This window comes from Xenopus tropicalis, chromosome 10 (assembly GCF_000004195.4).
Source record: "Xenopus tropicalis strain Nigerian chromosome 10, UCB_Xtro_10.0, whole genome shotgun sequence".
Lineage (NCBI taxonomy): Eukaryota > Metazoa > Chordata > Amphibia > Anura > Pipidae > Xenopus > Xenopus tropicalis.
This window is the reverse complement of record NC_030686.2, coordinates 35,077,070-35,149,158: the sequence shown is the minus strand read 5'-3', so window position 1 is coordinate 35,149,158 and position 72,089 is coordinate 35,077,070.

Sequence of the window (72,089 nt, the reverse complement as noted above, 5' to 3'; positions counted from 1 at the left end):
GGGCACGTCCTGCAAATACAAGCATGAATGTGCAGGCTGTGGGGGGACACACCCCTACAACAAATGCTTCAAGAAAGGAAAAGGGGGCACAAAAGGCACTGACACTGGGAAAGGGGAAGACTCCAGTGAGCTTAGGCGCGATGCTGCCTTGGCTAAAACAGTACGGTAGGCGGGGGGATGCGGAGTTCCTAAGAAACGGCTTCCAATTTGGCTTCAGAATACCCTTTAGGCCCCGGGAGGGGGGAGGCACACATGGGAACTTAAAATCATTAGGGCGGAACCCAGGCATTGCGCGGGAAAAAATAACCAAGGAGGTGGCATTGGGGAGGATGGCGGGGCCATTCAAGGACCCGCCATGGGACAACTTGAGGATCTCCCCCTTGGGGGTGGTCCCCAAGAAAGAACCGGGCAAGTTCCGGTTGATACACCACTTGTCATTCCCGAAAGGCGAGTCGGTGAATGACGACATCGACCCGGAGCTATGCTCTGTATCATATACATCATTCGATAGGGCATTGACGGTGGTTCAGGAAGCAGGGCAGGGGGCCCTAATGGCTAAGGCAGACATAGAGTCGGCTTTTCGCCTGTTGCCCATACATCCAGAGTGTCACCACCTGCTGGGTTGTGAGTTGGATGGCGAAATCTACGTCGATCTATGTCTGCCTATGGGCTGTTCAATTTCTTGCTCCTACTTCGAGAAGTTTAGCACCTTCTTGGAGTGGGTGGTAAAAAAGCGAACAGGGTCCAGGAACCTAGTACACTACTTAGACGACTTCTTGTGCGTGGGGCAGGCTTCTACGGAATGGTGCGCATTCTTGCTGGAAGTCCTAAAGGAAGTGACAAGCGAGTTTGGGGTACCATTGGCACCTGACAAGACAGTAGGGCCGGTCACCTGTTTGAGCTTTCTGGGGATAGAGATCGACACAGAGGCGGGCATGACAAGATTACCTGAGGACAAACTAAAAGACCTGGGCACTGGGGTAAGCGAGATGGTGGGCAGAAAGAAGGCAACAGTAAAAATGGTGCAGTCGTTGCTCGGCAAGCTCAATTTTGCATGCCGGGTGATCCCGATGGGAAGGGTGTTTTGTAGGCGTTTGAGTGCATTATTAAGAGGGAGTAAGGAAGGGCACCACCACGTGCGCTTGACAACAGAAGTCAGGGGAGACTTGAAGATATGGGCCCAATTCTTGGAGCAGTTTAACGGCAAGATAATTTTCCAGGGCAAAGAGGTTTTCAACGAGGAAATTCAATTGTTCACGGATGCCTCCGGCAGTGTAGGTTTTGGGGCCTACCTGGGTGGTAGCTGGTGCGCTGCACCCTGGCCGAAGGGATGGGCCGAGGGTGGCTTGTTAAAAAATTTGTGTTTTTTGGAGCTTTTCCCAATCGTGGTGGCAGTTTTCCTATGGGGGACACAACTTGCCAACAGACGGGTGGTATTTAGATGCGACAACCTGGGGGCAGTACAGGCCCTCAATAAGCAGTCGGCCACTTCTCTGGAAGTGGTGCGGTTACTGAGAGCCCTAGTACTGCAGTGTCTTCAGATTAATTTGTGTTTCAGAGCAGTACATGTGCCAGGTGTCGCAAACGTGGTGGCTGATGCTTTGTCCCGCGCTCAGTGGGAGCGTTTCCGACAGGTAGCACCAGAGGCGGATTTGTGGGGAGCCCCCATGCTGGCTGGTCTGTGGCAGCTCGGGACCGGAGACTTGAAGGGATGGTGAGGACATCAATAGCAGACGCTACCTGGTCAGCATACGGTAAGGTCTGGAAGGACTGGGAACAACTGATGGCTTGGTCGGGGGGTACGTTTGAACCAGAAGAAAGGATGGAAGCATTACTTTGGTGGGTTTATTGGAAAGTAGAGGAGGGAAAAGGGGCAGCAACCATAGAGAAAGGAATGGCGGCGTTAGCCTTCCTCTTTAAACTCAGGGGATGGGAGGATATAACAAAAAGGTTCGAGGTGAGGCAAGCGGTGTTGGGTCTAAAAAAGGAAAGGGCAAAGGAAGATAGCAGGAGGCCCGTGTCAGTGGAATTACTACAAGGGTTGCAAGGGATACTAGTCGAGATCTGCAGGTCTAACTACGAGGTGAGACTATTCCAGGCGGCCTTCACACTGGCATTTTTTGGGGCCTTTAGAGTGGGTGAATTAGTGAGCCAAAGCAAAAGGAGGCCAGGGGGGCTTGATATCAAGGAAGTGACCGTGACGGACATGAACATCTGGGTATGGCTGAGAAGGTCTAAGACGGATAAGTGGGGCAAAGGCCGCCAAATAGAATTGGCAATGCTAGATGGGGGCGAGATTTGCCCGTGGGGATGCTTAAGAAGGTTTTTGGAAATACGACCTAGGTCCACGGGCCCCCTGCTAGTCCATGAAGATGGACAGCCATTGACGCGATACCAGTTTACCGCAATACTTAGATCAGGCCTAGAAAGGCTAGGCAAACCCCCCAAGGAATATGGCACGCACTCATTCCGAATAGGGGCAGCCACGGAGGCAGCTAGGGCGGGCCTGCCGGAGGAGTTAATACGCAAGATAGGGAGATGGGAGTCGCGTCGGTTCCGCAGCTACATCCGACCGGCGCTCTTATAGAAGCGGGAAGAAAGGGGGGAGCAGTAAGTTCGCAATGTTATACATGTTGGTTCTAGTTTATTATCTTTTAAGGTCCTGAAAAAGTGGTGTGGCTGATTGGACACTCCTACATCCATTGGGCAGGCCAAAGAGCAGCGGCCAGGCATGCCGGGAAGCAGCTGGGAGTTCCGGAAGGCCGAGCGAAGGTGAAATGGTTTGGGTTTAGGGGCTTACGATGGCCAGATCTGATGGCCAGGGTGATGGAGATAGTGGCAACGGAGGCATTGCCTGTGGCGATGGTGATCCACGCAGGAGGCAACGACATGGGCCTCGTGGCACAAAAACAGTTGGTGAGAATGATGAAACGTGACGTAGACATACTGCGCTCACGTTTGGCGGGGGTAAAGATAGTATGGTCAGAGATCGTGGGGAGATTGCAGTGGAGAGGGGCCAGAAACCAGGTAGCGATGGAACGGAGTAGAGTGAAGGTGAATAAACTGATGAGTGCGTACATTAGGCGCCTTGAGGGAACCGTGGTCAGGCACAAGGAGTTGGAGGGTAGATTACCGGGATTTTATCGCAGGGATGGAGTGCACTTGTCACCCGTCGGCCTGGACATGTTCAACCTGGGTCTGGCTGATGGGATAGAAAAGGCCTTGCAGCTGGTGGTTGGGCGGGCGCGTCCGGCGTAAGGGGTTACCCCGGAACGCTAGTGGCGGAAGGTTAGGCCTGAGGATAGGGATTACAGCCATAGCTCGGAGGAAAATGGGGGCTGTGGTGGAGAGAGAAAGGGGTTTCTATCCTCAGGGAACTGTTTACGGTGGGGGGCAGATACAGCTGCCACAAAGCAGCCTTCAGCGGCTTAATGTTATTATTGTTATTATTGTTATTATGACTAAGTTATATTGTTTAATGTTATGAGTGTTATTGTTAAACAAATGTGATACTGTTGCAATAAATGGGCTGCGGCCATTTTCTACCCAAGAGATTGTTGTGTGAGTGCCTTGGTGGGGAGCAAAGTAGGTAGAGAAGGTAAGGGGGTTGGTAGAGAGGGCCACAGAATTGACGCTGCCATTATCAAGGGGCCCCGTAATAAAGGAGGCACGAGTGAGGGCACGGGGCCATGATAAGGTGAGGAAAGGGCCCGGGGGGGAGTGTTAGTGAGAGGCATTATGGGGGATGTAGTCCAGAAGGAAGAAGGAAGGAAGAAGACAAACCGGGAGGAGCGCGGAGGTGAGCAGCCATTTTGTTTGCAGCAGCTCCCACCCTCCCTCCCTTAGTTGGGGGAACAAGAAAAGAGGGTCATAGGGTACAGGGATCAAGAGTGACATAGTCGCAGCCGGTTGGTGGCAGGAACCAAGAGGAGAGGGCGGAAGGTTAGGCCTGAGGATAGGGATTACAGCCATAGCTCGGAGGAAAATGGGGGCTGTGGTGGAGAGAGAAAGGGGTTTCTATCCTCAGGGAACTGTTTACGGTGGGGGGCAGATACAGCTGCCACAAAGCAGCCTTCAGCGGCTTAATGTTATTATTGTTATTATTGTTATTATGACTAAGTTATATTGTTTAATGTTATGAGTGTTATTGTTAAACAAATGTGATACTGTTGCAATAAATGGGCTGCGGCCATTTTCTACCCAAGAGATTGTTGTGTGAGTGCCTTGGTGGGGAGCAAAGTAGGTAGAGAAGGTAAGGGGGTTGGTAGAGAGGGCCACAGAATTGACGCTGCCATTATCATGGTCCCTTAGACCGATTTGGCAGCTAATCGGCCTGTGTATGGGCACTACCGACGGGTCTGCCCGATCAATATCTGGCCTGAAATCGGGCAGATCTCAATCGGGCAGGTTAGAAAATCTATTCGGATCGGGGACCGCAACGGCATGTTGATGCGGTCCCCGGACCAACTTTTCCTATGCCCGCCGTTATAATTCGATCGTTTGGCCTCAGGGCCAAATAATCGAATTATCTTGGATTCTCCCGATATCGACCACCCGTAGGTGGGGATATCGGGAGAAGATCCGCTGTCTTGGCGATATCGCTTTAGTCTATAGGTCAGTCCCAAAAAAATGGGCGCCCATACTTTTCATGTTGGGTCACAGTGCACCTCCTGAACACAATGAAACATCTTTATACAATACAAAATAGTAGTTAGAATGAGGTGTATAACTTGTTTTCCATTAATATTTGGTCCAAAGGTGTTTATTTGGGTTCCTTGAGAAAAAGGTTAAGAAAACACCCGACTACACCTTGCATGTTCCTATTTGACCACCTACACTTCTGATCTCTTGGTCTTCTTCTGTTTTCTGAAAGCGAGTTGAAGCACTGTGTCGTCCAAGACAACTAAAAAGGACAATATTGAACCCTGTCTTTAACTTTGGCATCCATTAGAGCAGAGGTAGCTTCTACCCTGGATCCAACCATTCCAGTGTTTTACATTAACACACATTCTTGTATGCATGCTTTATTGATGGTCTGCCTTCTGAACCATGGGCATGTAGTCATGATTGGTTGGCTGAAATGTAAAAATGATGTGGCTGTCCAATGCCACCCCATCCTGATACTGAAGGTAGATAGGGAAACGGGGGGGGGGGGGGGGGGCATTGGCTGATACCCAGGAGGCTGCTGTATGGAAGAAATTGCTAATCACCTTGGCAGTAGGACTTCAAAAAGGACAAGAACACTTTAAAAACCTTGATACTTTATGACAAAAGAAGTTGTATGAAGATCTGTGAAACCCTGGCTAAATTTTCGCATTGATTTTTAAGAGGGGCGCTAATTTTTTTCTGCTAGTATCGAACAATAGTGCCGTAATAAATGCAGTCTTTTTGATTGCAAAATAATTGACTGTTTTCTTTGGGTTTGGATAATATTTTCAGAGGGGTTGCCTTGTAATTGGAACAGCAAGCAAAATCAATTTGTAAGAAGGAAAATAAACAGACACAAGATAACCTGCAAGCGGTGGCCGAAAACACCCAGCTGATATTTTTGTTTGTATTTCTCAATGTCATGTTATGGGAATGGGAGGTGTAAAAGGTTTCTGTACCTAAAGTGATAATGATTCTCTAGTAGCCTCTTGTAGGACCACACATATAACTAATGTTTTTACATGTACACATGACACGTGACCAGAAGACTCTATGTTATGAAGAGGACTTTGGGTGTACCCTCCTCACCTTGCAGAATTGGTTTAGTCCCCTCACTTTGGTCATGATACATACATTATAGTCATAACAGCCATTGTGTTATTTATCTAGAACAGCAAATAGCTCTAAAGATAAATATTAGATTGGTAAGTATAGGTTGTGTGTGCTGGGTTTACTTGGATGGGTTGAACTTGATGGACTCTGGTTTTTTTTCAACCCTATGTAACTATGTGACTTCTGGCCCCAACGTGCAATTCCACAGATTTGTTTGCATGCTATAATGAGTTGGATATAACTCAGTCTTTGAACATTATGCCTCCTGGACTGATATCACAGCCAATGAGTCTCAGATTTCAGATAGGCAGGAGGTGGGCTAACATATGATGCAGACTCTGATCATCTATTGGCTTCTGGGTAAAATAAATAGTCAAATCTGTCACTGCATGATCTGCACAGGTATGGGATCCATAATCCATAAACCCATTATCCAGAAATTTCTGAATTATGGAAAGGTAATTTCTTAAAGACTCCATTTCAGTCAAATAATTCAAAACTTCTAAAGCATGTTTTCTTTTCTCTGTAATAATAAAACAGTATTACTGGGGGCAGAACAGCCCTATTGGGTTTATTTAATGGTTAAATGATTCCCTTTTCTCTGTAATAATAAAACAGTACCTGTACTTGATCCCAACTAAGATATAATTACCCCTTATTGGGGGCAGAACAGCCCTATTGGGTTTATTTAATGGTTAAATGATTCCCTTTTCTCTGTAATAATAAAACAGTACCTGTACTTGATCCCAACTAAGATATAATTACCCCTTATTGGGGCAGAACAGCCCTATTGGGTTTATTTAATGGTTAAATGATTCCCTTTTCTCTGTAATAATAAAACAGTACCTGTACTTGATCCCAACTAAGATATAATTACCCTTTATTGGGGCAGAACAGCCCTATTGGGTTTATTTAATGGTTAAATGATTCCCTTTTCTCTTTAATAATAAAACAGTACCTGTACTTGATCCCAACTAAGATATAATTACCCCTTATTGGGGGCAGAACAGCCCTATTGGGTTTATTTAATGGTTAAATGATTCCCTTTTCTCTGTAATAATAAAACAGTACCTGTACTTGATCCCAACTAAGATATAATTACCCCTTATTGGGGGCAGAACAGCCCTATTGGGTTTATTTAATGGTTAAATGATTCCCTTTTCTCTGTAATAATAAAACAGTACCTCGTACCTGATCCCAAATAAGATATAATTAATCCTTGTTGGAGGAAAAATAATCCTATTGGGTCTATTTAATGTTTAAGTGATTTTTTAGTAGACAAAGTATTTAGATCCAAATTATGAAAAGACTTCTTATACAGAAAACCCAGGTCCTCAGCATTCTAGATCAGTGCTGTCCAACTTCTACGGTGCCGAGGGCCAGAATTTCTCTAGCATACATGGTGGAGGGCCGCTAATGGAAGCCAGTTTTGACCACTCCCCTTTTTGAAACCACACCCACTTCAAACCACACCTATTTTATCACAATGGTGGTAGCACAGCAAAATCCCAAATGCTTGGTCCTTACAGTGGGGATATCAACCATCATTCATATGTGAAAGAATTATGTCATATTAAGATATACCCTTAAATGCCATATGCTTCCTCCTCCCCTGTGGATAGTAGAGCAACCCCCAGTACATAATTACACTCCTTTGGGACCATTTAATGGCTATTTCCAACTGCTAACAAACTCCCACAACAAACCCCTGCCAGGTTCACCTCCCACAAGCAGCATAGGGCTGCCATACTCTGCCTGTCCTACCCTGCCTGTGTGTGCCATACTCTGCCTGTCCTACCCTGCCTGTGTGTGCCATACTCTGCCTTCCCTATGCTGCCTCTGTGTGCCATACTCTGCCTTCCCTATGCTGCCTCTGTGCCATACTCTGCCTGCCCTACCCTGCCTGTGTGTGCCATACTCTGCCTGCCCTACCCTGCCTGTGTGTGCCATACTCTGCCTGCCCTACCCTGCCTGTGTGTGCCATACTCTGCCTGCCCTACCCTGCCTGTGTGTGCCATACTCTGCCTGCCCTACCCTGACTGTGTGTGCCATACTCTGCCTGCCCTACCCTGACTGTGTGTGCCATACTCTGCCTGCACTACCCTTCCTGTGTGTGCCATACTCTGCCTGCCCTACCCTGACTGTGTGTGCCATACTCTGCCTGCACTACCCTTCCTGTGTGTGCCATACCCTCCCTGACCTATGCTGCCTGTGTGTGCCATACTCTACCTGCCCTATGCTGGCTGTATGTGCCATACTCTGCCTACAGTACCAGTCTGAGGTGTGAAGAAGTGAACAATGGGGGTGATTACAGTCTGAGCCTGAGGTGTGAACACTGCAGGGGGTGAACAATGCAGAGATTAAAAGGTGTGAAAAACACAGGGGATTACATATTTAAACAATACAGAGGGATTACAGCCTGAATCTGAGGTGAGAACCATGCAGGGGGGGCAGTTAATCTCAGTACTGATACCATTTAATGCTTACTCAAAGGTAAGCCATCAAAGCAGCCAGACAGGTGGGGGGCCACACAGAGGGGGCCCGCGGGCCGCCAGTTGGACAGCACTGTTCTAGATAATAGGTCCAATATCTGTATAATGAATTTGAGGTCAAGTATGGAGAAGCTGCCTATATGATAGATCAGCAAAGTAACCAAATGGAGGTTCAGCTTTACACGTTACATTCTGTACCACATGGCCAAACATACTAGGGTGAGTTTTATCTGGAACTCAATAACCTGCCGGTAGGTTTTTATGCTCTTAGACTCTAAGAGGAACCAGAGCACCTAAAGGATTCCCCAGTCGTGTGTACAGGAGTGGCCCAGCTTGGTCTCCCTATATCTTAAGATATCATATCGCTCCACCCATAGGTGGGCATATTGGGAGAACATCTGCTCAATTGGTGACCTCGCCAAACAGACGGATCTTACAGTGTATGGCCACCTTAACCTCCTCCTTTGATCTCCAGCAAATGGACAAATACAGCTACTGATAAGGATGGTCATTTCCTAGATCTGATCCTTTCCAAAAATCTAGATCTCTCTGCATTTACAGTGAGCCTTTTCCTCTTTCAGATCATCATCTTATCTCTTTTTCTCTCTTGCACACTTCTCCTTCAACTAACACTCAGCCTAAAACCCTGATTTGCAACACTTGAATGGTTGATATAACAGCTCTCTCTAACGCTCTCAGTTCTAACCTCTCCTCCTTCTGTGCTTCCTCTGATCCTTAGTTACTGGTAAATACCTACAACTCATTTTTATCATCCTCAATAAACCCCATGCCCCTCTGCAGCCGTGACGCAGTCGTTCCCACAATCCCTGTTCTTGACTTTACTCTCAGACCTGATTTCTGTGCATGATCTGCTGAGCGCATGTAGCAAATCCTGTGCAAAAGGAGACTTCCTCCAATATAGATTTAGTATGTCCTATCCCAGGCCAAGCTAGCATACTACCATACACTTGTAAATAATAGAGATGTAGCGAACTGTTCGCCGGTGAACTAATTCGCGCGAACATCGGGTGTTCGCAAGTCCGCAAATTCGCGGACTTTTGCCGATGTTCGCCATTTTGGGTTCGCCGCGTTTTTATTTGTGCTGCGTTTTTTCGCCTCGGTTTTTTCCGCCGCGTTTTTTGCTTCGTTTTTCCGCCTTTGCGTATACAAAGTATTTTTCAGAGAAATTTTTGCCCTTGATCCCCCTCCTGCATGTCACTGTCCAGGTCGTGGCACCCTTTAAACAACTTTAAAATCAGTTTTCAATTAGGTTTTAAAGTTCGCCTTCCCATTGAAGTCTATGGGGTTCGCAAAGTTCGCGAATATTCGCGAGTTTTGGCGAAAGTCCGCGAACGGGTTCGCGAACATTTTTGGCGATGTTCGCTACATCCCTAGTAAATAATAATAAATCCAACCCCCAACTCTCATTTTCCATATTCAAAGTCACTTCTTCATCCTTCACCTAATGAATCCCTTGCATCTCAACATACCCCCCAGGACTATGCTGACTTTTTTAAAAGCAAAGTTGATTCTATCCGCAAACAATCTCAACCTTCCTAAATATCCTCTTTCCTTATTCAGCTCCTTTGATCTTGTAAAAGAGTCTGAAGTTTCTGAGCTTCTCCGTTTCTCTTTGCCTACTACCTTCTCACTGGATCCTTTGCCCTCATCATTATTACAACAGTGTGCCCCTGCCCTAACTCCAACTCTTACTCACATATTTAAATCCTCTCTGGTTTATGGTACTTTTCCCTCTCTATTCAAACAAGGCTGTGCCAAGCCCATTTGTAAAAAGGCAACAATGCACCCATCTTGCTTATCTAACTACCGTCCGGTCTCTCTCCTGCCCCTAGCCTATAAACTCCTGGAATGTCTTATCTTTTCTCGTGTCACTAACTTTCTCTGCACCCATAATCTGCTGGACCCTATGCAGTCTGGTTTCCGGCCTGTGCCCCCACTGAGACGGCCTTATGTAGAGTTGCAAATGATCACCAGACTGCCAAGGCCAAAGGACACTACTCTGTTCTCATTTTCCTGGACTCATCCAAAAATCTGTGCAACGGGTTATAAACAAGCAAATCTCTGTCCTTCACTCTTTTTGCCATTTTTAATCTTTTTTTTTTAATTGCAGCTGGAGCCAATTAAAAATCAAAATGCAATTAAAGGAAAATTAAGAAGACACAAAGGCTTGCACTTTGCCTTCTCATCATATTTAAAAGCCTAAAATCAATTTTATTGGCTCTGCTTGTAGATGGTGTGTGGTGTGTGTCAGGGGGACCCTAACAGCTTTGGAAATTCTCTTACACCCGTCTCTCTCTTTTGAAGCCTGTGGAGTATAAGTACATGAGAAGCGACTGTTAATAAGAAGTTCCTCTCTCCTTTGAAATGGACATCTGGATGGGTTGTGTTATCTAAAACTTGCTAATGCTGCTTCCTGAAGCTATTGATAAGGGAGCAGCAAGAAAGCAATCCATCATTTCCACTATAAAAACCATTACAGGGTTTGGAGTGAAACATGGAAAGGAGGCATTTATATGATTCTGACCTTTGCAGAAATTAGCTGAATCCTACCCAGAGGAAAAAAAACTCCCCTTGGAGGACATCTTCTGTAATAGAGCTAAGCCTCTGCATTATCTCCAGAGAAATAGGAACACGGGAAGTACAGAGGGTGTCAAACAAATGGTAGAAAGTAGGATCTAATTGGTGATATAGAATATAATGTGAATAATACTAGTCACTGAGGGGTTCTGTGCCCATATAAAGGCACAAGGCTGCAGGCTGAGTTATACAGGGAACTCTGAGTATCACTCATGTATTATAAGGGATAATGTACCCCCTACTGTAAATGATAAGGATATTAGAAGTCACTGAGGGGTTCTGTGACCATATAAATACACAAGGCTGCAGGCTGAGTTATACAGGGAACTCTGAGTATCACTCATGTATTATAAGGGATAATGTACCCCCTACTGTAAATGATAAGGATATTAGCAGTCACTGAGGGGTTCTGTGACCATATAAAGGCACAAGGCTGCAGGCTGAGTTATACAGGGAACTCTGAGTATCACTCATGTATTATAAGGGATAATGTACCCCCTACTGTAAATGATAAGGATATTAGAAGTCACTGAGGGGTTCTGTGACCATATAAAGGCACAAGGCTGCAGGCTGAGTTATACAGGGAACTCTGAGTATCACTCATGTATTATAAGGGATAATGTACCCCCTACTGTAAATGATAAGGATATTAGCAGTCACTGAGGGGTTCTGTGGCCATATAAAGGCACAAGGCTGTAGGCTGAGTTATACAGGGAACTCTGAGTATCACTCATGTATTATAAGGGATAATGTACCCCCTACTGTAAATGATAAGGATATTAGCAGTCACTGAGGGGTTCTGTACCCATATAAAGACACAAGGCTGTAGGCTGAGTTATACAGGGAACTCTGAGTATCACTCATGTATTATAAGGGATAATGTACCCCCTACTGTAAATTATGAGGATTTTGCAACCATCAAGCAAAAGTTCTAGGAACTGTCTGTGAGTAAAAGGAGAAAAAAATCTATGCCCCCTGCTGAAGTGAAATTAGGAGTTTCTACTCATTATTAATGGTTTTGAGGCAGACAAAAGAAAACCAGGTCATAAGCATCTGAAGAGATTGCAGCAGATAGGGGGAAATGAGCTCACCAATGCTGCTTATTAATGTGGAAACAGTAGCATTGTAACAAGTGTTGTTTCAATAGCTGAGATCAGATCTTAACTGTCACATGTGTGGGTTTCCATTGCTTCTGCAGAGAAAGAGAGACAGATAGAAATCGGGCACACCTGTGCTAGGTGCCATATGGCAGCAATGCTATTGTAGCAGTTAAAACACTTGAAAAATACAGATAAAAATAAATCTGTTCAAATTAATGGAACATTATCAGCAACCAATTCATTTTATTTCTAAGATAGATAACAAAAGAAGATTGAGTTGCAGTTTATTCAACCGTATAAGTGCTGTATAGGGGGGCCCCAACGTTTTTTTACCCATGGGCGACATGGGTAAGCATGCAAGCATGAAAAAGGTTCCTAGGGGGTGACTTATACAGGTTGTGATTGGCTATTTGGTAGCACACAGTGTACTGACAGACTACAGGAGGTTCTGGTTAGCAATACACAGGGGTGTATTTATATTATTGCACCCAAGGGGTGGCCCTCGAGCGCCTATATTTTCTTTTTTAAAAAAAAAAAGGATTTATACATATAGGTGCGAGGTGCCATATTGTTTCCCTTAGACAGTACAGTATGAGGGTATAGCTTATTGTGTGCCCAGAACATTCCTTCTCTGTATATTTGTTTTTATACATATGGGAGGGAGGTGCCATAGTGTTTCCCTTAGACAGTACAGTATGAGGGTATAGCTTATTGTGTGCCCAGAACATTCCTTCTCTGTATATTTGTTTTTATACATATGGGAGGGAGGTGCCATAGTGTTTCCCTTAGACAGTACAGTATGAGGGTACAGCTTATTGTGTGCCCAGAACATGCCTTCTCTGTATATTTGTATTTATACATATGGGAGGGAGGTGCCATAGTGTTTCCCTTAGACAGTACAGTATGAGGGTACAGCTTATTGTGTGCCCAGAACCTTCCTTTTCTGTATATTTGTATTTATACATATGGGAGGGAGGTGCCATATTGTTTCCCTTAGACAGTACAGTATGAGGGTAGAGCTTATTGTGTGCCCAGAACATTCCTTCTCTGTATATTTGTTTTTATACATAGGGGAGGGAGGTGCCATATTTTTTCCCTTAGACAGTACAGCATGAGGGTATAGCTTATTGTGTGCCCAGAACATTCCTTCTCTGTATATTTGTATTTATACATATGGGAGGGAGGTGCCATAGTGTTTCCCTTAGACAGTACAGTATGGGGGTACAGCTTATTGTGTGCCCAGAACATTCCTTCTCTGTATATTTGTATTTATACATATGGGAGGGAGGTGCCATATTGATTCCCTTAGACAGTACAGTATGAGGGTACAGCTTATTGTGCGCTCTAATGGAATACAACACTGTTTTAATCCCTGATACACTGAAGAAGAGAGAGAAGGCCTGCAGGCCTAAATATCAGATCAGAATGAAAAGAACATACTTTTAAACAAACAGGCTGGGGATATTTTTCTGCAGTTGCTTTCAAGGTCTCTATATCACATTCTATATTATTTTATTCCCTCTGTACCCAATGAACCCCCTTGCCCAGTTGCAGCTATAATTATATCTGCTTTGAATTCATAATTTCTCTTGTATTAAACTGGAAATGGGAATAAGCCCGACAAGCAAACAGACAATGCCGTATATTTCAGCGCGTGTATTTATTTCTGCACTTTTGCTCCATGTTTCCCTGTAATCATGAGCAGAATAAACAGGATCTTAAGGGCCCATTATATAAAAGAAACGCCGACGTGCCTGGTGAGGGTGAATATCTGAAGTGCCTTTCTTCTTCCCTGCACCTGCATGTACTAATTGCCCACAACAAAGCTCCTTATAAATACACCATGCGAGAGAGAGCGAGAGAGAGCGAGAGGGGACGGAGACAGAGACCCATTCATGTTATCCCATTTATACGCTCCCTCCATGGCAACATATCATTTGTCAAGAGGAAACATCATTTTTTACCCTTTTCAGATATTCTCCAGCAACGTGCGTCGCTTTTATGGAATAACCGCATTATGCGCTCTCTGTATCATCCAATCATATTCATATTTATTCCCTTTGTTTCTGCTGCATGCAGCCCTTGATTTAATCAGCTTTTTGTTGCTGTTCTGGGTCCCCAATGAATTACGCACGGCCCTGTTCTGAACGTAGTCTCGTGTGTACAATGTAGAACATTCTTACAATAATGTTTTTAATGTATCCGACGTGGCCTTTTAATATGTAAGCACTGGCTTTATGTCTATGGGAATAAGAAGGAATCTATTTGTTTTCCATTTAAATTGATATAACTTCTGTAATGTCATACAAGCCTGGGCTGGGATTCAAAACAAGCCTTGGTAGTACAAGTGCACAGAGGCCCAAACAGCCCAATAAATAGTCACTGTCTATGGCATCTTACAGCAGCCCCTCTGGCATTTGCCCGAACCCCCAGATTGTCAGTCCAGGCCTGAATCTATAGTTCCCTTATACAAATCCAGCAAAAGGAGTATCTTTGCACTTAAACATGCATTAGAGGTGTGCCCAGCCAATATTATTTGCCACTGTACCATAGCATTACTATTTGAATTGTGCTTAGTACAGGGGAATCCCTATGCTGTCATAGTTTTATGGTATCTCTCTGTACAGGCTATGAGCAATCTTAGGGGGCTGTTCCTGCTGAATTGTGCTTAGTACAGGGGAATCCCTATGCTGCCATAGGATTATGGTATCTCTCTGTACAGGCTATGAGCAAACTTAGGGGGCTGCTCCTGCTGAATTGTGCTTAGTACAGGGGAATCCCTATGCTGCCATAGTTTTATGGTATCTCTCTGTACAGGCTATGAGCAAACTTAGGGGGCTGTTCCTGCTGAATTGTGCTTAGTACAGGGGAATCCCTATGCTGCCATAGTTTTATGGTATCTCTCTGTACAGGCTATGAGCAAACTTAGGGGGCTGTTCCTGCTGAATTGTGCTTAGTACAGGGGAATCCCTATGCTGCCATAGTTTTATGCTATCTTTCTGTACAGGCTATGAATATATATATATATATATATATATATATATATATATATAGTATAAAAGTCCACACGACAGCACCACACTCCGAAAGTTGCTGCAATGTAGCTGCCCCTGTGCACGGAATACCAAATAGATACCAAATCAAACACAACCAGCACCAAGGGTCTTGTGGTTCAAACAAATATTAGTGTATTATAATTGCATGTACAACCGACGTTTCGGTCCCTTTTGGGACCTTTTTCAAAAGGGACCGAAACGTCGGTTGTACATGCAATTATAATACACTAATATTTGTTTGAACCACAAGACCCTTGGTGCTGGTTGTGTTTGATTTGGTATATATATATATATATATATATATATATATATATATATATATATATATATATATATACATATATACTATAGCAAAAAAGGGAAAGTTGTGCTTAACTACTACATTTTAAACTATTAGGCAGGGTTGCAATGAGGTTGTTACCACAAAATTCATCAGACAACAACAAGAGATCCTCTGCACTCACCCATTATCAATATATATAGGACATTAAGGCATTCTGTGAATTAAGGTACCAAGTGATGCCCTCCCCTTTAAGCAAACCAGGGATTGTGTGCCCATATATTCCCAGCTACAGTCAGGTGATCCCAGTGGAGCCAATAAAGGGCAACCATATGGGAGTTTTAAACTTGAAAGCAAGTAAGTTGCAGATGAAAATCAGTCCCTTTGTAAAATGTATATTAAAGCAGTAGAATTCTTAATGAATCAGATAAAAGTGAGTGTAGGACTGGCCAGACCAGGGATGACTTAGACGCAGTTGTTGGATTTGGGGGATTTCTTGTCTTCATTCCATAGCAAGTTTATTGATGGCATAGGGCTAAACATAATCAATAAGCATATTTATCTATAATGTTATGTGTAAACAGGAGAAATGACTGGAGTAGCAGGATATTTAGTGTAATCGTTATGCCAATAAAATCAATGCAAATGAATAAACCGAAATGTTTATTTATTTTTTATTTATTGTCCCCAAATATCTTGTGGAACCCCTCATTTAAAATGCATTATTTCTGACACCCCTCATTATATTGACCCATTATACATATATATATATATTTTTTTTTTAAATGATGGAATTGTGTCCATTTGTTCAAGGCTCTGTGTAAGGAAGGGGGAATGAGGTATAGGAAAGGAGCGTGGCTAAGAGATATATCATTATTCCCCATATTAAACCCACTGTTATGGAATATAATTTGATTTAGTTATTTGGCTCCAGTCATAAAATGCCTGTCTTCCAACTGTAGATTCAATTACATGTGTGGAATCCAATCAAGGACTCCATATACTAACAGATAATGAGACTCAGTTCACAAAAGCTTGTCTCTATTATAAAAATATAAAGAGGCTTGAAATATATGAGACCTGAAGGAAAATAGCACTGTATATATATATATATAAACACACACACAAAAAAATACACATACATTACAAAGAACTAAATAGCATGTCTGCAGTTGCTAAAATGTTGTCATCATCTCTTTTTTTCCGGGCAGAGTCCATCTATGGTTCCTTATTGTCTATGTGCCCCTCACCTTCCCCTCTGTCTGGGCAGGTCCCTCTGTGATTCCTCAGTCTGTATGTGCCCCTCACCTTCCCCTCTGTCTGGGCAGGGTCCCTCTGTGATTCCTCAGTCTGTATGTGCCCCTCACCTTCCCCTCTGTCTGGGCAGGGTCCCTCTGTGGTTCCTCAGTCTGTATGTGCCCCTCACCTTCCCCTCTGTCTGGGCAGGGTCCCTCTGTGGTTCCTCAGTCTGTATGTGCCCCTCACCTTCCCCTCTGTCTGGGCAGGGTCCCTCTGTGGCTCCTCAGTCTGTATGTGCCCCTCACCTTCCCCTCTGTCTGGGCAGGTCCATCTGTGGTTCCTCAGTCTGTATGTGCCCCTCACCTTCCCCTCTGTCTGGGCAGGGTCCCTCTGTGGTTCCTCAGTCTGTATGTGCCCCTCACCTTCCCCTCTGTCTGGGCAGGGTCCCTCTGTGGTTCCTCAGTCTGTATGTGCCCCTCACCTTCCCGTCTGTCTGGGCAGGGTCCCTCTGTGGTTCCTCAGTCTGTATGTGCCCCTCACCTTCCCCTCTGTCTGGGCAGGTCCCTCTGTGGTTCCTCAGTCTGTATGTGCCCCTCACCTTCCCCTCTGTCTGGGCAGGGTCCCTCTGTGGTTCCTCAGTCTGTATGTACCCCTCACCTTCCCCTCTGTCTGGGCAGGTCCCTCTGTGGTTCCTCAGTCTGTATGTGCCCCTCACCTTCCCCTCTGTCTGGGCAGGGTCCCTCTGTGGTTCCTCAGTCTGTATGTACCCCTCACCTTCCCCTCTGTCTGGGCAGGGTCCCTGTGTGGTTCCTCAGTCTGTATGTGCCCCTCACCTTCCCCTCTGTCTGGGCAGGTCCATCTGTGGTTCCTCAGTCTGTATGTGCCCCTCACCTTCCCCTCTGTCTGGGCAGGGTCCCTCTGTGGTTCCTCAGTCTGTATGTGCCCCTCACCTTCCCCTCTGTCTGGGCAGGGTCCCTCTGTGGTTCCTCAGTCTGTATGTGCCCCTCACCTTCCCCTCTGTCTGGGCAGGGTCCCTCTGTGGTTCCTCAGTCTGTATGTACCCCTCACCTTCCCCTCTGTCTGGGCAGGGTCCATCTGTGGTTCCTCAGTCTGTATGTGCCCCTCACCTTCCCCTCTGTCTGGGTAGGGTCCCTCTGTGGTTCCTCAGTCTGTATGTGCCCCTCACCTCCCCCTCTGTCTGGGCAGGGTCCCTCTGTGGTTCCTCAGTCTGTATGTACCCCTCACCTCCCCCTCTGTCTTGGCAGGGTCCCTCTGTGGTTCCTCAGTCTGTATGTGCCCCTCACCTTCCCCTCTGTCTGGGCAGGGTCCCTCTGTGGTTCCTCAGTCTGTATGTGCCCCTCACCTTCCCCTCTGTCTGGGCAGGGTCCATCTGTGGTTCCTCAGTCTGTATGTGCCCCTCACCTTCCCCTCTGTCTGGGCAGGGTCCCTCTGTGGTTCCTCAGTCTGTATGTGCCCCTCACCTTCCCCTCTGTCTGGGCAGGGTCCCTCTGTGGCTCCTCATTCTTTGTAAAGGAAAAGATAAGGAGGGATGAAGCCAGTAAAGGTCCCCATACACGTGCCGACTACAGCTGCCGATATGGGTCCCTTGGACCGATTCGGCAGCTAATCGGCCCGTGTATGGGCAGAACAGAGCGGCCTGGCCGACCGATATCTGGCCTGAAATCGGATTATTTTTTTTAAAGTTACTTTCTACCCGATATCGCCCACCCGTAGGTGGGGATATCGGGTGAAGATCCGCTCACTTGACGACATCACCAAGCGAGCGGATCTTATAGTGTATGGGGACCTTAAGTCATAAACAATGGACAATAAGCATTCCTTAATAGGAACTTTGTTCTTTAATATTTCCATTAAAGAACAAAGCTTTAAAATAATAGTAATAATAATAATAATACTTGGAATTTCTGAGCAGAATCAGGTAACTTTGTGGGAGGAAGATCCATTCAGTATTGAGCAATGGCCAAGGGAGAGCTGGGAGCTGAGGAAGATGCTATGTTTAGAAACAGGGTCATTTTTATTCCCAATCTCCGTGGGCAGTGTCAAAGGTGCTGCTAGCCCCTCCCTCCCTGGCAGTTAGAATCTCCCCCAATGACTTGTTTATATAATCAGCCGAACATTAGTGCAAGTCAGATGTTTATTGTTCCAACTTAAAGGGGAAATTATCGTTACAAAAATTGATTATTTACATGAATGTGTGCAGTTTATTTGAAATGTCTGTCCCTTTATGACAAACGTCTAGTTTATAATTTAGAAGAAATGATAAAGGGCCACAAAACCTTCTTCTCTTATTTCTGTGTCCGATACAAATATGAAATGTGGATGTATTGTGTTTTTTCTTTTTACCCTCTTGCTTTATTTTACCCCAAGCTTGGAAAAATAAGTGTTACTGATTCAACCGTCAGTTTCAGCCTTTCTTAAATCTTCATTGTTCACTAACTCTATAAATGCATTTTTGTATATTACCTTGATTGGCTTCTTCCTTATTACTTTTCCTTACAGGGGATTAGAAATAGACTTATCAGATCAAGGGGTGGCATATTATGTCATTGGGGGGATTGCCTGTCAAACATTTGTGATAATAGAATGCTCTAGGCACAGCAGCAACAAACCTCATTCTCTTATAGCCTGTATAGAGAGATACCATAAAACTATGTCAGCATAGGGATTCCCCTGTACTAAGCACAATTCAGCAGGAACAGCCCCCTAAGTTTGCTCATAGCCTGTATAGAGAGATACCATAAAACTATGTCAGCATATGGATTCCCCTGTACTAAGCACAATTCAGCAGGAACAGCCCCCTAAGTTTGCTCATAGCCTGTATAGAGAGATACCATAAAACTATGGCAGCATAGGGATTCCCCTGTACTAAGCACAATTCAGCAGGAACAGCCCCCTAAGTTTGCTCATAGCCTGTACAGAGAGATACCATTATAACTATGGCAGCATAGGGATTCCCCTGTACTAAGCACAATTCAGCAGGAACAGCCCCCTAAGTTTGCTCATAACCTGTACAGAGAGATACCATAAAACTATGGCACATAGGGATTCCCCTGTACTAAGCACAATTCAGCAGGAACAGCCCCCTAAGTTTGCTCATAACCTGTACAGAGAGATACCATAAAACTATGGCAGCATAGGGATTCCCCTGTACTAAGCACAATTCAGCAGGAACAGCCCCCTAAGTTTGCTCATAGCCTGTACAGAGAGATACCATAAAACTATGGCACATAGGGATTCCCCTGTACTAAGCACAATTCAGCAGGAACAGCCCCCTAAGTTTGCTCATAGCCTGTACAGAGAGATACCATTATAACTATGGCAGCATAGGGATTCCCCTGTACTAAGCACAATTCAGCAGGAACAGCCCCCTAAGTTTGCTCATAACCTGTACAGAGAGATACCATAAAACTATGGCACATAGGGATTCCCCTGTACTAAGCACAATTCAGCAGGAACAGCCCCCTAAGTTTGCTCATAACCTGTACAGAGAGATACCATAAAACTATGGCAGCATAGGGATTCCCCTGTACTAAGCACAATTCAGCAGGAACAGCCCCCTAAGTTTGCTCATAGCCTGTACAGAGAGATACCATAAAACTATGGCACATAGGGATTCCCCTGTACTAAGCACAATTCAGCAGGAACAGCCCCCTAAGTTTGCTCATAACCTGTACAGAGAGATACCATAAAACTATGGCAGCATAGGGATTCCCCTGTACTAAGCACAATTCAGCAGGAACAGCCCCCTAAGTTTGCTCATAGCCTGTACAGAGAGATACCATAAAACTATGGCAGCATAGGGATTCCCCTGTACTAAGCACAATTCAGCAGGAACAGCCCCCTAAGTTTGCTCATAGCCTGTACAGAGAGATACCATAAAACTATGGCAGCATAGGGATTCCCCTGTACTAAGCACAATTCAGCAGGAACAGCCCCCTAAGTTTGCTCATAACCTGTACAGAGAGATACCATAAAACTATGGCACATAGGGATTCCCCTGTACTGTCAGCAGGCCATTGGAGAGTACAGATGAAAATCAAAGGAACATGTGTTAAATCCTATGCAATCATCTTGGTTTAAAAATAAGGTGATTAAAGAAACAGTACCAAAATATCTCAGATTCTCAGACACAGGATGAATTAACAGCACAAACAAAAGAATTCTATATTGCTCATGCAAAACAGTTTACGTCCCCGGCATGGCTAACTCATACCAGATGATGTTGTAAATAAAGTTCCTGTCACATAGAAATGTGCAGCGGGGCCTTTATCAGCATGACTGCATATTAACAAAATGTTAACAGGCTTTTGTGTTTGGGAGGAAGGTACATACCTCTTGGAGCCAGCAATATTATACGTCTGCCCCAATTTGTTTTTTCTTTTTCTTTCACTCCTCTGAGGTGCATATTTGAGGTTGGATTAACAACAGTGTATATATATATAATGCACTAACTTAGAGAAATATATTAAGTTCATCATGGGGGAATCATGGGATACTCAGAGGTAACATTTCATGAACATATAGAAGGTGTATGTTGAAAAGTAAATATATATATATATATCAATGCTTATTGCATTGCATTGTATCACTTGGTAGAGTTGCCATATTGTTTCCCTTAGACAGTACAAAGAATATAGCTTATTGTGTGCCCAGAACATTCCTTCTCTGTATATTTGTATTTATACATATGGGAGGGAGGTGCCATATTGTTTCCCTTAGACAGTACAGTATGAGGGTACAGCTTATTGTGTGCCCAGAACATTCCTTCTCTGTATATTTGTATTTATACATATGGGAGGGAGGTGCCATATTGTTTCCCTTAGACAGTACAGTATGAGGGTACAGCTTATTGTGTGCCCAGAACATTCCTTCTCTGTATATTTGTATTTATACATATGGAGGGAGGTGCCATATTGTTTCCCTTAGACAGTACAGTATGAGGGTACAACTTATTGTGTGCCCAGAACATTCCTTCTCTGTATATTTGTATTTATACATATGGGAGGGAGGAGCCATATTGTTTCCCTTAGACAGTACAGTATGAGGGTACAGCTTATTGTGTGCCCAGAACATTCCTTCTCTGTATATTTGTATTTATACATATGGGAGGGAGGTGCCATATTGTTTCCCTTAGACAGTACAGTATGAGGGTACAGCTTATTGTGTGCCCAGAACATTCCTTCTCTGTATATTTGTATTTATACATACGGGAGGGAGGTGCCATATTGTTTCCCTTAGACAGTACAGTATGAGGGTACAGCTTATTGTGTGCCCAGAACATTCCTTCTCTGTATATTTGTATTTATACATACGGGAGGGAGGTGCCATATTGTTTCCCTTAGACAGTACAGTATGAGGGTACAGCTTATTGTGTGCCCAGAACATTCCTTCTCTGTATATTTGTATTTATACATACGGGAGGGAGGTGCCATATTGTTTCCCTTAGACAGTACAGTATGAGGGTACAACTTATTGTGTGCCCAGAACATTCCTTCTCTGTATATTTGTATTTATACATATGGGAGGGAGGTGCCATATTGTTTCCCTTAGACAGTACAGTATGAGGGTACAACTTATTGTGTGCCCAGAACATTCCTTCTCTGTATATTTGTATTTATACATATGGGAGGGAGGTGCCATATTGTTTCCCTTAGACAGTACAGTATGAGGGTACAACTTATTGTGTGCCCAGAACATTCCTTCTCTGTATATTTGTATTTATACATATGGGAGGGAGGAGCCATATTGTTTCCCTTAGACAGTACAGTATGAGGGTACAGCTTATTGTGTGCCCAGAACATTCCTTCTCTGTATATTTGTATTTATACATATGGGAGGGAGGTGCCATATTGTTTCCCTTAGACAGTACAGTATGAGGGTACAGCTTATTGTGTGCCCAGAACATTCCTTCTCTGTATATTTGTATTTATACATACGGGAGGGAGGTGCCATATTGTTTCCCTTAGACAGTACAGTATGAGGGTACAGCTTATTGTGTGCCCAGAACATTCCTTCTCTGTATATTTGTATTTATACATACGGGAGGGAGGTGCCATATTGTTTCCCTTAGACAGTACAGTATGAGGGTACAGCTTATTGTGTGCCCAGAACATTCCTTCTCTGTATATTTGTATTTATACATACGGGAGGGAGGTGCCATATTGTTTCCCTTAGACAGTACAGTATGAGGGTACAACTTATTGTGTGCCCAGAACATTCCTTCTCTGTATATTTGTATTTATACATATGGGAGGGAGGTGCCATATTGTTTCCCTTAGACAGTACAGTATGAGGGTACAACTTATTGTGTGCCCAGAACATTCCTTCTCTGTATATTTGTATTTATACATATGGGAGGGAGGAGCCATATTGTTTCCCTTAGACAGTACAGTATGAGGGTACAGCTTATTGTGTGCCCAGAACATTCCTTCTCTGTATATTTGTATTTATACATATGGGAGGGAGGTGCCATATTGTTTCCCTTAGACAGTACAGTATGAGGGTACAACTTATTGTGTGCCCAGAACATTCCTTCTCTGTATATTTGTATTTATACATATGGGAGGGAGGAGCCATATTGTTTCCCTTAGACAGTACAGTATGAGGGTACAGCTTATTGTGTGCCCAGAACATTCCTTCTCTGTATATTAGTATTTAGTGGGGGAGCTGCCATATTTCCCCACAGACACATGCAAGGTTATGTATAGAGAGCTGTGTGTATAGCTGGAAGCCATCACTACAATACAATATAATTAGCAGCCCTTTTTGAAGATATGGATAACAGAGTATATATAGCTCTTTGCAGTATTTTAGGGACAGAGTCCGTATAAGGAAACAAAGTGCTTTATTATTTCCGCACATTTCGTGTGTAGCGGTTACATGGGCCAGAGCTCGCTTCAGATGCAGCACATCCATCTCAATTACAAATATGGCATAACCTTTCACCCTGGAGTCCGTCACCAAATAGGTCCCTCATTTTAGCACGCTGTTGACAGAACAGCATTAATCCAGTCACATAGGGGGAGTTCACGCAATGTGCACCCTGAGCCGTGACACCTGAGTGACTTTATCGCGGGGTCCCAATCTACGCGGTGTCCTTTAGCGGCAGGAAACTCTGATCACTCACTTTATCCATTGATAATGGAGGGAGATAAGCCGCTATTGTTTCCTGCAGGATCCCACGGCCAAGCAAAACATCAGCTCCCTCTAGCAGGAGGTTCTACATCAGTACTTACATAATGTTCTCTTTGCTCAGCTACTTTGTAGCCTGCCCTGGTTTATTTGAGTTGGTTAATGATTGATGGGGACAATCCATTCAGACTAAATTTAGGCACTGGTTCTCCTTTTACATCATTTATCCTGGTATTTAGAGTGCTACGTTACATATGTTTGGAATCTGCCAAAATCCATCCCTTTCCTTCAGCTGTAACAGCCAGGCTGCTCATGCATGCTCTCATCCTATCCCCACTAGACTACTGGAACCTGCTACTAACCGGCCCCCCTAACTCCCATCTATCCCCCCTACTGACTGTCCTAATTACCAGAATTCTCCTCCTCCCATCCAGGAGAGTTCAGGCCCTTCCTTATCATGGCTTCCCATAAAAACAAGAATATCTTACAAACTCCTTCTCACAACTTTCAAAGTCCTCTGTTCCTCACCTCCCTGTATCTCTTCTCTTGTGTCTCCATATGTTCCTGGCCGACTCCTCTGCTCCTCTCAGAGCAATTGCTTGGTTGCCCCCCCCCCAAATTAGTGCTGTTTAACCCTTTCCGCCTTGCTGCCCCTCACATTAGAATGCCCTCCCTGAATTCCTCCAGAGAGAATCCCCCCTCAGTCTTTTCAGAGCTAAACTCAAACACTCCCTCCTGGAGCACCTGATCTGGTAAGTGGCACTTATATTGCAGTGTCACCCACTGTCACCTGCAGCACTAATATCCTCCTATTTGTGTCTGTAAGTTTGTAAGTTACCCTCCCATTTAGATTGTAAGCTCTATGGGGCAGGGACCTCTATCCTCTTGCCCCTTTGACTCTTAATTTATTGCTACTGTACCTTGTATTTATTTTTATTTATCATACTTTGTATTTACCTATTATTGTAATAACCCCATTTGTTGTATTAATTTATGGTTCTATTGTACAGCGCTACATACATACGTAGCACTATATAAATAAAGATATGCATACACACAGACATTATTATTAACATTAACATTACATCCAACCTTGTTTTTATTATAGTTTTTTTTTATATAGCAGCTTCATATTGGAAATTATACATAATTCCGAACAGTCTTTGCCCCAAGGATGTTAGAATCTAAGGTCCCTATCACATTCCCATCAGTCCCTGCCCCAGTGGAGCTTACAATCTAAGGTCCCTATCCCATTCCCATCAGTCCCTGTCCCAGTGGAGCTTACAATCTAAGGTCCCTATCACATTCCCATCAGTCCCTGCCCCAGTGGAAGTTACAATCTAAGGTCCCTATCACATTCCCATCAGTCCCTGCCCCAGTGGAGCTTACAATCTAAGGTCCCTATCACATTCCCATCAGTCCCTGCCCCAGTGGAGCTTACAATCTAAGGTCCCTATCACATTCCCATTAGTCCCTGTCCCAGTGGAACTTACAATCTAAGGTCCCTATCACATTCCCATTAGTCCCTGCCCAGTGGAACTTACAATCTAAGGTCCTTATCACATTCCCATCAGTCGCTGCCCCAGTGGAGCTTACAATCTAAGGTCCCTATCACATTCCCATCAGTCCCTGCCCCAGTGGAGCTTACAATCTAAGGTCCCTATCACATTCCCATCAGTCCCTGCCCCAGTGGAGCTTACAATCTAAGGTCCCTATCACATTCCCATCAGTCCCTGCCCCAGTGGAGCTTACAATCTAAGGTCCCTATCACATTCCCATCAGTCCCTCCCCCAGTGAGCTTACAATCTAAGGTCCCTATCACATTCCCATCAGTCCCTGCCCCAGTGGAGCTTACAATCTAAGGTCCCTATCACATTCCCATCAGGCCCTGCCCCAGTGGAGCTTACAATCTAAGGTCCCTATCACATTCCCATCAGTCCCTGCCCCAGTGGAGCTTACTATCTAAGGTCCCTATCACATTCCCATCAGTCCCTGCCCCAGTGGAGCTTACAATCTAAGGTCCCTATCACATTCCCATCAGTCCCTGCCCCAGTGAGCTTACAATCTATGGTCCCTATCACATTCCCATCAGTCCCTGCCCCAGTAAGCTTACAATCTAAGGTCTCTATCACATTCCCATCAGCCCCTTTCCTCAATAAATGGGGTATATTTATATATATAACTAGTCTTGACTACACATAATTGATAGAGAAAAAGGGACATCATTAATGATTTCCTATATTTTGTCTGTGGTTTTGGACATATTTATGAAACAAGGTTTATCACAATCACATAAAGTTGTGGGAAATGCATTTTCAAACTGACTGAAAAATTGCAGCTGGTGCAAAACTGTAAAACTGCAGCAAAAAAACTTTAGCCACCTAAAACCAGATAAGATTTGAAGCCAATGCAGTCAAGTGAGCCAAAAATCATATATATATATATATATATACAGTATTTTTTTTTTTTTTAAATCCCACAAAATAGTGGATCTTAAATTTTCTAAATTTTGGACGGAATTATAGCAAAGTAATTGACTGACAATAACAAATGTTAGAATTAGCAATGAGCAAATCTGTCCCGTTTCGCTTTGCCAAAAAATGTGCACATCTTGCAAACGTGCTGCAATTTTTTTTAACTCACAACAAATTTTTTGATGGAATTTTTTGTTCCATGCCAAATTTTTGACGAAATGCCAATGCCAATGCCGAAATGCAGAAATTCGCCATGAATCCATGCCTGTCTAATTATTTTGCCCATCACTATTAGGGGCACATTTACAAAAACACGAACGCTCGAGCGTTCATGGGAATGCTCCGAGTGTATTTTCGCCGATTTGTTCCGGCGTCCAAACGACTTTTTCGTACAGCGCACGACTTTTTCGTACACCGCACCACTTTTTCGGACGTTTGCACGAAAAAATTGGAAAGGTTTTACCGCTGTTTACAATTGTTCGGTACGAAAATTTCGTGACTTTCGGATCGCCAATACGATATTATCGTGACTAATACGATTTTTTCGTAAGCATTTTCGTGATATTTGCGATCTTCTGAAATTTTCGTTTCCCATACGATTTTTTCCCATTCGTGATTCGGATTCGTGGATTAGTAAATGTGCCCCTTAGTGTTGACCGAATCTGTCCCGTTTCACTTTGCCTAAAAATGTGCCCATCTTGCAAAAAATTTGCGAAATGGCGAAAATGTTGAGCGAAACAGCGAAAATGTTGAGCGTTATAAAAAATTTGTCACACGTGCAACAATTTTTTTATTGAACACCGAATTTTCCAGGGGCCAATTATGTTGTCCTTGTTTTACTAAACAATCTGCCAATGGCGAAGCGCGGAAATTCGGTGCAAATCCATGCCTGCCAAATTATTTCGCCCATCAGTATTAGTGAGGAACGAATCTGTCCCGTTTTGCTTCGGCAAAAAATAAGTGAATCTTTTAAAAGATTTGTGAAATGTCACGTGACAAAAACAAAATAGTTGCGCACGTCAAAAAAATAAAAAATTACGTGCACGACAATTCTTTTTGTGCATAACATTTCTTTACGCGCACAACAATTTTGTTTTGATGACAAATATTTGTCACGTGGCAAAATTTCCTGTGCCGAATTTTGTTGCCCGTTTGGCGGAAATTCTCCCTGAATCCATGCCTGGCGAATTATTTCGCCCATCACTTGTTAGAATGCCTATTTACGTTTATGAAGCCCCAGGTTTTGAACCAACCAACGGAAATACCGTATATTCTGGCGTATAAGACGACTTTTTAACCCCGAAAAATCTGTGCCAAAGTCGGGGGTCATCTTATACACCGGGTACTCTTGCTTCATATGTCCGGCGCATATGGTGGGGGGTGCCAAGCGAGCACTTACCAAGCCTGTGGGCTTCAACTTCCGCGTTGGAGTTTATCCAATAGGAAGGCGGTGGGGCGTGGCATGGAGCGGCAATAGCTCAGCGCTGGATGCCAGAGGCGTGGGGCTGAGTTTTGTAGTGGTACCTGGATCGCAGGAGCCCGGGAGGGGGGTCGTCTTATACGCCCGGTCGTCTTATACGCCGGAAAATACGGTAGTCGCCTCCCATCATTGTTTGTTTCATAACTTTTGGCTCTCAAAGATCAAGGGCATTATTAAGATTTCTATTATTTTGCAACGTTTTTATGCGCAACTGTCAGTTTTGGGGAACTTAAAAACCTTGTACAAGTTTCATTTCATTCATTTCTGCTGCCCAAGGCGCGGAGAGAGATAAAGGGACAATCTGAAGGTCACAGGAAACTGCAACTCAAGCTTCCGTAGGTCAGAGTCCAGAGTCACAGTCCACTAGGCTTCGTCTAATTCTGATCTCTGCTTTAGAAATAATTGATTTCAAATGCTTTCATGAGTTCCTGTACGACTATGAAGCCAGTACTGGAAAAAAAAAAAAAGTTCATTTATTTACTTAAGAAAACTCTGATTTTTTTTCTTTGATCCCTAAATTGTTTATGAGTGGGTTAAGACTGAAAAATATATATATATCTGATAGGGCAAGTAGACAGCTCTTAATGAGTTCCCTAGGATGTGGTGTGTGCATAGCACATAATTGCTAGCAGGCTGTAAAACATTTGAGGATGGCATAAATGTTCAAATCTGACCCCTGAGGGTCAAAGTAAAACTAAATATTTTTGTCACAGTTCCCTCCAACATGAAAACCGAAGCCTCAAATTAACCCCCAACGTGCCCAAGGAACAGAACGACAGATTGTCCCAGAGATTAACTGTCAACTTCTTTAATGAATCATTTTGTGCTTAGATTAATTTAAAAAAAAAAAAAATATATAAAGAAATATTCATTGTAATCAGGAAAAAAATTGCAGCATTTGTAACATTAACCCCTTCTTAGTTTTGTTTTCAATGCATATTTCATGGAATATAGGTATCAGACCCCTTATCCGGAAACCCATTATCCAGAAAATTCTGAATTACGGAAAGCCCGTCTCCCATAGACTCCATTTTAATCAAATAATTCATATTTTTAAACATGGTTTCTTTTTTCTTTGTAATAAAACAGTACCTTGTAATTGATCCCAACTAAGATATAATTACCCCTTGTTGGTGGCAGAACAGCCCTATTGGGTTTATTTAATGGTTAAATGATTCCCTTTTCTCTGTAATAATAAAACAGTACCTGTACTTGATCCCAACTAAGATATAATTACCCCTTATTGGGGCAGAACAGCCCTATTGGGTTTATTTACTGGTTAAATGATTCCCTTTTCTCTGTAATAATAAAACAGTACCTGTACTTGATCCCAACTAAGATATAATTACCCCTTATTGGGGGCAGAACAGCCCTATTGGGTTTATTTAATGGTTAAATGATTCCCTTTTCTCTGTAATAATAAAACAGTACCTGTACTTGATCCCAACTAAGATATAATTACCCCTTATTGGGGGCAGAACAGCCCTATTGGGTTTATTTAATGGTTAAATGATTCCCTTTTCTCTGGAATAATAAAACAGTACCTTGTACTTGATCCCAACTAAGATATAATTACCCCTTATTGGGGGCAGAACAGCCCTATTGGGTTTATTTCATGGTTAAATGATTCCCTTTTCTCTGTAATAATAAAACAGTACCTGTACTTGATCCCAACTAAGATATAATTACCCCTTATTGGGGGCAGAACAGCCCTAGAAGAATCATTTCAACGCAAAAACCACAAAAAAAACCCATTTTACCAATAATAAAAAATAAAAACTAACTTCATAAATAAAATGCATTCAAAAATAATAATAATATAATATTAGAAAAATAATTTAGACACAAAAATCACAGAACAATTAAAAATAAATGAAAACGAAAAGTAAATTCAGCTTTTTTTATTTTTTTTTTTCATTTGAAAATGAAATATCGCGAAACGAGTTAAAATCAAGAAAACTAAAACGAACCCCAAATGTTCTGTATTTTTTATTTCTTCAATATTCAGTATCAATTACATTTTTAATTAAATATATTTAAATTAAAAAAAAACATTTAATCCTATGACAAATGATGAGGTTTTTATTTGCCATATTTTTTTTAAAAAAAACATTTTGAAATATTCACTTCCAAAGTTGGCGGGCAGGATTTCGCTTTGACATTTTATTTTCTTTTAAATGAGTTTCTTTAGGTGCAAATAAAACCACTTAAACGCACAGGGGGAAATGTGCCTCAGTGACAAAACAAATTTGCCACAAATCATTTTACAAAAGAACAGCAGGACTCAGCAGAGAGCAGAGGAACTGTTTCCATTCATTATCCATTTGTTTGGAATTCTCCACCCTTCTCCTGCCATGTTTAATATCCAGTTGGCATTCTGACACTTTAGAATAGTCCACATCTGCTGCGGGGCTGGATGTTGGGGGCCTTTTCAATGCTTCAGTCAAACTCGACGACGTCTATTAGAGTTGAAATGCAGCGAGGACAACAGGCCGCCACAGTTTACCTATTTCGACAGCTGGTTTGCAGTTAAAAAAAAAAACAAAAAACCCCCCCAGAAAAGGCGCAGTGACACGGATGAACGAGATTATTAACGAAGGCTGTGTGTGATGTAAGAAGTAAACATTTATAACTATAACAGAAATAAAACCAAATTCAATTATTTCGGATTATTTCCCCCGGCGCAGCCTCTTTGATTTCTCATTTTATACCAAGAAGAAAGAATTATTGTCAAAATTAAAAGAAAGAAATTTAAAAAATCAGTACAAATGGAAAGAAAGGGTAAGCTCATGGGGTACAAATGATAACACTATCAGGACTAGGGGGCGACAACAGTGCCCTCGCTGGCCAGGTCCCCCCCTGAGCTTGCGTAAGTGTAACGCGCCAGGGGAGGGACAACGCGCCATAGGAGCACCGTCAGGGGTTGGATTTGGGCCAAAAAGCACGAATATTCGCAAACTTTGCGAACCCCATAGACTTCAATGGGAAGGCGAACTTTAAAACCTAGAAAAGCCATTTCTGGCCAGAAAACTGATTTTAAAGTTGTTTAAAGGGTGCCACGACCTGGACAGTGACATGCAGGAGGGGGATCAAGGGCAAAAACTTCTCTGAAAAATACTTTGTTGACACAGCGTTGCGTAAAACCGCAAAGGCAGCTGGCAGACCTAGCGGAAATACGCGGCGTTTTTTGCTATTTCGCACTATTAGTACCATGGAAACGGGATTTGCTTACACCAGTACTAGGCTGAAAAATGCCATGTGTGGCTTGTGCGGCGTTTTTAGGCCGAGAAAAAACGCAGCGGAAAAAAAAACGCGCGAACCCAAATTGCGAACATACATGAAAAGTTTGCGAACTTCCAAACTTGCGAACACCCGATGTTCGCGCGAATTAGTGCTCCGGCGAACAGTTCGCTACATCTCTACTGGGCATATATTACTTTAATCAGTTTTGGGTTTGGCCAAATACCGTATCTACTGCAAAAAAACTCACCCAATCAAATCTGCAAATATTAATGCAATTGCACTCAAGCTTCACTGTAAATCAGTTGTTTTAAAAGTTTTCCATGTCCGGCTGACATCCAGAGGCCAGTGGTGGTACATTTTGGGAGGCGGACCTTTTTTTTAATCTGTCAATAACCTAGCTGGGGGATCACACTGCACTTGTGCAGTTCCATTGAGGACCAAGTGGGCTCCTTGCTCCCCAAATATGGATCTTGACTTTAGATTTTATACCAGAATGTTCTGGTTTTGGTTCATAATAAAAACATTGCATTCTGGTTGCAAATTTGTTTACGGAACCTGAATAAAATTGTATATAATCATAGTATTTGCAGACACCTGTTCCCCTGTAATGGTTTGTGCCATTATTTAAATCTGCTAAAAGAAAGCATTTAAACATCAAAGAAACCCAAAAGGATTGTTTGGCCATCAACGTTGGGTCAACCCTCGAGGACAGTGCACCCCAAAAGACTTGGAGAGCAACACAAGCACCATAAAAGTTCATGGAGGAGCCAAATAAGGGCTAAGATTGGCTATTAGGGGCCTCTATGCACCCTATCAGCTTACAGGGGCTTTATTTGGTAGGAAATCTTGTTTTTATTCAACCAAAACTTGCCCCCAAGTCAGAAATTCAAAAATAACTCCCTGGTTTGGGGGCACTGAGAGCAACATCCAAGGGGTTGGTGAGCAACATGTTGCCCCCGAGCCACTGGTTGGGGATCACTGTTCAAGGACAAGGTATAGGTATGGGATCCCTTATCCGGAAACCCATTATCCAGAAAGCTCTGAATTACGGAAAGCTTGTCTCCCATAGACTTCATTTTGATTAAATAATTCAGAATTTTAAAACTGTACTTGATCCCAACTAAGATATAATTACCCCTTATTGGGGTAGAACAGCCCTATTGGGTTTATTTAATGGTTAAATGATTCCCTTTTCTCTGTAATAATAAAACAGTACCTGTACTTGATCCCAACTAAGATATAATTACCCCTTATTGGGGCAGAACAGCCCTATTGGGTTTATTTAATGGTTAAATGATTCCCTTTTCTCTGTAATAATAAAACAGTACCTGTACTTGATCCCAACTAAGATATAATTACCCCTTATTGGGGCAGAACAGCCCTATTGGGTTTATTTAATGGTTAAATGATTCCCTTTTCTCTGTAATAATAAAACAGTACCTGTACTTGATCCCAACTAAGGTATAATTAATCCTTATTGGGGCAGAACAGCCCTATTGGGTTTATTTAATGGTTAAATGATTCCCTTTTCTCTGTAATAATAAAACAGTACCTGTACTTGATCCCAACTAAGATATAATTAATCCTTATTGGATGCAAAACAATCCTATTGGGTTTAATTAATGTTTTATTGATTTTTTAGTAGACTTAAGGTATTTACAGAAAGACCCCTTATCCGGAATACCCTTGTCCCCGATCATTATGGATAACGGATCCTATACCTGTACAAATTTAATATTACTGATAAAGAATAAATCCCTTTAGGATAGGACCCTATGGGAAATAGCCCTTTGGGCTTTCTGGATAACAAGCTTCCAAATAATTGGTCCCGTGACTGTCCATGTATTTCTAAAAATCATGAATCCTAAAATTAGGTGAATAGTGTCGTTTACATGATATATATATATATATATATGTATTGTATCCATGTTTAATGAAGATCCATTATTAAGTGGCTTTTATTAAAGGTTCTTTTTTTGTCAAAACAAGACAAAAGATTTACCATATGGCCCCTGAGTTTGTTCCAGTGGAAATTCAATATTTATAAAGAAAATGAATGAAGTATTATTTGGGAATGTCACTGAGGGTTTTGTGGCTGGGGTGGGGGGGAGGCTGCAAATCTAAAATCCTTTTGAAAATGATTGTAATGGTGCTCTGATTTCATTAGGTTCAAAATCCCCCAGTTTGTAGTGTTTAGCGAAGCGGATAAAAACTATACAGGATATCAACCCCCCCCCCCCCCCCAGAGAACATCCTCCCCCTGCCACCTCTGAACTGGAAACTTTATGCAGACAGCTGCGAGGTACAGGACAGAAAACTCTATTGTATTTATGAAGTTGGGCAGCTCGGCTCTATAGAGTTGTGTTATCCCGTCCCCGGCCAGTAATACCGGGAAGAATGACTAAAAACAACAAAACAAGAAACAATTGTTACCATGGAGCTGGAATCTTCTGCATAGTCTTATCCCTCCCTGTGCCTTTAGACTGTAAGCTCTTGCAACTAATGATGCATGCATTAATATTAACAACATAACTTCATGTGCTCAGCGAATGAGGTAGAAAAACACACTTTAGGCACTATAGTTAGTGATGGGCAAAATAATTCGGCAGCCATGGATTCGTAGCAAATCTCCGTGTTTCGCCATTGGCGGATTTCTTCACAAAATGGGCGACCAAATTCAGTGTGTAAAAATTCACCGGACAACAAAAAAAAAATTGTCATCCGCGCTAAATAAAAATTGCCCCGTGCGTAAAAAAAATTACATGCAACGTAAAAAAACGACAATTTTTTTTTGACACGCAACATTTTTCACTGTTTCACAAATTGTTTGCCGTTTTGCGGATTTTTGGAAAGATTTGCACATTTTTCGCCGAAGCAAAACGGTACAGATTCACTCATCACAACTTTTTAGACAATAAATAATACAAAAATGACAGTCACGAAACGGGCGACAAAATTCACTTTTTTTGACAAATCTTTTAGATGAGCGAAACGCAACAGATTCACTCATCTCTAACTATAGTAGAATCCTGTTCCGGGTTGGATACCTAACAGTACCCACAGGTGACTGCACAGGTGCTCCATGGGAAGTTGGACAGGATGTGTGCTGTTTAGTGTTGCCATGATTTTTTTAATGTGATGTCACTTCCAATTTTGTGATGTCATTATTGGAATCACCTGACTCTTGATTGGGGGGTATGTGAAAATGTAGCCTATGTTTTCAGTCCGATAACTAGGTCCAGGTTGGAGCTTTGTAGTTCTGGGTAAGTGCGGCTCTGCTGAACTAGGACACTATACTCAGGGCCCTACACTGCAGCACTGACTCAATAAAAAAACCTGCAACTGAAAGTTTTCTTAAAGGAACAGTAACACCAACAAATGAAAATGTATCAAAGTAATTAAAATATAATGTACTGTTGCCCTGCACTGGGAACACATAGTTTATATTAAATACCCTGCTGTGTAGCCAAGGGGGCAGCAATTCAAGCTGGAAAAAAGAGAAAAGGCACAGGTTACATAGCAGATAACAGCAGTGGCGTAGCAAGGGGGGTGCCGAGGGGGCCATGGCCCCGGGCTGCGCATCAGAAGGGGCGGCGGCGGCTCCTTCTCTCTTACAGGCAACAGGCGCTTTTATAAGGTTGCGCCCGTGCGTATGACGTCACACGTCAGCGACGAGGTGCAACCTTATAGAAGCGCCTGTTGCCTGTAAGAGAGAAGGAGCCGCCGCCGATGGTCTGTTGGGGGTATGTACTATGGGGGAAATTGGGGGCACTGTGTGGGGGCTACTGTCTATGGGGAAATTGGGGCACTTTCCATGGGGGGGGCCAGGTCTTTGTGGGGTATTGTGTATGGGGGCACTGTGTATGGGGCAATTGGGGCTCTGTGTATGAGGGCACTTTCTATTGGGGGGCAAGGTCTTTGGGGGGTATTGTCTATGGGGACACTGTGTATGGGGCAATTGGGGCACTTCCTATTGGGGGCACTTCCTATTGGGGGCACTTTGTATGGGGCAATTGGGGGCACTGTTTATGGGGGCACTGTGTATGGGGGAACTTTCTATTGGGGGAACTGTGAATGGGGCAATTGGGGCACTGTGTATGGGGGCACTTCCTATTGGGGGCACTGTCTAAGGGCAATTGGGGGCACTGTGTGGAGGGGGCTGTCTATGGGGACACTGTGTATGGGGCAATTGGAGGCACTGTCTATGGGGAAATTGGGGCACTTTCTATGGGCAATTGGAGGCAATGTGTGTGGGGGGCACTGTGTATGGGGCAATTGGGGGCACTGTTTATGGGGGTACTGTCTATGGGGCAGTTGTATGGGGGGACCGTGGCCAGAATAGCGTTAGGGGGGCCTGGCCAGCATAGTGTTAGGGGGCACTGTGGTAGGGTGACCCTAATACTTTTTATGTCTGTGTGTCCTGTACTGATGGGAGGGGCCCCGTGATTTCTGATGGCAAGCCATGGACGCACAGCTGAATCCACTTTTGACAATTATGACATGCGCACCGCATTTCAAATTCAATCAAAAAAAAAAAAATTTTATGCTGCTTTTTTTATTTTGTCTATTTTTTTTAAGAATAACTAAATAGAGGGGCGGCAAATTTCCGGTCGGCCCCAGGCGACGAAAGCCCACGCTACGCCACTGGATAACAGATAAGTCCTGTAGAATAAAATGTTGTTTTATCCACTATCTACTATTACTGATGTGGGAATCTGTCCTGTTTCGCCGGAAAATTTGCAAATCTTTCAAAAGATTCACGAAACGGCTGAAAATTTGCGCAACTGCAATTTTTTTTTGACGTGCGTCATTTTTTTATGCATGCGATCATTTATTAGACGCAAGCAACAATTTTTGATGCGGGAGACAAAAATCCGCCACTGACGAAATGCATAAATTAACCGCGAATCCATGCCCGCCAAATTATTTCGGCCATCACTATCTGCTGTGTAACCTGTGCCTTTTCTTCCTTTTTCTATCTTGGATGGCTGCCCCCATGGCTACACAGCAGCTTATTGATTTTTTATTGAATTTTTTTCGCATTTCGCCATTAGCGTATTGTTTTGCGAAACTTGCGCAGAAAAATTAGTTGAGTCATCAAAGAATGTCGCAGTCATGTCAGACAAAGTCGCAGTTGCGTCGAATTGGGTGTGGTCATGTCAAATTGGGCACGGCCGTGGTAAAAAAGAAATGCGTGGCAAAAAAGTTGCGCGAAACGCGTTTCGCTGATTTTTAGCCATTTTGCTAATTTCCCTGTCCTTATGTACATTTTTCAGTGAACCAAAACAGGACAGGCATGGATTCACAGCGAATTTCCACATTTCGCCATTGGCGAATTGTTCCGCGAAACATACGGAAAAATTAGCTGCGGAAAAATTCATCTCACGTCAAATTGGGCGCGGTTGCAAAAAAGCACGGGCGACAAAAAAAATAGTGCGACATGCGTTTCGCAAATTTTTTGGCGTTTCGCAAATTTTCTTACTGTTTCGTGAATTTGATGGCGAAGCAAAACGGGACAGATTCATTCATCACTAATCCCTACAGCTAATTTATATAAACTATAGTAAACTTTCTAAAGCAAATAGACCAGTGTTAAGCTGGCCATACACGCACCGATACTATCGTACAAAACCTTGTTTCGTACGATATTCGGTGCGTGTATGGCATGTCGGCGAGTCAACCGATATCACAGGAAGCTGCTGATATCGGACGACTCGCCGATCGGGTGGGTTAGAAAATTTTGATCGGGCGCCATAGAAGGCGTCTGAGCAAAATCTGCCGTCAGGGCTGAATCGGCAGAAGGAGGTAGAAATCCTATTGTTTCTACCTCCTTATCTGCTGTTTCAGCCCTGACTGTTAGGGATGTAGCGAACCTAAAAAAAAAAGTTTGCGAACATGTTCGCGAACTTACGCCAAAACCCGCGAATATTCGCGAACTTTGCGAACCCCATTGACTTCAATGAGAAGGCGAACTTTAAAACCTAGAAAAGCCATTTCTGGGCAGAAAACTGATTTTAAAGTTGTTTAAAGGGTGCCACGACCTGGACAGTGGCATGCAGGAGGGAGATCAAGGGCAAAAACTTCTATTAAAAATACTTTGTTGGCACAGCGTTGCGCAAAAAACGCAAGCTATTCTAGCGAAAATACGCAGCTTTTTTGCTATGTCGCGCTAAACACCATGAAAACGGGTTTTGCGGAAAAACGCCATGTGTGACTTGTGCAGTGTATTGTACAATACTTTTGCAACGATAAAAAACGCGGCGGAAAACGCGGCGCGAACCCAAACTGCGAACATACGCTGAAAGTTCGTGAACATACGCGTTCGCGAACACCAGATGTTCGCACGAATTTGTTCGCTGCTACATCTCTACTGACTGTGTGTGGCAGATCTGACGATGTTTCGTTCGACCGATGGTCGCACGAAACATCATTAGATCGCCACGTGTATGGCCAGCTTTACCAGTACATTGTACATTAATTACTTTAAAAGACTTTTATATTTTGGTGTTACTGTTCCTTTAACGTTACAATTTGTTTCTTTTTCGCTATATCGCCAGCATTTACAAAAAAAAAATACATTACATTTATTACAATAGGAAAACAACAGATTACAATAAGAATTACACAGTTCCAGCTGTACTTCTAGCTACTGCTGATTTATATGGAAGATGGTTTCGGTTTGGAAATTTTGTCATTTGAATCTTCGAGATTTTTTTTTTTCTCTTGTTAAATTCCAATAACGGGTAACAATTGGAGATGGCAGACGATTCCGGTGGTATCCCAACTATAGTTAATGAGGTTGAATAAAAGCATGAAATTTGTTTCTTTGGGGCCAGTATTAAAATGAAGTAAAAAAAAAAAAAAAAACCCCATAAAAATGTCAGAATGCCTAAAAATGCAATTATATCTTGATTAGTATCTCATTAACTTCTCCTGCATATTAGAGCGCTGCTGTTAAGCTTTCCGGCTAGCGTATAATGAGTTTCCTGTTGAAAACATGAAGGCATAAAATACATTTCTAAAGTTTAGGCTCACTTTAAGCAGAATACACTTCATATGGTATTATTTCCAATCCGGCGGTATTATGTTGCTTAGCGACTCATTTACTTCCACCACTGCCTTACTGATCTAGTTTTATCCCCCAGAAAAAAATTATAAATGGAGAAAAACACCTTGAAAATCACAGGCAAAAAGGAAGCGTGAAGTTAAATCCTAAAATGAACTAGATGAATAAATATCTTGAGAGCTCAATGTAGGGGGAATATAGGGGGAGTACCTGTGCCGCCCCTAGAGAGACCGGCACCTGTGCCGCCCCTAGAGAGACCGGCACCTGTGCCGCCCCTAGAGAGACCGGCACCTGTGCCGCCCCTAGAGAGACCGGCACCTGTGCCTCCCCTAGAGAGACCGGCACCTATGCCGCCCCTAGAGAGACCGGTACCTGTGCCGCCCCTAGAGAGACCGGTACCTGTGCCTCCCCTAGAGAGACTGGCACCTGTGCCACCCCTAGAGAGACTGGTACCTATGCCACCCCTAGAGAGACTGGTACCTGTGCCTCCCCTAGAGAGACTGGCACCTATGCCGCCCCTAGAGAGACCGGTACCTGTGCCCACCCTAGAGAGACCGGTACCTGTGCCACCCCTAGAGAGACCGTTACCTGTGCCTCCCCTAGAGAGACCGGTACCTGTGCCTCCCCTAGAGAGACCGGTACCTGTGCCTCCCCTAGAGAGACCGGTACCTGTGCCGCCCCTAGAGAGACCGGTACCTGTGCCGCCCCTAGAGAGACCGGTACCTGTGCCTCCCCTAGAAAGACTGGTACCTGTGCCGCCCCTAGAGAGACCAGTACCTGTGCCGCCCCTAGAGAGACTTTCTTACACTTTGTACCCTGCCCTAAATGACCCACAGGATCTGGTGGTTGGGAATACTGACCCCCATTAATCAAAAAACATATTGACCATACGGGTCCAATTTGACTTTTATTCTTACAAGAATTGTATTTCGCTGCATTTGAGTTGTTTTTTCATGTCTTTAGCATCTGAGTTTTAGAGTTTGCAATTTTCTTCTCAATAAATAAGAGCACATTTATTTCGCCTCCTCCTGTAACATTAATAATTGTCAAATGTAAAGTTTTGTAGATTATTAACTGGTACAATCTGATTTCCTTCCCTGACAGACAAAATTGATGCCTAATTTGTCTCTTATTTTTCCAGTTGCCAGACATTGACGAATGGCTCCATTTTATGTTTCCAATATATATATTTTTTTAACTTGACAGCAATAGGGAGGGCTAAGAAAAGAACCTTATTTGCCAAAGATCCCTCTAGCTTCCCAGACAAAAGTCTTGAGTTCCATTCATTATTGTGTAAGTGACCTAACAAAAGCAAGAATTTATTGTATTGGTCAGTGGAATTTCAAAGCTCTTCAAAGTGATGTAGGTTCCCATCTTCCATTTTTGTCTCCATTGTTTTCTTTTCTTTAGATAATCTTCCTCTGATGGATACAGGTGGCTTCAGGCAACATACAAACTATTTATTTAATTTTGACAATAGATATTAAAAATAGTTTGTAGATATCAATAGATATTAAAAATGCCTGTATGTGTTTGGCGTGTGGGGCAAAAACCAAAGAACCTGTAGGAACTAACATTGACTCCGAACAGAATATACCAATTCCTTAGAAGTAGTGTTCAGGTCAGAAAGCAACTCCAACTATACATATGCAGCAGCACTCAACAAGACTAGTTGCTTTAGGACAGGGGTCCCCAACCTTCCTTACCCGAGCCACAGTCAAATGTAAAAAGACTTGGAGAGCAACACAAGCACCATAAAAGTTCATGGAGGAGCCAAATAAGGGCTGTGATTGGCTATTAGGGGCCTCTATGCACACTATCAGCTTACAGGGGCTTTATTTGGTAGGAAATCTTGTTTTTATTCAACCAAAACTTGCCCCCAAGTCAGGAATTCAAAAATAACTCCCTGGTTTGGGGGCACTGAGAGCAACATCCAAGGGGTTGGGGAGCAACATGTTGCCCCTGAGCCACAGGTTGGGGATCACTGGTTTAGGGTAATGTCCCATGGAGAGATTAGTCGCCCGCAACAGATCTACTGCTACCACGGGTGACTAATCCACCAGGAACAAAGGTAATTGCCAGTGGAAAGGCATACTCATTGCTTCGGTTTTGCAAAGTCGTGCAAAGTTGCCGGCAGGTGAAAACGTTGCACTTCAGAAAACCGAAGCGATGAGTACGCATTTCGACTGGCGATTCCCTATACTGCCAGTGGAAAGGCCCGAGGAGATTAGTCGTCCGTGGTAGCAGAGATTTATCGCAGGCAACTTATCTCCCTGTGAGACAATAGCCTTAGGGCTGTGGCAGACGGGGAGACCAGTCACCCGCGACAAATCTCCCTTGTCCCTGGCAACTAGTCTCCCCGAAATACCATCCCACCGGTGAGTATGTATGCCATCCCACCGGCGAGTATGTATGCCATCCCACCGGTGAGTATGTATGCCATCCCACCGGTGAGTATGTATGCCATCCCACCGGTGAGTATGTATGCCATCCCACTGGCGATTTACATACTCGTCGGTGGGATGGTATTTCGGGGAGACTAGTTGCCTGCGACAAGGGAGATTTGTCGCAAGCGTCTTAATTTAATGTTTGTTTCATCTGAGAGGGTCCTTGGAGATCTTCATAGAGATAACAAGCTCTATGGTTCATTTCATGGGTGTGTTTTTTATCACAGTAAACCAGTTGGGTATGCACGTTAAGATCCTATTGTTTGGAGAAGTTGCCAATTGTTTTCCGCTTAGCCATCCTTTGGATAATAATGGGGCCTAGAAGGCCATCAATGTGCTTGCTCAATATAACTTCTAAACACTTTATTTTGACAGATATTGGTTGAAGAGGTGCTCCCGAGGACCCCATTCACAGGCCAATGCTGCTGACTCACTCTGGAGGGGCGGAGTCTTTTAATGGTCTGTGTATGGTCATTTAAACATAATGATCACAATGGTCTTTTCCAGCAGAAGCCAAAAGATGCTTTGCTCTATGGATGGATCTATTCACTAGTGGATTAATTCATGCATCAGTACAGGTGCTCTTGACCCAAATAAGGGGTTTACCCAACTTGAATTAAATATGATATTGGCATTCTTAAGAAATTATTAATGCTAATAAATGGAATGGGCCTCACTAATCTTGTGCCTAGCTGTGGGATAACAAGGGGGAGTTCAGCCACTAGGCTAAATGATGGGGAAACTGAACAAATGTAACTTTTCATTTTTAAAGTTATCCCTGGCTCTTTGAGGAACAGAAAACCCAACAAACCAGCCTCCCCCTCGCCAGTTACTGTAACAATCCTGGATAATAGCCCCCTGGGTGTGTCAGGTTGCTAATAATAATAACCCCCTTGCGGCAAGGTTAACTGCAAACTGTTTTATGTATAAATAAGGGAAAGGGGAATAATGGGAGAAATGGCCTCTGCTTATAAATAAGGAAAACACAATTGGGCAGAATTCAGGAATTAATCAGGATGCTACAGTGATATTATTTCTGACAAGGTGCTGAAAGGGGTGAATATAACCATGTGTGTAAGGAAGGCTTTCCACTACCAACTGAGTCTAATAAAGAAGCAGATCTTCCAGTATTCTATTTTGGAACCTAATGATGAACAAGGAGACAGGCTGGAGACATTACAGAACATCAAGCTTATCTGCTTATCTGGGTCACACTGCTTTTAGCTCCGGGACAACGTGGCTACTGGCACATTAATCAATACAGCACCTCGGTTCTTTTAAGGGTAAATTGGTCTTAGAAACCAGTAGAGAGTGATACAGAAAGAACATAGATAGACTACAAATTAAGTTTGCATAGTACATTGAGAATAAGGGGGCACAGACAGCAGTGTAGCCATAGACCAGGAGTCCCCAACCTTTCTTACTCGTGAGCCACAGTCAAAAGTAAAAAGACTTGGAGAGCAACACAAGCATCATAAAAGTTCATGGAGGTGCCAAATAAGGGCTGTGATTGGCTATTAGGGGCCTCTATGCACACTATCAGCTTACAGGGGCTTTATTTGGTAGTAAATCTTGTTCAACCAAAACTTGCCCCCAAGTCAGGAATTCAAAAATAACTCCCTGGTTTGGGGGCACTGAGAGCCAAACCAGGGAGTTGGTGAGCAACATGTTGCCCCTGAGCTACTGGTTGGGGATCACTGCCATAGAGAAAACAGACTGTGGGGCAGACTGTGGGGTCTGTTCCTTTTTAGAAATCCTTATTCCCAGCCGTTGTTCTATCTGAGAACTAGTGGGCAGCAGGGGCCACAAGCAGTCAGCCAGTGGCACGCAGGCAGGTGGGGTCGGGCAGGGGTGGATATGGGTGCCAGGCTGAGCACAGATCTCCAGAAGGGGTTTGAGTAGATTAGTGGAAATTGGGGGGGGGGGGTGGAGTCTCAACATTTACAACATTCAATTTTAAAATTGGAACAGGGTCAGCACTAGGGGAAGGTGGCTGTCTAGGATGTTACTTGAGGGAGGCACAATTCAGGAGGGAAGTGGCGTAGAGCACTGAGCATGGGTGGGGGGGACTGGTACAAGCGGCAGCTGTGGGCAGTGGCCTTGGGCCCCTGTATCTCTTGGCCCGACTGATTGCCAAGGATGGCACCCCTTGCCTAGCCTATAATGCAGTGAGAAAGTACCCAGCTATTATTGCCCCTCCTTCACTGGATTTATATTATTTCATTATTATGGAACCTCTTGTGTACAACTTTCAAACATCAGGAAAGGGTTGGAGATACACAGCCACTTGTTGTTTGCATTGTGCCCTCTTTATATTTTCCATCACTTTCTGCAGAACAATCCACCGTCGGCTTATACATATAATTTGAAAAAAAAAAAAGTAAAAGGGCTAATTGGACATATAAATGTGAAATAGTTTTGGACTGGAGTTTATCTCAATGACTCTGCTAACTTACCATGTTAAAAATGCTGGAACCTATATCTTCTATAAGCAGCAGTCCTGCCCTGCTTTATGGCTGAGATTCTAGCTACCATTATATCATATATATACTGTATATACAGGTATACTACTCATCTTTTATACTTATTAAATTATCTGTTTTAAGTGTTTCCTTCAGTGTGCAGGGACCGATATGGGCTTTAATGTTGCTCGCTCCTTTGCCAATCTTTTCATGAAAGATTTTGAAAAATGTTATTTAATACCGACCGGAGGGACCAACATTAGTTTCTACAAACGCTACATAGATGATCTTTTGCTGTTGTGGGTTGGCAGTGTGGAAGACTTACAGGTTTTTGGTCAGGCCCTTAATGACTTGGATTACCTGGTTAAGCTCTCTATGACAAATGACTTGACTAAGGTGGACTTTTTGGATGTAATTTATAAGGATATAAGCCTTTGCTCTATTTTATATAAGTAATCCATAGATTGTAATAGCTTAGTACAGCCACATTCCACCCACCCTACACATATGTTTGGGGGATTCCTCTGTTCCCAGTTCCTGAGAGTAATCACAAACATTACAGATATGGAGGAAGCTGAACTACAGCTCTCCCCCCTCGTGGAACAGTTTGCATCTAGGGGCTATACAAAGGAACAGATGGAGGAACAGCTGGCTAGGGCAAAGATACATTTGCAACAGGATTTGTTGCAAAAGAAGGTACAGCATAGTGTTCCAAAACCAGAGTCGACTAAAGAGAAGACTAAATCTGAACGTGTATGGCCACCTTAAGGGCAAAACTTGGCTTGATAGGCCCTTGAAAAATGGCTGTTACAAATATACTGGATGCCAAACTTGTGGGGGGGCATTTTCTGGCAAGAGGTTACTCTGAGTCTTACCAAATTGGAAGTGTAAACTGAATAGTGTCCCCAACAAACACAGTCATCATTAAATAGGACCAAAACCCAGAGAATTAAAAAGTTCCACTTTCTGGTTGGTACTTGAAAGACATCATTAATGATCTGATAACAGATGAATGGCTGGGATCCAGTTACACTTGGGGGGATCCCAGGGGGCAGAGACCCATTAGGATCTGCCTTTCTGTAGTGGGAAGTGGCTACATCACAATTGTTGGCATTTACTTGGCCAGACTTCAAACAATTCATTTTTCTATCCTGTTATGTTCTGTCTTTTATTTGCCACTCATTTAATCACCACTTTAATTACAATCTTATTAGCCAGGTTACGGCATTTGACATATGTAGTCATTTCTCTTTCTTTAGCTGAATACATTGGCCCCTTGTATAAGATTGGCTTGTGCATGGGCGCATAATGCCACACAGGGCGGATAGACTTTGGATAGCTAGACTGCGGATAGACTTTGGATTGACTTTGGATACACTGCAGATAGACTACGGATAGACTTTGGATAGACTGCGGATAGACTATGGATTGACCTTGGATACACTGTGGATAGACTGCGGATAGACTTTGGATTGACTTTGGATACACTGCGGATAGACTGCAGATAGACTTTGGATAGATTTTGGATAGATTTTGGATAGCTAGACTGTGGATAGACTGCAGATAGACTTTGGATAGATTTTGGATAGCTAGACTGTGGATAGACTGTGGATAGACTTTGGATTGACTTTGGATGCACTGCAGATAGACTACGGACAGACTTTGGATAGACTTTGGATAGACTTTGGACAGACTGTGGATAGACTGCGGATAGACTTTGGATAGACTGTGGATAGACTGCGAATAGACTTTGGATAGACTGCGGATAGCCTGCGGATAGACTTTGGATAGACTGCGGATAGACTGTGGATAGACTTTGGATAGACTTTGGACAGACTGTGGATAGACTGCGGATAGACTTTGGATAGACTGTGGATAGACTGCGAATAGACTTTGGATAGACTGCGGATAGCCTGCGGATAGACTTTGGATAGACTTTGGATAGACTGCGGATAGACTTTGGATAGACTGCGGATAGACTGTGGATAGACTTTGGATAGACTTTGGACAGACTGTGGATAGACTGCGGATAGACTTTGGATAGACTGTGGATAGACTGCGAATAGACTTTGGATAGACTGCGGATAGCCTACGGATAGACTTTGGATAGACTGCGAATAGACTTTGGATAGACTGCGGATAGACTTTGGATAGACTGCGGATAGACTGTGGATAGACTTTGGATAGACTGCGAATAGACTTTGGATAGACTGCGGATAGCCTACGGATAGACTTTGGATAGACTGCGAATAGACTTTGGATAGACTGCGGATAGACTTTGGACAGACTGTGGATAGACTGCGGATAGACTTTGGATAGACTGTGGATAGACTGCGAATAGACTTTGGATAGACTGCGGATAGCCTACGGATAGACTTTGGATAGACTGCGAATAGACTTTGGATAGACTGCGGATAGACTTTGGATACACTGTGGATAGACTGTGGATAGACTTTGGATTGACTTTGGATACACTGCGGATAGACAGCAGATAGACTTTGGATAGATTTTGGATAGATTTTGGATAGCTAGACTGTGGATAGACTGTGGATAGACTTTGGATTGACTTTGGATGCACTGCAGATAGACTACGGACAGACTTTGGATAGACTTTGGATAGACTTTGGATAGACTTTGGACAGACTGTGGATAGACTGCGAATAGACTTTGGATAGACTGCGGATAGCCTGCGGATAGACTTTGGATAGACTTTGGATAGACTGCGGATAGACTTTGGATAGACTGCGGATAGCCTACGGATAGACTTTGGATAGACTTTGGATAGACTTTGGATAGACTGCGAATAGACTTTGGATAGACTGCGGATAGACTGCGGATAGACTTTGGATAGACTGCGGATAGCCTACGGATAGACTTTGGATAGACTGCGGATAGCCTGCGAATAGACTTTGGATAGACTTTGGATAGACTTTGGACAGACTGTGGATAGCCTGCGAATAGACTTTGGATAGACTGTGGATAGACTTTGGATAGACTGTGGATGATAGCCTGCGGATAGACTTTGGATAGACTGCGGATAGACTTTGGATAGACTGTGGATGATAGCCTGCAGATAGACTTTGGATAGACTGCGGATAGACTTTGGATAGACTGTGGATGATAGCCTGCGGATAGACTTTGGATAGACTGTGGATGATAGCCTGCGGATAGACTTTGGATAGACTGTGGATAGACTTTGGATAGACGCAGGCCAAGAATCTGCCCCTTCACTTCAAAAATCTGATAGTTGTGCCTGTACCCAGAGCCATTGCGTCAGCCCGGGTGCGGTTACACTGAGTGAGATTTGAAGTGAAATTTCATACTTGAGTAGTTTTGCGCTGAATTCCAACTTGTGTGCCCCAACCTGGGCCAAAGCAATGACTCCGGGTACAGGCACAACAATCAGGTTTTTTATCTTTAGCCTGTGTTGGCCTGGGCAGCTGATTGGAGGAATCTCTGGATCCATGCATGACCTACTGCTAGAGTATAATAAATAGAATTCAGACTTTTAGCAGGTTGGCTTATGGCCATTCCCCACCCCCCAGTACCCTCCTTATTGTAGTGTAACACCCACCCCTGCTTCTGAATCTTCCTTAAAATGTTTATTTTTCCCAAAATGTTTATTTTTCCCAGTGTCTCAGATGATCCAACTGTTGATTTTTTGTCCTGCGGTCAAAAGTTTCCTGTCTAATTTCAGCGGCTGGAATGAACTGGAAGAGCCAGTATCCAGAACAAAGGGAAAGGCAAACCAAATAATGTGTCCCATAATGAATGTGTTTCTGTTTTGTTGGGGACGAGGCCTCGGTTTGCAATGACGACACGGTGATACTTGCGCCTAATTACCTGCCCCTGACTCATCCCTGAGCAGCTGTTAGAGCGCCGGGTCGGGGGGGCTGCATTCCTCAATATCTCTTTGTTGTGCTCACAGGGTGTGGCCAGGGGCAGATGTTAACAAATAATAAGTGACTGCGTATTGCCCCCCCGCCCCGCTCTCCTGCTGTCTTATTGACAGACTGCCTGGAATATTTAATGACATTTTTCAGCTGGGATTTCAGACTATAAAGATGCGCAGGCAGAGACAGGCAGGCATTACGCCATGTTTAACTGTGGCCTGTGTTTCTGGCTTAGTTTAAGGGCAATGGCAGACTAATCGTCCAAAAATGACATTTCCATAGCATTACAATTGCCGCAAGTAGAACTTAGCACTGATCTGGCTTAATCATGGGAAAATGGGAAGGGAGGGATATTTACTGGCAACTATTGTAATGTTATTCAATGGAAAGTTATATTCGGGAGCTCTGTTGTGCACTAACTGCATAGATAGTTAGATTAATACATACATTAATACATAGATTAATAGATAATACATAGATAGATAGATAGATAGATAGATAGATAGATAGACAGATAGATAGATGATAGATAGATAGGTAGATGATAGATAGATTAATAGATTGATTTATAGATGATTGATAGATAGATTAATAGATTAGTAGATGATGGATAGATAGATAGATTAATAGATGATGGATATATAGATAGATAGATAGATAGATAGATTAATAGATCGATAGATGATGGATAGATAGATGGATAGACAGATTAATAGATTAATAAATGATGGCTAGATAGATTAATAGATTAATAGATGATGGATAGATAGATAGATAAATAGATAATTGATGATGATAGATGATAGATAGATAGATAGATGATAGATAGATAGATGATAGATAGATAGATTAATAGATGATAGATAGATAGATAGATAGATAGATAGATAGATAGATAACTAGATAATTGATGATGATAGATGATAGATAGATAGATGATAGATAGATAGATTAATAGATGATAGATAGATAGATAGATAAATGAAGATTGATAGATAGATAGATAGATAGATAGATAGATAGATAGATCGTTAGATAAATAGATGATAGATAGATAGTTAGATAAATAGATGATAGATAGATAGATAGATAAATAGATGATAGATAGATAGATGTCATTCTACACCTCAGCTAATTGCAGAGGGATTATAACACAATAGTAGGGTTATGGTGGAGATAAGGATGGTTGTGTACAGACAGCTTAAGACAATGGCGTTTTAGGAAGGGATTTAAGAGTGAGCTACACGATACAGTAACTGTACATAATTACATAGTAGTGGAGGTTGAAAGAAGACATATGTCTATGAATATTACATTCAAGCAAATCCAATTTCCAGAGGAAAAAAGAATAAAATGGAATTGTGCCAGACATTTACAGGACTCCTGCAATGGTGCGATGGTTATGGAGAGCGTTAGGGAAACATATGAACAGGTGTAGCCTCCCTATGGGGAATGCAGTGTAAATCCTGGCTTCCCTTCCCTCCTTAGCAGCTCGGCTTCAGCTTCAATTTTATTCCTGAAGGAGACAGATATTTAACGCAACCTCGTTGTTACATTTAAGTCCTTGGTAATTAATGTCTAGTTGATGTGGAATGGCAGGAATTTGTCTGAGCAGTGACTTTGCGCAAAGGGGCAAATCCTACCGGCGGGCTAATTATGCCACTATCTGTGTGGCCGCTCACGTAGGCTGCCTGCGCACTCATAATCCATTGATAAAATGCGCCCGGCGCCTCGGGAAGGCATGCAGCGGCATTAATGCGCCGGCTCCATCCTTCTATGGCATTGAGTTATGAGATGCCAGGATTTGCCCGCTAACGGCTCAGTAATCATTTTATATTATTGAGATGACTTCATTTAAAGTGCCACTGGGGCTCATTCACAAACTGGACACAGCAGCCTGACATTGGTGCAATTGGGTGCAAGATGCATGGTGTGCAGCGCAGTTTAAAGCTAATGACCCCCTCATACCTGACTTCATATTGTGAGCCGCTAAACTGAAACCTGGGATTGGATTTAATTGTCACCCCCCCCCCCATTATTGCTCTTTAACAATGGAAGTAACCTATTCCAGGGCACAGGGATTTGGCCTGACCCCTGAGGGTTGTAATACAATCGGGAGCACTATAGGCAGAGCAGCAGCCTTCAGAACAGAAATCAAAGGGCAAGCAAAGAGCCAGATAAATTACAACTGTTATAAAGAAATCACCTTTTCACCTTGGCTCTTCTGTTCCTTTCAGTTTACAGTCATAATTCAACGTGGGCCCAGCAACATTTGTCATTAATAAACTCACTTGCATAAACATGGCCGAAGGATTAGCAAGTCACATGGGCAGAAATGTCAACCCCCCCCCCCCACCCGTGTGTTTAACCATTCACTGCCTGCCCGGGGAGGGGGGTAGTTAAATTCCTAATTTTTAAAACCAACTGGTTTATATGATCTTTCATCTTCAGCATTTTCCATTGGTCTTCATTGTTTATCTGATGTAGTCAATAGAGTCATTGGGTGAATATATAACGGAATAGACAGGCAGGGCTTCATGGAAAGTGGGCAGCGTTTTAGTCAGATCATGGGTGTATTTGGGCGTAACTGGGAAGGGTCCAGGGTGCAACCCGTGTATCCTTTATCCTGCCTTTCCCTTACGCAGTGCTCCTTTTCTCCTCCCCATAAAGTTAGTCCCAGTAGACATTTCCTTAAAAAATTTAACAGCCTGCAGACCTCTATGGCTTCTGAACCCCCAGTAGTAAATCTGTTCATGCCCATTACTCCCTGACTCCCCTATAGCTGTTTGTGGCACATTAACTTTCTTAAACCCCTGAAATGAGAGCAGAGCAGGCAGTAACCCTTCCAACACTTTCCCCTGTCTCTGCCCCTATATATTAGGTACCTATCTAGTGCTACCAACCCCTATTTCTGTAGGGAAATGAGAGCAGAGCAGGCAGTAACCCTTCCAACACTTTCCCCTGTCTCTGCCCCTATATATTAGGTACCTATCTAATGCTACCAACCCCTATTTCTGTAGGGAAATGAGAGCAGAGCAGGCAGTAACCCTTCCAACACTTTCCCCTGTCTCTGCCCCTATATATTAGGTACCTATCTAATGCTACCAACCCCTATTTCTGTAGGGAAATGAGAGCAGAGCAGGCAGTAACCCTTCCAACACTTTCCCCTGTCTCTGCCCCTATATATTAGGTACCTATCTAGTGCTACCAACCCCTATTTCTGTAGGGAAATGAGAGCAGAGCAGGCAGTAACCCTTCCAACACTTTCCCCTGTCTCTGCCCCTATATATTAGGTACCTATCTAGTGCTACCAACCCCTATTTCTGTAGGGAAATGAGAGCAGAGCAGGCAGTGACCCTTCCATTCCCCTACATTCCACCATTCCCCTGCGTTGCCTTCCCACTATCTTCCACTGTTCCAACTAATAATGAATTTGTACTACAACTACATTTAATTAGATATAAGCAATAATTATTTACACACAGTTAACACCCAGCTAATTGCTGGTTTCCACTTTTCTCCCTATCGGCTGATGATACAGAGAGAGACATTTCTATGTATTTTCATTATTCCTAATAATAAGTTAGTTAAACAGAGAGATGCTGAGATAGCAGATGCTGATTTGTGTTTATAGTAGAACTATACTGAGCACAGACCCTTCAAGGGGGTCATAAAGGGCGGAATCCCGGTTGCAGATAAACAGCAGTTTTGCAACGACTTCTGCATAGTGTGACTGCACCGGGGCTGACGCAGGCACAACAATCAGAATTTTGGAAGTGTAGGGACCAGGATGGAAGGTTCTACATTCACAGACAATTTATGTTCTAGAGTTTTCAGTCCCCTTGGCTCATAAACCATTTTATAGAATGCGGAAATAAGGTGATAGTCCAAAGAAAGGTTGCCATCTGGCTGGTAAAAATTTTGCTTGATGCCAATATAGGGGGATAAACAAAGTGCAGTTTTTCCCAGAAAAAGTGACAGCCCTAGTCCCAGGTTGTCCTACGTCATCTTCAAGCAAAGCTAATTTATTGCAGGACACTTTGCCTTTTGCCAAACCAGCCGTCCTCCAGCATTCCTAAACCTTGTGATCTAATTCTTAGCACATCATAAAATGTATTCACCTTTGGTTTTAACTAGAGGAGAATGGTTTAACCCCTCACTCCATGGGCTTTCAAGGGACACCCAACCCAAACATTCCTTTCTGAATTGTGCTTAGTACAGGGGAATACCTATGCTGCCATAGTTTTATGGTATCTCTCTGTACAGGCTATGGGCAAACTTAGGGGGCTGTTCCTGCTGAATTGTGCTTAGTACAGGGGAATACCTATGCTGCCATAGTTTTATGGTATCTCTCTGTACAGGCTATGGGCAAACTTAGGGGGCTGTTCCTGCTGAATTGTGCTTAGTACAGGGGAATACCTATGCTGCCATAGTTTTATGGTATCTATCTGTACAGGCTATGAGCAAACTTAGGGGGCTGTTCCTGCTGAATTGTGCTTAGTACAGGGGAATACCTATGCTGCCATAGTTTTATGGTATCTCTCTGTACAGGCTATGGGCAAACTTAGGGGGCTGTTCCTGCTGAATTGTGCTTAGTACAGGGGAATCCCTATGCTGCCATAGTTTTATGGTATCTATCTGTACAGGCTATGAGCAAACTTAGGGGGCTGTTCCTGCTGAATTGTGCTTAGTACAGGGGAATCCCTATGCTGCCATAGTTTTATGGTATCTATCTGTACAGGCTATGAGCAAACTTAGGGGGCTGTTCCTGCTGAATTGTGCTTAGTACAGGGGAATACCTATGCTGCCATAGTTTTATGGTATCTCTCTGTACAGGCTATGGGCAAACTTAGGGGGCTGTTCCTGCTGAATTGTGCTTAGTACAGGGGAATCCCTATGCTGCCATAGTTTTATGGTATCTATCTGTACAGGCTATGAGCAAACTTAGGGGGCTGTTCCTGCTGAATTGTGCTTAGTACAGGGGAATACCTATGCTGCCATAGTTTTATGGTATCTCTCTGTACAGGCTATGGGCAAACTTAGGGGGCTGTTCCTGCTGAATTGTGCTTAGTACAGGGGAATCCCTATGCTGCCATAGTTTTATGGTATCTATCTGTACAGGCTATGAGCAAACTTAGGGGGCTGTTCCTGCTGAATTGTGCTTAGTACAGGGGAATACCTATGCTGCCATAGTTTTATGGTATCTCTCTGTACAGGCTATGGGCAAACTTAGGGGGCTGTTCCTGCTGAATTGTGCTTAGTACAGGGGAATACCTATGCTGCCATAGTTTTATGGTATCTATCTGTACAGGCTATGAGCAAACTTAGGGGGCTGTTCCTGCTGAATTGTGCTTAGTACAGGGGAATACCTATGCTGCCATAGTTTTATGGTATCTCTCTGTACAGGCTATGGGCAAACTTAGGGGGCTGTTCCTGCTGAATTGTGCTTAGTACAGGGGAATCCCTATGCTGCCATAGTTTTATGGTATCTATCTGTACAGGCTATGAGCAAACTTAGGGGGCTGTTCCTGCTGAATTGTGCTTAGTACAGGGGAATACCTATGCTGCCATAGTTTTATGGTATCTATCTGTACAGGCTATGAGCAAACTTAGGGGGCTGTTCCTGCTGAATTGTGCTTAGTACAGGGGAATACCTATGCTGCCATAGTTTTATGGTATCTCTCTGTACAGGCTATGGGCAAACTTAGGGGGCTGTTCCTGCTGAATTGTGCTTAGTACAGGGGAATACCTATGCTGCCATAGTTTTATGGTATCTCTCTGTACAGGCTATGGGCAAACTTAGGGGGCTGTTCCTGCTGAATTGTGCTTAGTACAGGGGAATACCTATGCTGCCATAGTTTTATGGTATCTATCTGTACAGGCTATGAGCAAACTTAGGGGGCTGTTCCTGCTGAATTGTGCTTAGTACAGGGGAATACCTATGCTGCCATAGTTTTATGGTATCTCTCTGTACAGGCTATGGGCAAACTTAGGGGGCTGTTCCTGCTGAATTGTGCTTAGTACAGGGGAATCCCTATGCTGCCATAGTTTTATGGTATCTATCTGTACAGGCTATGAGCAAACTTAGGGGGCTGTTCCTGCTGAATTGTGCTTAGTACAGGGGAATACCTATGCTGCCATAGTTTTATGGTATCTCTCTGTACAGGCTATGGGCAAACTTAGGGGGCTGTTCCTACTGAATTGTGCTTAGTACAGGGGAATACCTATGCTGCCATAGTTTTATGGTATCTCTCTGTACAGGCTATGGGCAAACTTAGGGGGCTGTTCCTGCTGAATTGTGCTTAGTACAGGGGAATACCTATGCTGCCATAGTTTTATGGTATCTCTCTGTACAGGCTATGGGCAAACTTAGGGGGCTGTTCCTGCTGAATTGTGCTTAGTACAGGGGAATCCCTATGCTGCCATAGTTTTATGGTATCTCTCTGCGGAATATGTTGGCATTTTATAAATAAATGTTAATAATAATAATAATCCAGAGAAAGTCTACTCATGTAGGGCAAGAACATACCACCTCCACATAGATAGTGCCCTGACTGGAATCAAACCCAGGGCCCAGCTCAGTATGGCAAGGCAGCAATGCTTACCACAGCACTTACAACATTATGGAGTCTTTTTATTGTATGAATTATTATTAAGTTATTTATTATCTAAATAGGGTTGATAACAAGACTATTTCGACTGATGTCTGTTGTTGTTGTTGCAGCAATGTCATCTTTCAAGGATTTTAGCAGCGAGTATTCTCTGTTCTTAGCTTTCACTTCATGGCCCACCTAGTGGCAGAATCTAATAATAAATACTATTTGTATATCGGAACAGGGTGAATTAGAACATATAAATAAACAAAAGTAACTCTGCACAGAATAGAGGGAAAAATAAGCAGCGTTAGAAAGAAAAAAACAAACAGATGTGATAGTTTCCCTTTAAAATGACGAAGGGCTGGTGTTGCTAATGTTTGTGTCACAATAACTTCCTCTATGAATAATAGCTTTCAGCCAATAGGATTGCTATAAACAACTGAAATGTGTCCTAATCCAAACAACATCCCTATCATTCCAAAGAACAGGCTAAATGTGGACATATTTATCTATAGCCCGGGGCTACCTAAAATGTTTCAAGATGAAGCCTACAAGCCAGCATAATACAACACTTTGAAACAGGGCAAGTGAGCGTCTGGGTGGCAACTGGATATTCTATAAGCAAACATTAACTCAGAGGCACACAATGCTCAAGGAATTCATCTGTCACGGGCCTGTCGGTTTAAGGCATTAGGGCTCATAGTTCATTGTAACCCTCGGAACACTGGATGAGCATGAAACAATGTAGCATCTCAGTGAGACTAATGACGACGCGCAAGCTCATTAGTGGTTACTAACAGTATTTATTAACAGTCCATATAACCATTCCATGTTTTGGTCACATGGTTTAGCTTCCATGGGGGGTACAAGGGGTGCGTGGTCAGTAGTGATCATAACAGGATCTCCTTAGGCCACGCTTAACATGAAGACATCTCGTATTTCCTAAAATTCCAGGACACACCTCCCTAACCAGAACCCACCCCCTTTACAACAAAAGATGACTTCAATATAAATTGCTGATTTGTCCTTAGCTTTTTAAAGATCCATGAATGGGAACTATGCCACAAGGAGCTGGACTTGGGGCTTGGCTGCAGTAACTACCTAGGAGAACCTCAGTTGGGTTGGAAGCCTATTAGGGCTTCTCTTATAGTTAGTAAATTATACTTCTCTAAATTCTTGATTTTAAAACTAGGATTTTTTTCATCTACCATGAAGCCTGTTCCTTCAAATAACTACAGTGCACTCATAAACCCCAACCAATTTGTCCATATCCTTTTAAAGTTCATGCCAGAAGAAGTACTTGGGTCTTGGCTTAGGTGGTAGACTTGGAGAAGCACCATTGGGATTGCAGCCTGTGGCTACTGTCTGTTGAGGTTCCCAAAACCATTTGACAGCCCTCACAAGTGTGACTTTACCTGGAGAAGATATAGAACAGTCATTCACCACCAGTGGCTGATGAACCAGTTTGTCCGGACTCCAGGGTCTGTGCCAGGAGATGGATTTGGGGCTTGGCTGCAGTTGTAGCCTAGAAGAACAGTTGGGTTGGTAGCCTGTTGCTACTATTAGGCATTCTCTTGTGGCCTGAGGCAGCAAACCCCATGCCACCCCTTCTCTCTCATTAAAAAATGAAAATTCTGCTCTGAAAGTCACCAAAGGTGGCTTTTTGCTGCCCCTGGAAACTGGATGCTCACTGCCACCTGGAGCAGCAGCAGCCCTGGTGATACTTCCCTGAATATTTTTTTTGAAAACCAGGATGTTGTTTGGACACATCTCCAATTTACCAAATACCCTCCCCCCATATCACAATGTATGACTGTAACACACTCCAAAACCCTGCTCAAATTGCCCAATGTCAATGCCAGATGAAGCAGGATTTGGGGCATGGCTGCAGTAGTAAACTAGGAGAATTAAAGCTGGGTTGGCAGCCTGAGGCCACCGTAGAGGGTTTCCAAAGGCAAAAAGAGACAATTTACTTAACAAGGCTGATGTTTTAGAGTAGTGATTCATAACCAGTGGCTTTTGTTCACCCCCTTTGTTGTTGCCCCCAAAGGCTTCAAAGTAGCGGCTGCCGTGGGTTGTAGAAATAAACAGCCAATCACAGCCTTTGAAAGCCACCAGGACAACTATGTTGCTCCTCTACCATGATGCCTGGACCCTGGACCTTCATATTCATACTATGCCGGATGAACAAAACAATTAGTTATACTCAGTTGAATTATTTTCACATGTAAAATGTTACTCTGGAACTTCTAGTCATGACATCCCTACCAAGCATTTGGGGTTACAACAGAAATCCACTTGTGTTTATGGGGTCTTCCCTTTTATGTTTAAAAGTCCCAAGATAGGATGAATTTGTTGAACCTATGGAACGCTCGCTGTCCTTCCTTGTTTCCCCCAAGTAACATGTTACTATGCAGATAATTCTATAGGATACAGATACACAATAAAACGAGCGCAAGGATCTAAAGAAGAACCAGGAGATATTCTAAGATCCAGTCAGTTGGATCACAGGCTACAGGAGTGTATCACTTCTTTAGTGGCTGAGTGAGTTAAAGAACAAAGTAACTTAATCTGTGGGAAGAAGCCTGTTGCCTTATTCTTCCTCCCCCCCAAAAAATAAAAGGACTGTTCTTTAACTCATTGCTTCATTACATGGGGCCTTTTTCATAACACAGAGCAGAAAAAAAAATGTTCAATTTGTTCTTAAGGAAATCTATTTCTTGTCATAAAACCTTTTTAAGCCATCTGGTCACATTGAAAGAAGCTCATAAAAAGCCCCCTTTCCTCCTCCTCTTCTCCCCCATAAAAGGCTAAAGGTCATTTTCCACTTTGGGTCAAGGGGCCTGGAACGGGGTTTCTGGTGCCTGCTTGGACTTTACTGAAAAACTTGTCAGAAGGGATTATTGACAAATTATTGAGCATTCCATCTGAAACAAGCCCTGTTGTGTAGAAATAATAAAAGAAGTGGTGGTGATGGTGGTGGTGGTGGGGGGGGGGGGGGTTGTTAGTAACCTGGCTAACTTGTTAAACTTCTACTTGTAAGTTGAGGTCACAGGAACTTTAACCCTTTAACTTAAGGTGCCCATACACTATAAGATCTGCTCGCAAGATCTGCTAGCAAGTAACTTAAAAAAAAAAATAATCTGATCGTTTGGCCCTGGGGCCAAACGATCGGATTACATTTGTGGTTATGGAGCAGTCGGTTCGGGGACCGCATCAACGAGCCGATGCGGTCCCCGATCCAACTGGATTTTCTAACCTGGCCGATCGAGATCTGGGCAATTTCAGGCCAGATATCGGTTGGCCAGGCCGCTCTGTTCTGCCCCTACACGGGCCGATTAGCTGCCGAATCGGTCCAAGGGACCCATATCGCCAGCTATAGTCGGCCCGTGTATGGGGACCTTTAGTCTTCACTCTCAGTTTTGCATTTTGTACTGTAGGAGTTGAGGTGTATTCTAGTTACTTACCTCTTCCCAAAGCTGAATGAGGATATGGGGGGCTTTACTGAGTCAGAACTGTTGGCAGATACAGTAGGGACGGTCAATAAATAGCAGCGCAGGTTCATGAGTAAGATATACGCACTACTTCTTCATCTCTTTACCATATGGCAACTGGCTAGCTCTAGAACCCTTCAGCTCATGGGCCAAAAGGACAGAGATCATCCAAAGGGGCCCCACATGGAATGGTTGCCTTTCTATGGTTCCAAACATTCATGCAAAGAGCATGAGCAACTGAAACATCAGGAAGAGAAGAGCAGCGGTGGCTCCCCATCTGCCTATAAACCATAAACTGCCCAACATGGGGCATCAGCAGCTGAAATCCTCAATCCTGCCTAAATCCTGAGCTGATTGATATCCATAGTACATGGTTCTATGTATATATATATATATATATATGGTAATTTACTTATATGGCAATTTGCAAGAGCACTGTGGGGTGCAAAGGGGGAAAGTACATGCACCCCCCTCCCGAAAACAAGGGCTGTGACCTGCACAGAACCAATTTTTGAGTTCCGGACTCGCGGCCAGCAACCCAGAACTTGGACTCGCAACCAGCATTTTTACTCACTGTGACCTACCTGACCCTTATGCCTTTTCCTCAACGCGACCTGCTGACCACCATTAAACAGGAAGTGCTGTTGCTGCAAATCAAAAATGGCATCATCAGAAGTGGGTGGGGGGAAGGAAAAATGTAAAAGGAGTAAAATATAGATAATATACTGTAGGTAATATAATATAAGATAAGAAATATGAATAAGACCTGCAACCCATGACCCACATCAAAACCCGCATCTGAAAATCCTACCCGCAGGGTACCTGCTTTTCCTGTAGGTAACCATGGTTATAATAAAAAATTACATATTGAATCCCTTTGTTATTTGTGTCTCATACAAGGATGGTTGTAGTTCCAGCCATAAAGTAAGACAGGACTGCTGATTCTTACCAGAAAGGAAACAGAAATATTCCCAAGGTAATATGTGTGTCTGTGGATGTAAATGAGCCCTACAATTAAGGGTATACAGGTATGGGACCTATAATCCAGAATGCTCGGGACCTGAGGTTTTCTGGATAAAAGATCTTTCTGTAATTTGGATCTCCATACCTTAAATCTACTAAAAATCTTTTAAATATTAAATAGACACAATAGGCTTGTTTTGCCCCCAATAAGGGGTAATTATATCTTAGTTGGGATCAAGTACAGGTACTGTTTTTTTATTACAGAGAAAAGGGAATCATTTAACCATTAAATAAACCCAATAGGGCTGTTCTGCCCCCAATAAGGGGTAATTATATCTTAGTTGGGATCAAGTACAGGTACTGTTTTATTATTACAGAGAAAAGGGAATCATTTAACCATTAAATAAACCCAATAGGGCTGTTCTGCCCCCAATAAGGGGTAATTATATCTTAGTTGGGATCAAGTACAGGTACTGTTTTATTATTACAGAGAAAAGGGAATCATTTAACCATTAAATAAACCCAATAGGGCTGTTCTGCCCCCAATAAGGGGTAATTATATCTTAGTTGGGATCAAGTACAGGTACTGTTTTATTATTACAGAGAAAATGGAATCATTTAACCATTAAATAAACCCAATAGGGCTGTTCTGCCCCCAATAAGGGGTAATTATATCTTAGTTGGGATCAAGTACAGCTACTGTTTTATTATTACAGGGAAAAAGGGAATCATTTAACCATTAAATAAACCCAATAGGGCTGTTCTGCCCCAATAAGGGGTAATTATATCTTAGTTGGGATCAAGTACAGGTACTGTTTTATTATTACAGAGAAAAAGGCAATCATTTTAAAAAATTAGAATTATTTGCTTATAATGGAGTCTATGGGACATGGCCTTTCCGTAATTCGGAACTTTCTGGATAATGGGTTTCCGGATAAGGGATCCCATACCTGTATTTATATATAAAGGAACACAAGAGCCTGTGCCTAGGGTGGCAGCCTTAGGGGGGGGTGGCCCTCGGGTGCCTATAATATAAAAAAAAAATCCTCCCTGTTTTTCTTCACTTCTGGTGCATCAACAATGGCGGCTTCCAAGTCACTGGACCAAGTCCAGCTGTGTGCGGCTAAGGGTTAAGGGTACAGTGGAATTAGCAGCAAGTGTCACTTTCAGGGTTCCCTAGTGTCCCTCGTGCCGGATTCCTTTGCTCTGTGCCATATTAACACGCAGCTCATGTACAGATGAAAGGAGAATCCGTTTCAATAACCGTCTCTTCTTACAATATTTCTGAAATTTGCCTTTTGAAATAAATCCTGCCCTATTCTCTTTCCTTCTGCCCAGCACACAATGGGCCCTGTGAGCTTTGCCCAGCAGTCACGGAGGTGATGATAAATCATGTTTAACACCTCGGGTACACTCCATAGATAATACACTGGGAAGCAAGTTTCACCTGTTTGATGGATTTGCCTTTTGAAGCTGCCATGACATCAAACCCCGCGATTATTATGGAGTCGGTTTTTCTTCAAAGCGGTAACAGTAGGAATGAGCCACGGACAGTGATTTATGTCATATGGGGCCAAAACAAACCATAACACTATACAGAGAAATTTAATTTACAAATACTGTAAAAGTATATTCAATGCATATGGTGAAGTTGCTTAGAATGAAATTTTCTTGGCTTGGGCGGAGTTCCCCTTTAATTATTATAATCATCTTTTATTCCAGTTAAGTGTCTATGGGGGTTATGTAATAAAAGGCACCTGTTTAAAAGCAAAAATCTTATTGGGTGCTGTGGGTTACTGCTCCTGGGCAAACTTAGTACCTTTTATTATATATGGAGGTATGAGCTCTGGAGGGTAATTTATGAATGCAGAGTGTAGTTATCAGACCCAAATAGCCAAAGTTTTTTTCCCACAATTCAGTGTTTTTGCCAAGAATCCAAGTGTAATTGTGGCTGCCAGGCCCGGATTTGTGGAAAGGCCCGGGCCTAGGGCGGCAAAAATTGGGGGGTGGCATGCCGCCCCGCCGCACCAAAATATTAAAGTTTATTGCGCATACGGAGCAATGGGGACCTCTCCCCCACTGCTCCGTATGCGATTGAAAAGGGCCGCGCATGCGCAATCGCGAGTTTGCGCATGCGCGGGGGGAGGTTCGCCATTCGCGCATGCGCAGGGGGGTGCGACAGAGAGGGGGCAGCCTCGGGGCTCCCGGCCAACAAATCTGGCCCTGGTAGCTGCATGCTGAGCTGAACCCAATACGTCAAAATGCTATTGCGTGTGTGCGTCTTGGCAAACCGGGCGCTATTAACCTGTCGATGGAAAAGAAAGCAGGAAGCGTCCCTCTATGGCATGTAGGATATATTGGGAATAACTACTTAAAGCTGCCCAGATGTTAAAGATCTGCTTGTTTGGCGTCATCTCCCAATTGTAGGATCTTTCCCAATTTTTGCCCCCCGCGAAATGGGTCAGTGTAGGTTAATCCTATTACTGTCTCTGGCCTAACAATTGCTTCATACTGAGGGCACCCATCAGGCAAGGGCTGCATACACATTCCCAATGAAGACAAACTAGGTGGGGGCCTTGGGATGTCCATGCCACCTACCCATCACCCCCCGTTGTGTGTAGCACGTCATATAAAGTTAGTTAGGAGTAACCCTGGGGGCCTTGGGGTGCAAGCAGTATATTCCATTAACTCACGCACAAAAAAATATACTTTGAACCTTTGCGCTTACCCCATTTATTATAAAATATATGTTGGTCCTCCCCCCCCCCCCACCCAGTGCAATTCAGCCAAATGTGTATAGTGCCCCTAATTAAGACCAGGGCTTAAGATAGCCATACTGGCTAAACATGGTTGCCAGATTAATGGGTCTTTGCCTATATTCACCAACCAGGAGCAGGCCCAGATGAAGCCTACTAAGTAAGGGGACCCTAGGAGGTGGTAGTCAGAGAGGCAGGGAGAAAGCCATTGTAGGTTCTACTGTCTCCAGGGTTGCCTTTGGTGGGTGCTCTTTCTGAGATACAATAGTGGTGCGGCCTCCATTGAGTGGGTGCAGCTTGGGTGGTACATGGGCATGTTGTAGGTCTTATAGGGCCTGGCTGGGTGGGTTGTAGGCATGGCATAGTGTAGCTTGGCAGTTTTAATCAGTTTAATACTTAGCTAGCACGGCCCCACTGTCCAGACAATCACTATAACTGCATGAAACGCTCGTCTGTGTGCGTCCCTACAGAATTAGATGGTACACTCCACGGTTTCTGTTCCATACAAAGAATAACAATGTGCAATCAAAGTGCTGCGTTTCTTTAATGTATTTTATTCATTATTTTGAATCTAAATTTTAACTGATTTTAATTTTTATATCCCCCCCCCCCATACAATAGAAGCCAGATACAGTTCTTCCAGGGTTTTGTTTTGACTCTGAGACGACGCTTGACTCAATAGGCGACCCTACAGAAAAGAAATCTTCATAGATATGAAACATTTGCATAGAAATAGGGGCCCTTAACATAACAGTGGATGGCACTCTCGCTGCCTGCGACTCTGGGAAGGAGCTCATGAATCTGCTTCATGCCTTGCTGAGCGCACAAAATAGAAGGGAGAATGAATGATTCCTGTAGGCGAGTGTCATATTTCTGGGGGAGATGAAGTTTGGCCGTAATGTGGAAACGGCACATCCTCAGATAAAGGCACAAGTCTGTACGGCCCATTACACTCTGGAAGGGAAAAGGGGTTTTGCCAATTAATGTCTGGCCGGACAGAATGAAAGTGAATGAGAGAGTTGGGATTTTGGTTATAGCTGAGCAGAAAGGTAATCCTCTGTGAACGCCATTATTGTGGAAGAGCACGGAAAGGGCGTAGGAGTGGGGGAACGGTTGACCAACTGTCTGTAACAGGTGCCCTGTACCCAGTCTGATGGGAAGTGGGGTGGGAGAAATGCAGCCATGCTTTAACCCTATGTGTGTATCAGAAGCAGAATCTGTGGATTATTTCCCCTTTCAATTTGTCACCGTCACTTGCTTGGCTTGGAGTTTCAGTCTTGCCTACAATGCCATTATCTCAGGGTGGCTGGCCACATCCTTACCAACCCACACTGGCCCTGTTCAGCAGCAGGGTCATGTCTGGCAGCAATGGAGCCTTGGGTTGACATAAGTAGCTAAATATTCTAGAAGTAGTATTAGCAGGGACAACCCACCCAGTTTGCTAATAGTCTGTACAAAGAGATATAACAAAATTAGGCTAGCATTTCCCTGTACCATTTTCCCTGCCTCCTAAGTTTGCTCATAGCCTGTACGGAGAGATACCATAAAACTATGGCAGCATAGGTATTCCTCTGTACTAAGCACAATTCAGCAGGAACAGCCCCCTAAGTTTGCTTATAGCCTGTACAGGGGTTGGTAGCACTAGATAGGTACCTAATATATAGGGACAGAGACAGGGGAAAGTGTTGGAAGGGTTACTGCCTGCTCTGCTCTCATTTCCCTACAGAAATAGGGGTTGGTAGCACTAGGTAGGTACCTAATATATAGGGGCAGAGACAGGGGAAAGTGTTGGAAGGGTTACTGCCTGCTCTGCTCTCATTTCCCTACAGAAATAGGGGTTGGTAGCACTAGATAGGTACCTAATATATAGGGACAGAGACAGGGGAAAGTGTTGGAAGGGTTACTGCCTGCCCTGCTCTCATTTCCCTACAGAAATAGGGGTTGGTAGCACTAGATAGGTACCTAATATATAGGGGCAGAGACAGGGGAAAGTGTTGGAAGGGTTACTGCCTGCTCTGCTCTCATTTCCCTACAGAAATAGGGGTTGGTAGCACTAGATAGGTACCTAATATATAGGGACAGAGACAGGGGAAAGTGTTGGAAGGGTTACTGCCTGCCCTGCTCTCATTTCCCTACAGAAATAGGGGTTGGTAGCACTAGGTAGGTACCTAATATATAGGGACAGAGACAGGGGAAAGTGTTGGAAGGGTTACTGCCTGCCCTGCTCTCATTTCCCTACAGAAATAGGGGTTGGTAGCACTAGATAGGTACCTAATATATAGAGTACAGGTATCTATCTATCTATCTATCTATCTATCTATCTATCAGCTATCTAACTATGATGCTTAATAGAGAGATGACTACATTAGGACAGTCAGACACACATACACAATAAGCAGTTGAAGGCCCAGTATATCTCTTACAAAAGACTTACAGATTCCAGCACAATGATGTGATTGGTTGCCATTGTTTAGATATCCTCTCTCTTTATGTTTCTATAACAATGTCAGAGAGACCTCCAACCTTGTGAGTTTTTGTGTGCTTAAACACTGATGACCTCTGAGTTTTGCATATATATGTAACGTTACTCTGCAGAAGCCAATATCCTGTTATATGGGTGATTTGCAATCTTTGTATCAGCCGCTATTAAGGCTCATACTCTGCTTCCTCCTATTAAGAAAGTGTTAGTCAGATTACAGGAAAAGAGATGCCCTTTCAGCTCATTTTTGAATGACAATAGAAACATTGTGACTTTGTCTCTCCCCACCGGTTGGAAACACATGCAGCCTAATGCCTTGCGTTTTAGCCCCGAGGGGCGCAGCTGAAAATCTATTCTAAACCACAGTCATGTGTCAGGCTGCAATATAAAGTGTATGACAAAACCCCACCGTTTAATTAACTGCCAGGAAATCTAGCTCAGTGATCTTATAGCGTCTTAACAGTTGAAAGCCCTGTTGTACAGGACATAAAGGTACCAGCTAACTTATATTCATCCCAAACCACTTCATAGAGTTGCTTTACAGGTCATGCCTTCCAAATTAAATAACAGAAGAGATGAGATCGCTATTAACTGCCTGTGTGTTTGATTATGCTTTAGATAAGGAAATACCTAGATATTATAGAAAAATATTAAACAAAAAAAACCAAATATATATATATATATATGACGACGGCCCCAGGTGGATCGAAACGCGTTGATATCAATGGCACAATGATTGAATAAAAAATATATTGAATTTGTTCATGTTAAATGCTGTGAGTGCTTTGCTTTTGTTTGCTATATATATATATATATGTATATGTATGTATATCTTTATTTATAAAGCGCTACTTATGTACTCGGCACTATACTGTAGAATAGATTAATACAAACAGGGGGTTATAACAAGAATAATAGATAAATATAGTATAAGTATAACAATAAATACAAATAATAACAAGGTACAGTTGCAATGAGTTAAGAGTCAAAGAGACAGGAGGATGGAGGTTCCTGCCCCGTAGAGCTTACAATCTAGATGATTATATATAGAATATATATATGTGGTTTGTCCCTGAGGAAGTGTACAGTCAGTACTCGAAACGTTGGATTTTTTTGAATAAACTTTTTCACTTTATTGCTAAGTCCCTGTGTGTGCAGCTCTCTGTCCATATATATACAGTATATATATATATATATATTTCCCCTAGGTAAATTGTTGAAATAGAGCCAATAAGATATAGGTCATATTGAAACTATATATATATATTTCACGACTGGCACACCCTGTAAAATTATTTATAATAAGTTTATATAATATATAATAAGTTTATCGCAAATATATATATATATATATATATATATATATAATATACATATTATTATTATTTTTTGTTTAAATGCATCTCAAATGTATCTTAGGATACATTGATTTTTTTTAGTGCAATGATACATTTTTAATCAATATATTATTATTGTTGCCTTTAATAAAAAAAAATTGAATTTCTATATCAATTTTTTTTTTTAGAAATGAAAAATCTTTTTTTTTAAAGCTCCAATGCATTTTATTATATATCTATCTACTCTTTATATATTTTTTGTCCTTTGCTTATGAACTTTGTTTGACATAGGGCAGGAATAAGATATTTTTGGAATACAATACTATGTATATTATTACATATTAATATAGGGAATATATATATAACTTAATGCCACCATTTAATTATTGTTGCATTTAAAAAAAATTATTGGAACTTTTATAAGTAAAAGAAAAGCTGAATACATGTTAAACCCCCAAAATCTAATCAAAATGGAGCTGAGTTGCCTCGCAGGGACCTACACAAGATTTATTGTTCAGTGTCTTCTCATGAATAACTGTTGGAGTGACTGTTTTCTATTTATTGCTAATTACTGTTAATTATTGAAACGTGTTAATCCCACAAGGATCTAGCTGGAGGTAGAACTCCTGTGAAGTTACATTTTCTTCTATAGAATCTCATTATCCTGCAGTTTTCTAACATATTCGCCTTTGACAAAAGAATTTGCTTCCAACAAAAGAAGGAAACAATGCTGACAGGGATATGGGCGATCTTTATTTTTCATTGGCTGCAGAGAGCGAAAATATATTGTCTTTCATTGATATTCGTGGTCGGCAACATTTATCTTTTTATAATAGTGGTGTAATAAGTAAAAAAAACTTATTTTTTTCCATTAAAGGGGAACTCTACCCAAAACCATTGCATAATGGAAGAAAATATAATTCAAAACAACTTTGTTTTCAATGGTTTTCAAGTTATTTCTGAATGCAATTGCTATTGATTGTTTATCCCTTTCCTCTTCTCCAGTTCTGACTCTTGAAAGAATGCAGCCAAAGCCAGTTCTCCTCCAGGTCAGCCACATGTTTCAGGAGTCAGAGCCAGCAGTGCACTTCCAACAATAACAATTTACAAATAACTTTAGAACTGCTTATAATTCTATATATTGTAACGTTCCTGTGAAATCAAATGTTTTCATTGTGCATAGGTAAAATGTTTTCAGCGTAACAAATGAAATCTGATTGTAGAATAACGTCTGGTTGGAAAGTTGTGCAGTTAAATAAAAAAAAATGATAACGCCGGCAGCTATCTGGTAATCACATTTCTAACGTAAACAGACAATTCATCTGATAAATAAATCATAATGGTATAGAACATAAAGCTTTATTTGTATTTCATCAGAGACAGCAATATCCATGGAGCAGAATTAACAGAAACAATAAATACAGGTAAGTAATAAACCCTTCTTTCGCTTATTTATATCAATGTACAGAAATGCAGGGACTGTTCCATAAAATAAGCTTTATAAAATGATGTATAATCTCTGTAAAGCTCTGCGGAAATGTGTGGAGCTATATCAATAACAGGAAATAAATAAAAAAAATGAAATGTAAATTCTGTTATGTCTGACTTGTTAAAATGTTAAATAGGAAAGGTTGAAAATAACTTTAACTAAAGCGCTGACACTCGTATTACAGAACTAGAACTATAGCAGGGTGACTGTTACCCCAATGTTTCTATATATCTGTAACCTTGTTATGGGCTAAGGGGGCCCAGCCTGAAGGCCAGTTAGGGGGGGATTTGGGGTGAGTGCTTATTTGTGCCCTGGGTACCCCTGGAACTATAGCAGGGTGACTGTTACCCCAATGTTTCTATATATCTGTAACCTTGTTATGAGCTAAGGGGGCCCAGCCTGAAGGCCAGTTAGGGGGGGATTTGGGGTGAGTGCTTATTTGTGCCCTGGGTACCCCTGGAACTATAGCAGGGTGACTGTTACCCCAATGTTTCTATATATCTGTAACCTTGTTATGAGCTAAGGGGGCCCAGCCTGAAGGCCAGTTAGGGGGGGATTTGGGGTGAGTGCTTATTTGTGCCCTGGGTACCCCTGGAACTATAGCAGGGTGACTGTTACCCCAATGTTTCTATATATCTGTAACCTTGTTATGGGCTAAGGGGGCCCAGTCTGAAGGCCAGTTAGGGGGGGATTTGGGGTGAGTGCTTATTTGTGCCCTGGGTACCCCTGGAACTATAGCAGGGTGACTGTTACCCCAATGTTTCTATATATCTGTAACCTTGTTATGAGCTAAGGGGGCCCAGTCTGAAGGCCAGTTAGGGGGGGATTTGGGGTGAGTGCTTATTTGTGCCCTGGGTACCCCTGGAACTATAGCAGGGTGACTGTTACCCCAATGTTTCTATATATCTGTAACCTTCTTATAAGCTAAGGGGACCCAGCCTGAAGGCCAGTTAGGGGGGGATTTGGGGTGAGTGCTTATTTGTGCCCTGGGTACCCCTGGAACTATAGCAGGGTGACTGTTACCCCAATGTTTCTATATATCTGTAACCTTGTTATGAGCTAAGGGGGCCCAGCCTGAAGGCCAGTTAGGGGGGGATTTGGGGTGAGTGCTTATTTGTGCCCTGGGTACCCCTGGAACTATAGCAGGGTGACTGTTACCCCAATGTTTCTATATATCTGTAACCTTGTTATGAGCTAAGGGGCCCAGCCTGAAGGCCAGTTAGGGGGGGATTTGGGGTGAGTGCTTATTTGTGCCCTGGGTACCCCTGGAACTATAGCAGGGTGACTGTTACCCCAATGTTTCTATATATCTGTAACCTTGTTATGAGCTAAGGGGGCCCAGCCTGAAGGCCAGTTAGGGGGGATTTGGGGTGAGTGCTTATTTGTGCCCTGGGTACACCTGGAACTATAGCAGGGTGACTATTACCTCAATATTTCTAGTGCTTATTTATGCCCTGGGTGGCCTGCTGTGCCCATCTTTCCTTTTTTTTTTTGCGAATCGCAGTGAAACACAAAGGGAGCACAAATATTCGCAAATGAGATTGCGGTTTGTGCGAGCAGGCCCACTTTGCGCTAATTTTCACTTTGCGAATGTAATTTAGAATATTTGAAAAGCTTTCGCACTGTGAATAAAAAATTTCCAATTATGTTTGCGCAGTCTTGGCCAGCTTTACAAATATAAACACGTGCAGGGCAAATATGTTCACTGTGCAATTAATTTTATAAAAATATTATAATTTGATGTTTGACAGTCCCACTGTAAGAAGGACTGGCCATTAATGAACCTTTTGCCATCAATTGACTGCTCAACCAGCTTTACAGTCATGAAAGGTCAGAGAGCACCACCTATTGGTCAAGAGGGAGAGTAAGGAGATCAGTCTACATTGTGGGTCTGTGCAAGTCGCTTAGGAAGGCATTAATTAGCCAGGCATCAGGGAAAACAAACATCACGGGCTGCGGTTTGATAAAACTGACCAGATGCCTTTACATTGTCAAACCTGCCCCAGCAGTAACGCCCCCTCCCAGTCTCCGAAGGCCCTTCTCCTAGTCATGCTAGCCAGTATATTGAATGACTGGGCCTTTCTCACTGTATCTCCTATCATATACACCCCAGAAATCCCCATAAAGTCATAGATGTTTCTCCATTTAACCCTGAGGTGAATCTGGACCTGTCCACCAATTTGAGTCATTTACATGATGGATTGTTAATTGCTTCAGTAACTAAAGAACTTATTATTATTGTTATTATTATTATTATTAAAATTTATTTACAAAGCACCAACATATTCCGCAGCGCTGTACAATAAGTGGGTTTCATATATTGGACATAGAGAGTAACATATAAAGCAATCAATAACCGATACAAGAGGTGAAGAGAGCCCTGCCCAAAAGAGCTTACAATCTACAAGGAGAAAGGGTGGAGACACAAGGTGTGGGAATGGGCATGACAGAGTTGTGAGAGGTGGGGCACAGGTTATTGCTTTTAGCGGCACATTGAGGTTATTTTAAACTAGATTAGGGTAAGCTTCTCTAAATAAATGCTTTTTTAGAGATCTCTTGAAGGCAGAGAGATTGGGAGAAAGTCTTAACCATGTATTGCTTTCAGTCTATTTCAGTTCCCAATTCACCCCCCAAATGACTATGTTTTCGAGCTATAGACCATGAGCTTGTAGGCAACAGTCAACCCTTAGAAGCCAAGTGGCTGGCCATTCTTGTCTACAGGCAAACTCTTTCCATAAACATACTGTATTCTTAAATTTAAAACGATGTGGTGTCCAGGGTGAGTTTCAAGCATTTGCCTTAACTTAAAAGCTGCCAACTTTGGTCCTCTGGAAGCTGTCCAGATATCAGTTTGGCAGGTTTGAAAGACCCATAGGACGAAAATCGTATCCTCGCATTGATGCAGCCCTCCACTAATAGTCTCCATAGGCTCAGTGGCGTAGCGAGGGGGGTGCCGAGGGGGCCATGGCCCCGGGCGGCGTATCAGAAGGGGCGGCGGCAATCACCATGATATTTAACCCCCAACAGACCATCGGCGGGGGGTCCTTCTCTCTTGTGGCGCGGCAACAGGCGCTTTTATAAGGTTGCGCCCGTGCGTATGACGTCACACGTCAGCGACGAGGCGCAACCTTATAGAAGCGCCTGTTGCCTGTAAGAGAGAAGGAGCCGCCGCCGATGGTCTGTTGGGGGTATGTACTATGGGGGAAATTGGGGGCACTGTGTGGGGGCTACTGTCTATGGGGAAATTGGGGCACTTTCCATGGGGGGGGCCAGGTCTTTGTGGGGTATTGTGTATGGGGGCACTTCCTATTGGGGGCACTGTGTATGGGGCAATTGGGGCTCTGTGTATGAGGGCACTTTCTATTGGGGGGCAAGGTCTTTGGGGGGTATTGTCTATGGGGACACTGTGTATGGGGCAATTGGGGCACTGTGTATGGGGGCACTTCCTATTGGGGGCACTTTGTATGGGGCAATTGGGGGCACTGTTTATGGGGGCACTGTGTATGGGGGCACTTTCTATTGGGGGAACTTTTTAAGAATAACTAAATAGAGGGGCGGCAAATTTCCGGTCGGCCCCAGGCGACGAAAGCCCACGCTACGCCACTGCATAGGCTCCACCGTATGATCCCCTGGGCCAACGATTGGATCAGCTCCAAATGGTACAGTCCATGGGGGCTCAGCCTGGGCTGGGATTTGCTCTTTTCTGACCTCATTGCACTTTCTTTTAGTGGTGCTCAGCATCATCTGATCACGTGCAATTTTGCCTATTGACAAGGACATTGGAGCTATTTTCTGGTAATTCCAGGGTTCCCTCTGTGGGCTGCATCAATAGCCTATAGGGCTGATTTACTAACCCACGAATCCGACCCGAATTGGAAAAGTTCCGACTTGAAAACGAACATTTTGCGACTTTTTCGTATGTTTTGCGATTTTTTCAGATTCTTTACGAATTTTTCGTTACCAATACGATTTTTGCGTAAAAACGCGAGTTTTTCGTATCCATTACGAAAGTTGCGTAAAAAGTTGCGCATTTTTCGTAGCATTAAAACTTACGCGAAAAGTTGCGCATTTTTCGTAGCGTTAAAACTTAAAAGGTGCAAAGTTTTAACGCTACGAAAAAAGCGCAACTTTTTGCGCAAGTTTTAACGCTACGAAAAATCGCCAGATTTTACGCAACTTTCGTAATGGCTACGAAAAACTCGCGTTTTTACGCAAAAATCGTATTGGTAACGAAAAATTCGTAAAGAATCCGAAAAAATCGCAAAACATATGAAAAAATCGCAAAATACCGATCATTACGAAAAAAACGCAATCGGACTCATTTCGACCCGTTCGTGGGTAAGTAAATCAGCCCCTATGGGTGTTTTTTCTCGGTTGACTTTTTTACCACAAACTTTTTCCAATGGGAATTTTTCGGCGCAGAATCCATTGAGGTCAGTGGCAAATAGTGTAGGTGGGTTTCACAAAAATATTTATTTGTCAAAACTCAAAATCAAGATTGTTACAGTCTGTGTAGTACAGATGCCATTGACTTCTACATGCCCCCCCCCCCACCCCCCACAGCTTTTAGATGCATTTTTTGTGATTTGGGGAAAAAATAAATGGTGAAAAATTTGGGTTTTAGTTCAAAAAACACTAATTGCGAAAAAAATATTAATGTTAGTAAATGGCCCCCAATGACTGAATTTTCACATCATTTTTTTGCCTAAAAGTGCAAGTTGGTAAAAACATGTATCACTCCTGCCCCAAATTGTCGCAAATCTACCGGGAGACCGAAGAGTTGCTGAATAAAAATCTAATCATTTCAAAAACCACAAACAATAAAACATGAAGGCCAACTGCAAATTGCTTCACAATAACTTTCTCTTTAAAGTTAATTCGAAGGGGATCAACCCCTTTAGTAATGAATTGAGATTCACTTTACATGGCAGCATTGAAATCAGTGCAGTCTGCATCAGAATGTAATAATCATCCCTGTAGCATCAGCTTCTATGGCAGCTGTCACCTCATTTTCCACTAATGTTTAAATTATTTATACTGATCCTTAAGCTTAGTTTGTTAACAGAAGCTCAGAGCCCACTGAGCACGTGCAGTGCCACTGACACACAAAAGATAGCCTAACAAGATGGGGAGCTGCTGAAGGCCATTGCAGTTGCTGAACCTCTGGGCTGTTACAGGAAGTACAGTTCATAACAAAACAGCATTTCTACCCATATTCAATTGAACTAAATAAAAAGTATTAGTTAAAGGGGACATAAATCCTGTATAAACAACGCTCATTTGCAACATAGCATGCTGGGAAAACATCTCAATGAAACAGATATGTACACGCTCTCTTCTTTCCGCAAATGACTAGTACCAGGGTCATTAAACACATTTTATTTTTGCTCCCAGAACCACAATGTCCCCCCTTACGATGCCTGATGACAGAGTAGGCAGAATGCACATTACTCTCCCTATGTAAGTTAGCAGCAAGTGCTGATAGGGATGATTCCCATTGGTGAATCGACTTGCATCTGTAATTAGGTATGAGTCAGCCATATTGGCCAATATCGTGCCCATAGTTATTACTGTACATGAATGCTGCAGGGCATGATTGTTTGTCTGTTATACAGATGTTAAAACCACAAGCCCATGTGATGGACGGAAAGTGCTTTATGGCTGCAGAGATACATATTTACTCTCCGTCTGTAACAGCCCTGATGATATTTTTCCAGACGTGTTTCATTCATATCATTAACTTCTCCTCTCACATAAATCTGGGTGCCAACCGAGGCCAACCCCCGGCGTGTATGCGGGACTCACACAAATCCCCCACCAACCCCGGGCACCAATTTAAACTCATATGGAGCAGTGGCGAGAGGTCCCCATTGCTCTGTATGGGAGCAAAATTTCGGTGCCGCCCTAGCCTGAGCCTTTGTGGCCTCGCCACAAATCTGGACCTGGACGCAAGAGACAATTCTTTTGATGAGAGACAGTAATAGTTGACTGAAAATCCCATCTCAAGGCAACTTCCGCGATTTCGGGGAAATTGCTGCGCTGCGTATGCCATCCCATCGGCGATTTACATTCTCGCCGGTGGGATAGCATTTCAGGGAGATTAGTCTCCCTGTGTGCCAGAGCCCTTAAACTCTAAACTCACATTTTGATAAATCTGCCCCATAGTGTACTTTATACAGTCTCACACTCATAGATATTTATCTAAATGTGAAAAGGAAACTTGTTTGAAATAA